General features: G+C 36.9%; 3 protein-coding genes and 1 long non-coding RNA gene across 6 annotated transcripts; 3 read left to right on the forward strand and 1 right to left on the reverse strand.

The window, feature by feature from the left end:
• The first annotated feature begins 6,020 nt into the window (after window positions 1-6,020).
• Window positions 6,021-17,011, forward strand: LOC104087055 (DNA repair protein RAD5A). Of its 3 annotated transcripts, XM_070187939.1 has the most exons (20): window positions 6,023-6,721; window positions 8,066-8,199; window positions 8,311-8,440; window positions 8,635-8,688; window positions 8,839-8,988; window positions 9,067-9,218; window positions 9,292-9,376; window positions 9,477-9,749; window positions 9,918-10,064; window positions 10,209-10,364; window positions 11,549-11,616; window positions 12,300-12,422; window positions 12,550-12,649; window positions 12,738-12,850; window positions 13,710-13,982; window positions 14,072-14,272; window positions 14,889-14,982; window positions 15,067-15,138; window positions 16,037-16,135; window positions 16,325-17,011. In XM_070187939.1, the coding sequence occupies exons 1-20, from the start codon at window positions 6,215-6,217 to the stop codon at window positions 16,445-16,447; spliced, it is 3,054 nt and encodes a 1,017-aa protein (XP_070044040.1). In that variant the 5' UTR covers window positions 6,023-6,214; the 3' UTR covers window positions 16,448-17,011. The 3 variants fall into 3 exon arrangements, with proteins under 3 accessions (XP_070044042.1, XP_070044041.1, XP_070044040.1); XM_070187940.1 differs by lacking the exons at window positions 8,066-8,199; window positions 8,311-8,440 and having other exon boundaries at window positions 6,022-6,721; XM_070187941.1 differs by lacking the exons at window positions 14,889-14,982; window positions 15,067-15,138; window positions 16,037-16,135; window positions 16,325-17,011 and having other exon boundaries at window positions 6,021-6,721; window positions 13,710-13,978; window positions 14,072-14,214.
• A 1,649-nt stretch (window positions 17,012-18,660) lies between these two features.
• On the forward strand, window positions 18,661-20,094 carry LOC104087057 (AT-hook motif nuclear-localized protein 9-like). The gene is made up of 3 exons (XM_018767668.3): window positions 18,661-18,928; window positions 19,795-19,862; window positions 19,957-20,094. The coding sequence occupies exons 1-3, from the start codon at window positions 18,661-18,663 to the stop codon at window positions 20,092-20,094; spliced, it is 474 nt and encodes a 157-aa protein (XP_018623184.3).
• A 925-nt stretch (window positions 20,095-21,019) lies between these two features.
• LOC138900975 (uncharacterized) lies at window positions 21,020-37,251 on the forward strand. The gene is made up of 2 exons (XR_011412395.1): window positions 21,020-21,177; window positions 36,978-37,251. It is a non-coding gene; the product is annotated as an uncharacterized lncRNA (long non-coding RNA).
• Window positions 37,252-37,603: 352 nt separating this feature from the next.
• On the reverse strand, window positions 37,604-45,788 carry LOC104087056 (GABA transporter 1). The gene is made up of 7 exons (XM_009591448.4): window positions 45,543-45,788; window positions 43,740-43,970; window positions 39,847-39,944; window positions 39,342-39,528; window positions 39,118-39,248; window positions 38,801-39,034; window positions 37,604-38,146 (listed from the first exon to the last, which is right to left on the reverse strand). The coding sequence occupies exons 1-7, from the start codon at window positions 45,643-45,645 to the stop codon at window positions 37,766-37,768; spliced, it is 1,365 nt and encodes a 454-aa protein (XP_009589743.1). The 5' UTR covers window positions 45,646-45,788; the 3' UTR covers window positions 37,604-37,765.
• Window positions 45,789-72,089: the final 26,301 nt, after the last annotated feature.

The following is a 72,089-nucleotide window of genomic DNA, read 5'->3' on the forward strand; positions in this document are numbered from 1 at the left end:
GTGTAAATGGATCCCGGAAGAGTTATGGCAATTTAGACCACATCTTGAGGTTTGCATTTTTCTGCAGTTATGGAAATTGGAGGTTGAGGATCAAGGTTACATTTCTGTTTTGATGAGAATGTCCCGAGCATGGATGAGCAGGGAAGAATTCAGATATTTAGAGTGAGCTGGTGTTATCTTAGTGTCGCCTGAGAATGGTGTTCTGTGGAAGAGGCATTATGTATTGATTTGCAGATTGTGATTTGCCTTATAGGATTAGTACGGTTGGTGGTATAGAGGTGCAGAATTTTTTACCTGTTGCGGAAGGTCGTGGGAACTTGCCCCATGAGAAAATTTTATAAGCATGGCATGTTAGTCATTTGATTGTGAAAGATTAAAACCAAGTATGGATGTTATGGTAATATCGCAAATGCAATGTTTTATGCGTGAGAGGCATTCTATTCCTTGGGTTGTGGACCGTGTGAGTTTGTTTTGGATTTGACGGGTGTTCTTGTGTGTCATGAATAGGGCCATTGTAGATCTTTGAAAGGTTATTGGCCCAGTATGGTGTGACCAGAATCGGTTTGAGGTCCATTGGTGGGTCTAATGTGAGTGTGTGCTCTACGTCAGGTCGAATGTGTTCGTTTGGCATAGCATTACTTGCGGAAGAGTCTTCGGGCATTGGATGTTATTCCCGTTGTCAGCTATTTTATGTAAATCTCTATTGTGCCATGTGGGTTGTGAGACGGCTTCATTATTCGCACATGTGTTGAGGTCCCGCGTAGCTTGTGGTGTTATGTGAGCAGGATGTCTCTCGAGATGTAGATCATATATCGCACCTTAGTTGTGCTTGGGTTTCGTAGCGTATGGCGCTATCCGTCTCCCCATGATTTGTATTGTGGACTTGGCGTGTTTGTGGTCGATATTCGGGCATTTCGCAAGTATAAGCGTTACGACTTGATGCGTGTTTTCTTCTTGATTGTTATGTGCAGATCGGGTGGCACACCGCCACAGGTATTTTTTTTTGGATCGGGTTGCATGCCGCAACATTGTCATGTTTGGATCGGGTTGTACGCCGCAACAGAGTCATGCTGGATCGGGTTACACGCCGCAACAATGAGATGTTGAGCATAGTTCCTTACACTTATTTTGTGTACCTTGTTTTTCATCCCTAAGGTAGGTTCATAGCATCTATTCGACCGTTTTATTCGTTACGCAAGCTGGGTAATTCCCTGTCAGAGTTCGTTCTTCCTTATGAGTTATATTCGAGTGGTAGCTTGTTGGTGCTTTAATGGTGCTGCATAAGATCTTGGTCATGTTTGAGGTGACGCATTGCCTGAGCAGTTTTGTACTGGGTGAGACGAGATTATTGGACCTGATTCGGTAAATGGTTATTAGTTTCTACGCATCTCTTTCCTCGTGGCAGTATTGTGAGAGTTGGAACAAGACTTATATGCATTATGAGGTGTGTTGTGGGCATCAGATTTATGGATTTTGCAACTATTATTGTCAGATGATGTTGTTATGGTCAAGCGACTTATGCGGTGCATGGTGTGATTTCAGCGGAGGAGCATGGTCATGTTGGGTGCAGTATGTAAGGGTTTATACGGTGTTCGTATGTTAGAATCAGATATTGCAGAGGAATTCAGAGGTTGGAATTTGGTTCTAAGGCTTATTGACTAAATAAATAGGGAGAATCTTCAGTCTGGCTCGAGCTAATATGCTCACATGGGTTGTAGTGGCATGAGTAGGTGCACGAAGTGTTAAACAATGATTTTGGACAACTTCAGAGCAATCCTTAGCAAGTTCTAGGACGAACGCATGTTTAAGTGGGGAGAATGTAGCGACCCGACCGGTCGTTTTGAGCTCTAGCGCGTCGTTCAGCAGTTTGAGGCCTTGAGTAGCTTCACTTCAGGTATTATGACTTGTATGTATGGTCAGAATTGAGTAGCCTCAAATTTCGGGAAGTTCAGAGTTGATTTGGAAAGAAAATTCTAATTTCGGAAGCTTTAAGTTTGAAGAATTGACTAGGGTTTGACTTTTGAGTAAATGACCTCGGAATCGGGATTTGAAGGTTCCACTAAGTTCGTATGGTTATTTTGGACTTGGGCGCATATTCGGGTTGAGTATCGGATCACCTGAGAGTATTTCAGTGCTTATTATGGAAAGTTAACATTTCGAAGGTTTAAGAATTTCCTAAGTTTGGTTTGAAGTGGGCTTTGGTGTTATCGATGTCCGTTTGGTATTTCAAGCCTTGGAATGGGTTCGTATTGTGATTCATGACTTGTACGCAAAGTTTGACGTCATTCCGGAATGTTTTGGAATGGTTCGGATGTGTTTGTCGAAATTTGAAAGCTTAAAAAAAGATTTCGATCGTCGATCCATAGTTTCGATGTTGTTTGGCATGATTTGAGGCCTCGACTAAGTTTGTAATATGTTTTGGGACGCGTGAGTATGATTGGTTAAGGTCCCCGGGGCCTCGAGTGCGAATCGGATTGGAAACATATTGTTTGTTGGACTTGGGAGAGGTGTTGAGGCAACTGGGATCTAGTGCAATCACACATGCATGTTGAGGGTCGCATGTGCGAGCCCGCAGGTGCGGCGTTGGGGCCGCAGAAGCGACAATTGGATTGAGCTGGGGTGGCCGCAAATGTAAGGCTATTTCTGCATCTGCGAGCCCGCATATGCGAAGGGTGCTCCGCAGAAGCAGAAAACGAGAGGGGCAACTGGGTCGCAGAAGCGAAGGATATCCGCAAATACGGGAGCACAGGAGCACGTGGGGGACCGCAGAAGCTGTTGCGCAGTAGCGGAAATTGGTCTGCAGAAGTGAATTTGCCTGGCTTGGAGGGAACCGCACATGTGATGGATTTTTTCACAGGTGCGGCTCGTGTTCTGCAAGTGCAAAAAGTGGGCTGGGCAAATGGTTTTAAAAATCGGGGGTTCCTCATTTCACTCATTTTCTCTCTTGGTTTGGGCCATTTTTTGAGAGCTTCAAGTTGAGGTTTTCATCATCTATGATAAGGTAAGTTATTCCTACCTATTGTAAGTTAAATATATAGATTATGTAAGGATTTAAACATGAAAATTAGTAGAAATTGGGGAGGGGAGGGGGGACCGGGGGGGGGGGGGAGGATGGTAGAAAACCTAGAATTTGGTATTTTTGGAATTTGACCACGAAATTGAACATGGAATTAGGAATAAATTATATATTTGAGTTCGAGGTGTTATGTGTAAAGTTTATCTTTAAAAAAATTTAAAATCCGGGCGCGTGGGGCCGAGAGCTGACTTTGTTGCCTTTTGAGCGAAGCTGAGAATCATTATAAATTATTAAATTATACGTATTGGGGTATATTTTGATTAGTTTGCACGTTGTTTGACTAGTTTTGAAGAGACGAGCATTGGGTTGAGGTGTTTGAGTAGCGTTAGAGCCGGTTATGAAACTTCGGAGCGAGGTAAGTCTCCTGTATAACCTTGTGAGGGGGAAACTACCCCATTGTGATATTTATTATTATGTGTAACTAGTTGTAGGTGCTACGTACGCATGAGGTAACTAGAGTCCGTACGTAACTAAAGCATGTTTATGTCCGGGTAAACTTAGGACTTTATCATGTAATAATTGAATTATTTGAACTCGTTCTGCTAGCTTAATTAATTAAAGTTATAACTGAATTTGATTTAGAAATAAATATATGTATAATAGGCCGAGCCTTAACACTTTGAGTTGTGGACGAGTTATTTGAGAAACGTAAAGATTATATTTGTTATGTGCTCATGTACTGTATTGTAAACACGTGTCTCGTAATTCAATAACTTCCTTTATTTCTTGTGGAGCGGGCTGAACGCCTTGGCAATATATAGATGCATATATAGTTCGTGTCGAACAATCCTCGGCAATGTATACATTATTCTGGATCGGGCTGAACTATCTCGGCAGAATCGTGCGTTATATCGCTATTAGTCCGAATATTCACGAGATAAACCTTCCACTGATGCCCGCCAGTTGTGTAAATATTATTATTTACCCTAGAAAAAAGGCCCATCAATTTTATATGGGCATTTTGATCTATCAATAATTTGCTTGGAGTCCGTCCCTTTAATGATAGATATCTTCAAACACGTCCTATTATATGCGGGAGCGGCTCAATTATAGTATTGGCCTAAAGCCATAATTATTTACACCCTTATATATATATATATATATATATATATATATATTGCTTTTTCTGTGAAAATTTAAAATACGACAAATTTGTTGTCTACTAATCCTTTTTCAATGGATAGTAAGGTTAATCCTTTTATTTTTTTCTTCTTGAATTCATTACCATTTAACTCAAACAGATAATGACTCGTTCATCAAAACAACGCTCTCCCATATTTTTTAGTTTTTATCATTAACACCTTTTTGGGAGTTAGATCAAAGTTTCAATTCTTCTTTTCTTTTTCTTTTTCGAGTTTTGAGGTGCATGTGATTCAATTTTCTTGTTGACATATTTAAATTATACTATAATTTATAAGAAAAAAGTAATATATATCTATGAAATAAACATACACAAAATAAAAAATATCATGTTAAAAAAGTCAATAAAAAGTTATAGTATTCAAATATGATTCTAGAAGTTGATATCTTGATAATTGATATCAAAATATATCAATTTTACTTTGTTTACTTTGATGCTTGAAAAATTTCAAAAAAAATGAAATAGACTTGCAATTCAAGTTAGTTAATGTGCTTTAATTTTTCTGTTTGGCAGAATATGTAGCGCATACGAAAAAAGAAGAGAGAAAAGCATAATTATAAAGAGAAATCAGGAAAATATGACTTTAAAAAGGAAAACCAAATATAATATGTCCGCATCTCTTTTTTATAAGTTGTCCTTTTTGGCCACTTCTTTCCTTGTTATAAAAGATTTGTACTCTTTTCATTACCAAACTCAATATTTTTTGATTAAAAGATTAAGGTAAAAAATTAATTACTACTACTAATTTTTTGGGTCCCAAAAGCCTAAAGCAAATGCTTTATTTGCTTGGCCCTTCAGTCGCCCATCTTATGTGTGGTCTAATTCTTTTTCATAAATCTAATATGTGAAAATTCTTTTTTAAAGTAGATGATACTAAGAAGGCGTTTGGACATAAGAATTGAAAAATTCCGGAAAAAAGTGATTTTTTTTTTCAAGTGAAAATGATATTTAAAAACTAGAGTTGTGTTTGGACATGAATATAATTTTGAGTTGTTTTTAAAGTTTTGTGAGTGATATGATTGAAAATTTTGAAAAATAACTTTTTGGAATTTTTTAAATTTTCGAAAAATTTCAAAATCCATCTTCAAGTGAAAAATTAAAAATTTATGGCCAAACAGTGATTTCGGAAAAAAGTAAAAATTTTCTTATGGCTAAACGGGCTAAGTGGGCGTTTGGACATAAGAATTGTAAAATTCCAAAATAGGGGGAAAACGTTTTTCAAGTAAAAGTGGTATTTGAAATTTAGAGTTGTGTTTGGACATGAATATAATTTTGGGTTATTTTTGAAGTTTTGTGAGTATTTGAGTGAAAATTTTGAAAAATAACTTTTTGGAGTTTTTCAAATTTTCGAAAATTTTCAAAATGCATCTTCAAATGAAAATTGGAATTTTTATGAACAAACGCTGATTTCGAAAAAAGTGAAATTTGTTTGGAAAAAAGAAAAAAATTTCTTATGTCCAAACGGGCTCTAAGACTTAAGTTGAGGACCCTTGCCTAATATAATACTATATTGAAGTGTGTGATCATTTCATATACATATATTATATTATTGTTATTAGAATTTAAATTTTTATATATATATATTTATATTATTATTATTATTATTTAAATATATTTTTATGCTTAATTATATCGTCAATTATTATTATTATTATTTAAATTTTATAATCGAATATGCATACATCTTAAATATTTTAAAACATACTAAAGCAAAAAAGTGATAATGAATGGAGACTTTTTATAAGCTGAACATTAGTAAGAAATTGAGGTACTTTTAAGGCGGGAACTCATACTATACCCCGCATGCATTCTCTTCGTAAACAAATACTAGAAAACCAACCCGCCATTTCTAAACTCCTCTTTTTTCCTAAACCCGTCTAGGGTTTCAAATTTTAACTATTCTTCTCACCAATATTGAAATTCAAATTCAAAATTCAGAAGCGAACCAAGAACAGCTTGGGAACAATTATCCCCCCTTTTTTTTTGGAGTCACTGTAATGGGGAACAAGATCGCGGAGGAGCTCGTTTCAACGGTACGGTCCATTGTTGGCGATGAATATACAGAGATGGACATAATTAGAGCACTTCACATGGCCAAAAACGACCCCACAGCTGCAATTAATATCATTTTTGACACCCCAAGTTTCAAGAAACTCGAAATTGTAAATGTAGTTTCAAATTCAAGTAGTAATAATACTGGTGAGATCCAAAAAATTGAGCCTAGTACAGTTTCTTCAAATGAGGGATTGAATATTAATGAGAGTAGAATTGAGAGTGAGTGTGATAGGGGGAGTGAGTGGTGGTTTGTGGGGTGTGGTGAGGTGGCAGGTATGTCGACGTGTAAAGGGAGGATATTGAAGGCTGGTGAGGAAGTTGAATTTACGTACCCTGTGGAGAAGAAGAAATTGAGTTCAGCTTCACCAGCTGGGAAGTTTGGACGAGGGCGTCAAGCGGCTGCTGCTTGTTCTGAAATTGTAAGGTTTTCTACCAAGGCTTGTGGAGAGGTACTCTTTTCTTCTTTTATGTTCTGAAATTTTAAGTTTCTTCTGCAACTTTTATTGCATTTTTGTGGAATTCCTTTAGCCCCCCCACCCCCCCACCCCTGCCCCCAAAGAAAAAAGAGAAAAAAAAAGAAAACAAAGGAAGTTGCTAAGGTTTTGCTCCCTTCAAGTTGTATTCTAGACTAATGTGAATCTAGGACAGTGGTTGTGTCCTCAAGGGGAGAGTCTAGTGGTTGAGGCAAGTGTCGGATGTAGAAGGCTTATGTAGCTCGGCAAAACCCACGAGACTTTAGGCTCGAAACATTTGTAGATGTTTGAAAAAGAAGTATAGATAGAGTTAGATAGGAGTAAAATCAGCAGAGGAACGTGGTGGGATGAATGAGATCCCTCCGCCCTTAACCGGCAGTCTCAGGTTCCAGCCGTGGGAATAGAAAAATTCTTTCGCGGCGCAAATCTGGATTATAATAGATGGTTATACAAAATCAAGATATATATTTAAGAACTCATCGCTTCTAAATCATTGGGGCATGTGAGTGACAACTTAGGGATCCCATGTTCAGATCCAAGCTACAACACTTGTTGTGAACCCATCTATTACCTTGGCAACTTGTGCTCTTGGGCTGGACAAACTGCCTGATGGATTAGTTAAGATGTGAGCAAGTTGGTCCGAAGAAAACCCATATTTGAAAAAAAAGAAGTTAAAAGCTGTGGGTGTACCACTTTAATTACTTAATTTTTTTCAAGTATTAAATTTTCTGTATACAAAAATATAGTTTGAGCTCCGGGCGTCTGCTTTAGAATGTGATAAATGGACCTTGGGCCTAACTCAACCCTAGCTTATGAGGTGAGAATTGTCTAAGACCATATAAGGAGACCAAGGACCTCAAATCCCACCGATGTGGGTTAACTCAACACCCCCCTCACGCCCAGCCCGCAAACTGGAGCGTGGACAACATAAATGAGGGCCCAAGATCCATTTATCATGGTATCAGAGCCAAGCCCATCCCATTTATTGTTACCGATGTTGGGCCCCCATTTATGTTGTCCACGCTCCAGTTTGCAGGCCTAGGCGTGGGGGGTTGAGTTGTCCCACATCGGAAGGATTTGAGGTCTTTGGTCTCCTTATATGGTCTTGGGCAATCCTCACCTCATAAGCTAACTTTTGGGGTTGAGTTAGGCCCAAGGTCCATTTATCAGAATGTGATGTCTGGATATAGAGTGAAATTATCGGAAGAAAGAATTTGCTGACAATTTGTTTTTTCTGGGTGTGAGGGGAATACTAGATCTTTCTTGATGGAATTCTGTATAATAAGCCTGATCTTTTGGTTGTTTGTTGTGGAGTGACAGATTGGGCGTATTCCAAATGAATGGGCTCGATGTATTCTGCCGTTGGTGAGGGATAAGATGATTAGAATTGAAGGGCGTTGCAAATCGGCTCCTAATATATTGGCGATTATGGACTCTGTTCTTTTGTCCATCAGGTACTCTGGGTGAAGTTTTAGTGTTATAGTTTAATATTTGAGGTGAGGAATCCAGTTTCATGAGATACGATACAGACGGTGGTGATTTGATCAACTTTATCTTGTATGCAGAGTGTATATTAATAGCTCCATGTTCCGTAAAAGCCATCAGACATCACTAAAGGCTAGATCTGCAGATGATACAGTTTTTCACCCCCTTCCAACTTTGTTCCATTTGCTCGGACTTACACCTTTTAAGAAGGTGATACTCTCTTTTTGGTTTTGTATGTTGTACGGAGTGGTTGAGGTTTTCTGACCATAGCTATTATGGATTATACCTTCTTTGTACAACTTGTTTATCAGTTGGGATCTGCATATTCTGCCTAGTTATAAGAATTAATCTCATTGATGATTGAATGACATTAATTCAATAAATTCTTTCTTGATCATTATTAGGCAGAATTCACTCCAGCTGATTTATACACGAGGAAGCGGCCTTTGAGCGAACAGGTAAGAAAAGAAGAGAGTTCCCGCTCGTTTTTCCCTCTATTCTCAGTTCTCACTCCTACTTCACCCTCTTAAAGTCAGAGTATCAAGATGTTACAGTTTCTCTTAGTTTTCGCTGCTTCACCCTCTTAAATGCTTCATTTTTCTTCACAGGACAGCTCTGGTAGTCCTGCCTCAGTATTGCACGTGAACTTATCCAAAAGCTCTTCATCTGCAGATGGAGATAAAGTTGAGAATGATGAAACAATTTCTGATACTGATCTTGATTATATTGTTGGTTCAGCTGATAACTCGGAGATACAGGTATGGCCAGCTCAAAAACGTTTGTTTTTTCTATGGAGTTCTCTATGTGTACTAAATACTTTTACATTCACATTGTAGGAAATGGAACCACCGAGTACACTCCAGTGCGAACTGCGACCTTATCAGAAGCAGTCGCTTCATTGGATGACACAACTGGAGAGGGGAAGAAGCACGGATGAAGCAGCAACAACTCTGCATCCATGTTGGGATGCTTACCGTCTCAAAGACGAGTATGTGAATCTTGACATACATGTTTTTTTTCTCCACTTACTCTCGCATTCAGTACACTAAAATTCATTTCAGGAGGGAGCTTGTTGTTTACTTGAATGCATTTTCGGGTGATGCGACCACTGAATTCCCGAGTACCCTTGAAATGGCTAGAGGAGGAGTATGTTGCCGCTCTGCTTCTTTTGCTCTTTGGGATATTTTGTTTCTTTGTGGTGGGTTTTATGCAATTTTCCACTTTATGACTTGAGAGTATCTTGAAGATTTTGGCAGATTCAATGGGGTTAGGGAAGACTATAATGACTATAGCTCTCCTCCTCAGTCATTCTGAAAGAGGTAGATCATCAAGGAGCCAACCTACAAGCCAGCTGTCTGGTGAAAATGGTGAAGCTAGTAATATTTTAGGCCAATCTCCAACTTTTGCAAAGAAATCAGCAAAATTCTCTAGTCTTGATAAGCTCCTGAAACATAAGCCCACACTTATCTCTGGTGGCAATCTGATAATATGTCCAATGACACTACTAGGTCAATGGAAGGTACTTCAAATCTGCTTCAGCTGGCAACATTAGTTTTGCTATGTTTTTTAGGAACTAAAATGGCACATTAGGCATATTAAGCTTTGCATATATAAAATTGTCAAAACCTAAAAGGAAAAGATAAAGGATTTACATATAGATATCTGAAGATGAATCCGTCATTTGTAGGCAGAGATTGAAGCCCATGCACTACCTGGTGCTCTATCTCTTTATGTTTACTATGGGCAGACAAGATCAAAGGATACAAAAGTGCTTGCTCGAAGTGATGTCGTGCTGACAACATATGGAGTGTTGGCCTCCGAATTTTCTACAGAGGTATTATTTTGATTCTTCAAATTATAGTTTTAGACTTTTAGTTCCCGCGTCCACCTTGTTTGCCTATCATTACTTCTTCAGTTCTTTGCGCTAACTTGGTCTAGGTCCTCTTATATTCATTTTTGTGTTCTGTACTTGGTGTAGAATGCTGAGGACAGTGGGGGACTTTTCTCTATTAGATGGTTTAGAGTGGTGCTTGATGAGGCACATACTATCAAATCTTCTAAAAGCCAAATCTCCAATGCTGCTGCTGCTCTTATTGCTGACCGTCGGTGGTGTCTTACTGGTACCCCTATCCAGGTCAGTGTTACAGTAGGGAAATTTGTTAAGAAAAGATTATTAGCATTATTTAGAGGTTAAAGTTTCTATTTTTCTACAAAGTAAAAAATACTGCTTTTGCTATTTTCATAGTTCTTCTCAGCGAGGTAAAAAGATATATTATTGTTTAGAATTCATAAAAGTGGTATATTATTAAGTTTTTTGTCCATCTCTGTATTGCTAGATTGGTCGCGCGTCTTATTCTAATGACTTTGTGTAAGTTTCAAGCATGCCTTGACCCTTGAGTATTTATCTTATGTGTTTCAAAGCTGAGCTCCGGTTTCCTAGTATCTTGCCATTGTTACTGGCTATTGCTATTGCTTTTTCCATCTATTTTTCTGGTTCTTAGGTTGCTGGTACTATCTTTCTATCTTTCTGGCCTTTGTTGTTGTTACTGTTCTATTGTTTCTTTTCATCTTCTTGAGCGAAGGATCCATCGGAAATAGCCTCTCTACCCCAGGGTACGTGTAAGGTATGCGTACACGCTACCCTCCCCAGACCATACTTGTGGGATTATATTGGGTTGTTGTTGTTGTTGTTGTTGTTGTTGTTGTTGTGTTTCAAAGCTGAATCAGTTGTTTAAACTTAAATTGCTCGATCAGCTGATGATACACTTAACCGAGTAAAGGTATCTTAATTTCATGTATGATGAAACTTGCTGGAGGGTCTGATTACCTAATTTAACTCTTAAGAATTCGTCCTTGGATTTGGAGGAGCTTTTTAACGAAACTGCAGCAGCCTCTCAAATCCTTTACCTCCATTGTTCTGGTCAATAGAAGTACTTCACTAGGCATTTAGCTTTGTGGAGTCTTTGATAAGATAATTCACTAAGGCTAAATATAAACCAAAACCGTAGCATTAGTAGCATTGAGATTCAACGACAGTGCTCATGGCCAGCCAAAAAGGATCTACTGAGAGACTATGACTGCATATTGGATAAAATATATGAATGTCCAGATCAGCTGATAAAAGACAAGCACCGGAAAATACCAGCTTTTCCAATAAGAAAATATCTATTTTCTTCTCTTTTGCAACGTAGGGAAAGAAGGGTGGCATGAACTTGTTGCCATCTTATAGTGGTTTGCCATTGCTCTTATGCTTTTTCAAGAGGTTGCTATTGATAGGCACCTAATTTTGTTATGTGACTTACTATTTTCCCGTGGCAGAACAATCTGGAGGATATTTACAGTCTTCTTAGATTTTTGAGGGTCGAACCATGGGGAAGCTGGGCATGGTAAGATACGAATTCCTTGAATTGAAAATTTAACCTTCAAACTTATTTGTCGTCATGAAACGTATCAGAAACTGTGGTGTGGTGCTGGTAATATTGAATATATTATTGTGCTCTTTAGAATGTTATGACTGGATGCTATTTGTGGAGGACATGCTTTGTTGTAAGATTCTCTACCTTTGTACACCTTGTATGCAAGGTTTCTCCATCACTCAATGAAATTTTAACCTAATAAAAAATGTTATAGACGGCAGACTGTAGAGATTGTAGCATATATCTTTTACTGTGACTTTGCCCCAGTTTGTCAAATGATCTACGACAGCTTGATTTATTCATTCATATGGTCTTGTTATCCTGTTAAGATTTGTAAATGACTATTAAATAACCCTGTTTTTACTTCATAAAAAAAATTAAAAAATTAAATAACCCTGTTTTGAAGCAGCTACTCATTTATATAATCTTCCACTCAAACCTCACTAATCTTTCTGGCATCAGTCTAGATCCTTACCATTTTAGTTTGAGGAGATTGATCCTTAACAGCACTTGCTGCTACAAGTGCTGTTCCTTTTTGTATCTGGTGAAATATGAAGCTAAGTTCTGTGTGAGAAAGTTATTTGCATAATTGATTGAGTTTTCTCATGTTACTGTGATGCCATTCAACATGTTGTCTGCTCGGTCATATTAAGGTGGAACAAGCTTGTTCAGAAACCTTTTGAGGAGGGAGATGAGAGGGGGCTAAAGTTGGTTCAACAAATTTTAAGATCGATCATGTTGAGAAGAACAAAGTCTAGTACAGACAGGGAAGGCAGGTGAGTATTCCACATAGGATTCACTAATCTTATTTCTTTGGTGTCTTCTTTTGTTTGGTTTCGTTTGTTATGGTTACTTTTAGGTTTATTGATATGTTATATTGCTTCTGGTGTTATTGGGTTGCAGACCAATTTTAGTTCTACCACCAGCTGATATTCAAGTGACATATTGTGAACTAACAGAAGTAGAGCGCGACTTCTATGATGCATTGTATAAAAGATCCAAGGTTTTACCATCATCACTCTGTCCATGAAATTCTCGATACTTTTTGCACCTTTAATTCCTTTACCATAGTCCTATATCTCCAATATCAGGTGAAGTTTGATCAGTTTGTTGAGCAAGGACGAGTTCTCCACAACTATGCTTCTATATTGGAATTGCTTTTGCGACTTCGTCAATGTTGTGACCACCCATTTCTTGTAATGAGGTGTGTACTTTTATCCGTGCACCTATTTATCCTTTGAGTTTAATGTTGTGTGGTTTGCTCTTGTCTAAATGAACTTATACTCCAGAAAACATATTGCGCGATTTTCCAACAGGCGCTTAGTTATTCCTTACATTGATGAGTTGGAGAGACTTTGGTTTGGTTTCTAATTTTATTTTGAATGTACGCGATTCTCATTACTCCTCATTACTCCCTCTGACCCAAATTGATATTCCTGTTTCTCATATTGTCAACTTGACCAATTACTGTAATTCACTTAGACTGATTAATTCAAATTATGAATACTACACATAGATATGTAGCAACTATGTATAATACTTGTACTAAATTGCATATCTTAGTCAAGGAACATTTCTAAGACTATAGGAGCGCGAGATAGGATATGGAAAAAAAAGCAGTGTTTGTTTAAACAGATTTTTGTTAACTTACAATCTGTGTGCCAACTCTTGGACTAAATGGCAGCGCTTCTTTTTGCCTATTTATTGAAAGAAAAGCAAGGTGGATCTTTCGAAAACTTTGCAAATGTGGATCCAGGATTATTCTACGAAGTAAATACAGTGTCCAGAAAGCTTATTGACTCCAGTTTTTCTAGAAAGTGACCATTGTTTGTCTTATAAATGCTATTCAGATTGTCTATTCTTTCTTTCCAGTAGTCTGTTATCATCTGGCATCATACCTGACTTATATTATCAATAGTAGGTCCTATTGTTTTTGTATTTGCTCTTTTGGACTGATTACCCACCTTGCTTCTGTGTCTGGACTCTGGAGTATCTAATAGCTAATAGTTACTAAATATTATCTTTTAAGTAATATTTGCTGATGGGGTTTATTTCTTGGCCAGTCGAGGTGATACCCAAGAATTCTCTGATCTAAATAAGCTTGCTAAACGTTTCCTTAACGGTGGTAAGGAGACTGGAGAAGGCAAAGATGTTCCTTCACGTGCTTATATTCAGGAGGTTGTGGAAGAGTTGCGGAAGGGAGAACAGGGAGAATGTCCTATTTGTCTTGAAGCTTTTGAAGATGCAGTCTTGACTCCATGTGCTCATAGGTTATGTCGAGAGTGTCTCTTGACAAGCTGGCGAAGTTCTACCTCGGGCCTTTGTCCTGTTTGTAGGTACTTTCCTACAGGTGTTTATTGAAGAACGCGACCTATACAATGAGATCAACTGCATGTTTTTTTATATAAATATTCCACTTTTGCAGAAACATTGTCAGTAAGCAGGAGCTTATAACAGCCCCGACAGATAGCCGCTTTCAGATTGATGTTGAGAAGAATTGGGTGGAGTCATCAAAAGTATCAGCCTTGTTGGGTGAACTAGAACGTCTTCGTTCCGTTGGCTCCAAAAGCATTGTTTTTAGTCAGTGGACTGCCTTCTTAGATCTATTGCAGATTCCTCTTTCTCGGTACACCCCCTTTTTGTTCATGTTAGATTCTGAAGAACTTATAAGTTTTTGAGCACTCTATTCTGCAATTTCTTTGTCTTTTAAGGTAAACTGTACACGAAGAAGCTCAATGAACATCGTGATATTTCCATTTATGGCAAATTTACTTGTATTAGTCTTGGTGTGCATTTGACAAGAGTGGGTTGCTCTAGTGGTAACCACCCTCCACTTCCAACCAAGAGGTTGTGAGTTCGAGCCACCCCAAGAGCAAGGTGGGGAGTTCTTGGAGGGAGGGAGCCGGGGGTCTATCGGAAACAGCCTCTCTACCCCAGGGTAGGGGTAAGGTCTGCGTACACACTACCCTCCCCAGACCCCACTAGTGGGATTATACTGGGTTGTTGTTGTAGTCTTGGTGTCATGCTCATAAGGATAAGGAAACTGAGAAAGATTTCTGGTTTGTGGAAATGGATTGACCCTTGTCTCTATCTGGACGATAATTCTTTTCCTCCTGTTAGTTGAGTCCTGTTAAACATTTGAGGTCATTGATTTTGTCAATTGCCTTTTGCAATTGCCTTGTCCATATTTTGTGTACTTTATTTTTGAGTTAATATAGTTATTGACGTCCATACTTATGCAGTAGTAATATTCCATTTGTTCGGCTTGATGGGACGTTAAACCAGCAACAACGTGAGAAAGTAATAAAGAAGTTCTCAGAAGAGGATGGCATATTGGTTTGTCGTGGCTGCTGCCTCTTTGTCTTGTACATTTATTTTTAAATTAATTATGTTTCCTTAATCAAATTGAATATTATACAGGTGTTGCTAATGTCTTTGAAGGCTGGTGGTGTTGGGATAAACCTGACGGCTGCATCCAATGCTTTTGTCATGGTACTTGTCTGCCTTTGGAAAAAATTTAGATGATCACAGACTATTGAACTCTCTGAATTTAATTGTTTGTGTTGTCAAAAGTGGGTTTGCTCTTAGAAGAAGACACTATTTTCTTTTTGTTACACACGGTCGCATTAATAATTTGATCTAAGTGTTGCATAGAGCGAGAGAAATGTTTATATAATTATACTAATATTGAAGTAAATCATTTGACCTTCTTCCTTTTCTTTCTTTTTTTGGTTCTTTCTTCCTCCTCACTATACATTAATCTGGTAAAAGTTAAAAACCTAATTTGATGGAAGTGTTCTGGGAGGTAAAATTTCCCAACAATTGTTGCAGATGGTGTGCAAGATGCTTCTTTTGATAAGTATGGTGTGCAAGATGTGTCTTATGAGATGTGTTAGTGTTATGATGATAGTTGTGGTCATTTCTTTTCTAAATTGCAGTCTTTGATAAAGCTTATCTACTTAAGCTATGACCTTTCGAAAAATTCTTCTTCTTTCCTTTTTGTTTCAGTGATAACAGAATCTATCTTGATGGGAATATCTAAAATTTATTTGCTCATAAGTAGCAGTGGTGTACGTGGTCGAAGCTTGGCTTCAAGTTCTTTTTTATAGGCTTGTGGGGACTTATCTAATGCAAATTTTGATTTGTTCCCTGCATGTTGTTAGTTGTCACTTTTTTAACTGGTTAAGCTTGTGATCTTGGTTGATGAGATTTTTGTGGTTTGATGATCAGTTGGTTCTCATATTTGCTCTTCTTGTGACTTTGACTTGGTGATTTTTTTTTTTTTTGGGAATCACTTTGATCGCCCCATGTTATGTACTATTTGACACTTTTCTGTGACTCTATTGCTGTCAAATATACACAATGTTCATCTTTACCTGCTTATCTCTAGGATCCGTGGTGGAATCCAGCTGTTGAGGAACAAGCGGTCATGCGCGTTCATCGTATTGGACAAACTCAGCAAGTAATGATCAAACGATTCATTGTGCAGGTATGCTCAATTCCTTTCTCCTTGTTACGGCTTGTTAATCATTTTCCACGTAACAATATCGCTCTCTGGGAAGTGCTGGTGCTTGTTCCTTGACGCTTACCTGAACATGTAGCTGCTCTATCGCACCTTGAGTGCACATCATGTTAAAAAAGTCATTGGACCCTTGCATGCATATTTTTCTGATAGCAGGGTTCAGTTGAGGAAAGAATGGAGGCAGTACAAGCTAGGAAGCAACGGATGATTTCTGGTGCTTTGACGGACCAAGAAGTTCGGACAGCAAGAATTGAGGAACTTAAGATGCTTTTTGCATAGACAATACGGAACAACTAAATCATGCCAATGAGTGGGGCCTCTGGCTCCTCAGATTGTAGATTCACGATCACCATAATAGATGGTATATGTGTCTGGAAAAGAGCTGAAAGTTTCTCTTCATTCTGGGCGGTGGTTTTCATGTCTCATGCTGCAGGCACACCGGCTTATTTTATAGGCATCGACAATCTCAAGTGTTGAAAAGTGATCATTTCAATCTCAAGTGTTGAAAAACGATCATTCCATTGGTTACAGCTGATTTAATTTTGGAGAAAGCTTCATTTTTCTTCACTGTTTCCAGAAGCGCGAATGTAACTAGCATCTGGGGATGATGTGCATTTGTACTTCACTGTTGTAAAACTAAATCCTGGCATCACGAGTATTATCAAGATTTGGGATCAGACTTCTAAAACAGTTTTTGTAGAGTAAACAAATTTGTATAGTAATATATTTCGTCAATGTAGCTTGCAAGCTGCAGAGAGGAGAGTCAAATGTACTTTATAATTTTTGTTTCAGTTAAAAAACCTTGTAAATTTTTACCATATTGAAGTTCTCCTTGTTAACAAAGCTTGTACTTTATATGAGTACTAAAGTTCTCCTACCCATTAGTGCTTTACGGACCAATGACTTAAAATAGATAGTCAACTTAGCAAATTTTATTTTATTTATTACAATGATAGTATGAGTTGAACTTAATTAAAGAAAGAAATGTGGATTATACATGCGACTAACTTGTTTGGGACTGAGGTGTAATTATTATTTGTTGGTCGGTAACTCTGGTCCATCCCAGGTGCCAATAGTGAAATTATTTCAAACTTGGAATAATCAGTTATGAAATGTATTATATATTTCAAATTTAGAACAATGAGATATCAATAGTAATATACATTCATTCACTAGATATGCTGAGTAGGTCTTTAGCTAGATGGCTATATTTATTAAGTAATCTGATAAGATTTGTTTTTCTCAAGGTTGTTAAAAGTGAAGATTTCATTTTAATTTATATGCTTAATAGGACATGACACAAATTTGTTAATATCTCCATTTAGAATCTCAGAATTAAATCATCAAAAGTAATTATATTTAACTATTAATTTTTCCATTATTTATTTTTATTTCTAAATTATATTACAACATGTAAAAGTAGTCCAACAATCCTCTACTTCTTCTCTTTATTTTTCTTAATTGCCTTTCAATTTAAAAATAAGGAACAATAAGGGAAAAAATTAAGGAAAAACCATAAAAGTGTAATCTGGAAATAAATGAATAATAATCCTTTATAATTGTGCTTAAAGAAAACTTTTCCTCTTTACCACCAGGTTTTGACGGTTCATAAAACTTTGCAAGGTTAGCCTTTACATCTCTTTCCACAGTTAAATTCTTCATTCCTCATTGCTGTAAGTGTGTTGGTTTTGGTGTGTGTATTTGTGTTTTTTTGTAAGCACATACTTTATTGGTAAATGTAAAATTTAAAGTTAGTGTCTGTGTACTATTCATAAACATCAATTTTTTTCCACATACGAATACATATGTAAAGTTTGCTAGAAAAGATGGGATTTTGTCAAATTTACTGTGTCTAATATAATCTAGATTCCCACTTGAGATACTTCTTTTGTATATGTATTATAAAGCTCGAGCTAGATAAGATGGATTTTGTCAAATTCATTGTGTCTAGTCTAGATTACTACCGTAAGCATACCCGTGATACTTCTTTTGTATATGTATTTTTCATAAACAACAATTTTTTTCTCTCACACACATTTAAAACTCGAGCTAGATAAGATGGATTATGTCAAATTCGTTGTGTCTAGTCTAGATTACAACAATAAGCATACCCGGGATACTTATTTTGTATAGGTATTATTCGTAATAATTTCTTTCCACATATGCATACAATAAAGTTCGAGCTGGGCAATGACAGATTCTATCAAATTCACTGTGTCTAGTCTAGACTCCCATAATAATTAAGCACTCGAGATACGTATTATTTATAAACAATAATTTTTTTTCACACATGCATACATGTAAAGTTCGAGCTAGACAAGATAGATTCTCTCAAATTCATTGTATATTGTATAGATTCCCACTTTAAGCACTCGAGATATATACACTTTCTTTTTATATGTATATATTATTCATAAACAACAATTTTTTTTCTTGCTTTTGTATTTCACAGGTGTATTTCTAGACAATCTAAAAGTACTCTACAATTATTAATGGAGGACATGAAGTGCAATGGTTTTTCTGCTCAATCATTGGAATCAAATGAAGTGAAGCCCTTGACACAAATACCAATGGAAGAATCTGTAATTGAAGACAGATTAATAAGCAATGATAATAATAATAATGAAAAGGGAAAGGAGTCAGAGGTGGTGACTGAAGAGGAAAATCCTAAACCAGTGAATGGTCAGAAAAAGAGAGGTAGAGGAAGGCCTTTGGGTAGTGGTAATAGAATTAATCTACTACAAGTTTTAGCTTCTCAAGGTGAATTTTCTCTCTACAAGTTCTAGTATCTTGTGATAATTTTTTTTATCCTGTCCGATACAAGTTATGAGTTCGAGTCGTAGAAATGTAGCCACTAATGTCTGCATTAGAGTTGACTATCTATATCACACCCCTTGAAGTGCGGCCCTTCCCCGGACCCTATGTGAACGTGAGATGTTTTGTGCACCGAACTACCTATTTAATTTTTTTAAACATCAAAGATTATGGTGCCATGAATATGATCTCTCCATCCTTAACTAGAGTCTCGAGTTTGAGCCATGAGAACATAAATAATCGTCATAGGGGAATAAGAAAATTCCACTTCCTCCTTTAAAACCCATACGCGTGAATCATGATTAGTTGAAGTGCAATGAAGGTACTGAATATCGGGTGAGAGACAGGAAATAAGTTTTTTGATTACTTGGAAAGAAGTAATTTTAGAGAATTTTGGTTACTTTCCGTTAGTATTTGAGGATGAATTTTAAACAAATCTTTTTGTTAAAAAATGAGTATTTTATTAGTACGTAGTTTCAAAATCATAAGGAAATTAAAGAAGTTGATAGGCATAAAGTCATAAACTATGAGGAGGTATAGGTCTGATTATTTCAATTCCTTTTTTTTTTTTTGGGTCCGAGTAGTTTCAACAAATTAAATGGGGTACAGCGTAAACAAATTATTTTACTAAATATTCTCCCAGAGTAATCGACATGACCTATAAAAGAAAATGTTGATCGTTCACTTTTTTTTTTGTTGAAAAGTAATCATTCAATTGATTGCTAAAAGAATATGTGATTATATGTTCAATGGTTATAAGAATAATAATATTGTTTATTTTTGCTTTTTTTTTTTTTTGTTTTTTGGTGAAGGTGGGATAGCAGCACTAACAATGGGGAGTGAGTTCACTCCTGCTGTTGTTATAGTGGAGCCTGGGGAAGTAAGATATATTTGATGGCCAATACAATAATTTGTTAATGTTTTGATTCCTTAGAACTATAATCACTGAATTAATTAATTATTATTTTTTGCAGGATCTTGTTGAAAAAGTTTGGTCATTGAGTAAAATAAATGGTGAATCTGTGTGTATTTTTTCAGCCACTGGGACCATTTCAAAGGTTGATCTTGGTCATTCAATTGGTGGCATCCTCAAATGTGAGGCAAGTAACTAGTTGTTAGTATTTTTTTCTCAACAATTTCCGTAAGGACCATTAAAAGAGGAAGCGCTCCCTATAAGTTTTTTTTTCCGAATCGGAGACCTTTATTAGGGGTAAAGGAATCATATCTATCCCATCACAACCTTGATGGTCGCATCTCCACTGTTTTGTTTAGGTGTGTATCTATAGGGAGGAGCATGGTGCACGTGAACCTATACTCCTTTTCCTATACTATGTATAACAATGTTATACTTCTTTAAAATTACTTAAATATATATGTGTGCAGCCAAGCTCAAATAGTCATATAATACAATGATTGCTCGGTGAACCTTTCAATTGAAGTTAGGAGTTCAAATCTCATGGTTGTAGGCATGTCTAGTTTCACCACTTGTGTTTTAATTAAGTGTTTTTCGTTTTCTTTCTTTTTTTATTTGATTTATTCATTCAGAATCCCCAAATCTAACACATTAAAATTCTTGTTCTCCTTTTATTATTGCAAAATTTTATATAATTAAATTAAATGTCTATATTTAAGCTAATAGTAGTGGAGGATGTAGCATATATTCAACGGGGTTCAATGATCCCAACATTTTTTTATACAGAGATATGTATATATGTTCAAAATGATTAAAATTGCAAGAACCTATAGTTTCTAAATGGTAATGAATTCATGGTAAGAACCTATAGGTTGAACCAACCAAATATAAATTCTGGATTCATCTCTTTGTAATAATACATTCATCTCTTTTTAAAATTTTGGATTCGCCTCTCATTTTGTTATTGCATAATATAACAATGACATTTGCTTCCTAAGTGCAAGAAAATGTAGGGAAAAAACTTACTCGCAACCGAAATTTAAACTTTGACCTTTATACCAAATATTACCTACTTTTGCAGCATATGACAATAATATTTGGTCCATCCATATATTTGCAGGGGATCTATGAAATCTTGTATGTGAAAGGTTCACATGTAACTGTTGAAACATTGGGTGTTCGTCGCGAAGTTGCTCAGCTTAAAATGTCCATTGCAAATGCTGAAGGAATTGTCTATGGTGGCCTTGTTTGTGGTTCAGTAATTGCTGCTGGAAAAGTTCAAGTAAGTAGCTCTAATATTTTTTGGTCAAAAGGATAATATATTTATAATACTAAGTTAAGATTGTTCTTTCATTGGGCTGTTGAGAAGTTAAGCCCATCATACCAAACCGTGAGTAGTCCAAAGCTACATTTACAATATTACAACTTTTAACGTTTCTTTCAAAAATAGTTCCTAAAGTGTCTGCCCATATTACTTCATTGACAAACACCGGATGAACTACCAAAAAGTTGATTCCTGCTCCCAACTGCTTCCCTGTCTCTGTTGCCAACTTGTCCGCCACCCTATTTGTCTCTCTGAATATGTGATTTACTGGTGGATGGCCCAGCGCTGCTAGGAGAGACCCGCATTCACAAATCAGGGGGTCATATATCAGATGACCATTGTTTATGCATTATATTACCTCTGTCGAGTCCACAATAGCCTCTAAGGGTACTAGATTGTTTGATATTGCCCTTTTTAGGCCATGCAAGAAAGCTATTAGCTCATAATGAAGGGTATTTGTGCACTTGATTTTTTTCATGTATCCTGCTACCCAATCCCCATTGTTGTTTCTAATTACCCCTCCTATTCCCCCTGTGTTATCTTTTTGATGGTAAACATCATTAGTGTTTAGCTTGTAACAACCCCTCCCTGGGGGTTGCCATTTAATAGAGACAATAGTACTGTGTCTGGGCTCTTTTCGTCCTATTGCTATGTGCATGAATTCCGCAGCCTTGTTAATGGCCACTCTAAAGGGGATGAGATACTTACTATGATTGAAACTGTTGATATTCCTGGTTATCCATATTTGCCAAAGGCAGAAAAGGATTAAGTGCCTCCATTTGAGTATGTCATTGAATGGTCGGCGCTTTACCTCGTTAAGAGTGTGCACCTAGTTTGTTTGACTAATTACAATATTTGGAATGCTGAGGTTGGAATGTCTTTGCTTAGCTAACTTCTGCCATCACTGGTTAGCATTGTCACATCTGAAGAGCAGGTGTTCAGTGATTTCTTCCTCTTTGTTACAGAAGAAGCACACATGGTTAAGATTCATACCCCTTGAGTGGAGATATTGAGTTGTGGGGAGCCTAGAATGGGTTACTAACCAAAGAAATTATTTTATCTTGTTTGGCAGTTTTTGGCCCCAAACCCAGTTGAACTTTTTCCCAGAGTTGTGATCCTGATGATGATTCAGACTTCTTATAAGGGTATAGGCATTTTTGGTTGAGAAGAGGCCACTACCAATTTGGTTCCAAACCATCCTATCCAGATTCCCAGAATTAGGATTAACAAAGATAGAATTAATAGTAGTAACTACCTCCTGAGGGAGGTCAAAAGAGATATTACCAATGTCCCAGTGACCCTACTTGTAGCATGAGCCTACGTTCACACTCTCCTCGCCCCTGTTGAGTGGACCACTGATAATACTCCTAAGGGTATCCATACCAGGGATCCATCTGTCACCATAAAGGTTAATTCTATCCCCTTTATGTACTACCCACCTAGTAGCCTTACTACAAACATACCAACCATTTTGACATTTTGCCAAGTCCTAGAGGCAATGTGCCTAGAAGGGTTCCTGCTAGTACAATGCTTGTGAAAAAGAACCCTGCCCCACAAGGCATTGGTATTGTTGTACATCCTCTGGTCCAGGCCAGTGTGGGTGGCAATGTTTCTGTTTCCAGCTGTCTGCATTCCCAAGCCACCCTCCTCCTTAGGCGTTGTCACAGTTTTTCACCCAACTAGGTGCATTTTTCTTTTAGCTGCAGTGATACCCCATGTGAAATTTCTCCGAATTCTGTCAATTTGGTTGCACATATGAGCTGGGAGCTTAATGTATTATATGACATGGCCAGGGATGCACCCAAAAGAGGATTTAGCTAATGTAGTCCTCTCAGCCATATTCATAAAATGGGTTTTCCAACCTGCAAACTTAGTCTGCATACTATCAATAATAAACTGATAGTCTCTATTGGTGGGTCTTTTGTGAAAGATAGAAAAGCCTAGGTACTTACCAAAAGAGAGACTGAGTTTAATGGTCAATATCCTAGCTAGTCTATTTACTTCCTCTTAGTGGCAGTTTGTGGAGAAGATAACTTTGGACTTGATGTTATTTACCTTTTGGCCACACTTACATCTAAACTCCTGGAGAGCTTTATATAATGGTATTGCAATTCTTGGTATTTTCTATAGCAAAGAAAGTGAGGTCATATGTAAAAAAGAGATGGGATATTTTTGGCCCCGTTTGATTGATTTTGATAGGGAATCAATTCCTATTCTGCACTTTTGCATCAATGCTTCTGAATAGTCTGTCCATAAACATGATAAAGATGTAGGGAGGCATAGGGTCTCCCTGTCCGATGCCCCTACTACGCTTAAAGTACTCAGTTCTACTCCCATTGACAAGCACAGAGATAGAGCTGGTGGAAATGCAGGATATAATCAGCTTGGTGCTGCTGCTAGGGAAACCAAAGAAAAGTAGTGTGTCTCCGATAATGGACCATTCTAACATATCAAAGGCCTTCTCCAGATCAATCTTTAGGATCATGTTGGTATTTCTACCTTTCATTTTCTTAAAGTGACCAATATATTCTTGCACAATAATGGCATTATCACAGGTCCTCCTGTTAGACAAGAAGCTGGCTTGGCTAGGGCCTATGATAGAGGGCAGTGTATGCTTTATTCCGTTAACAATGATTTTAGTGATCAATTTGTATATTGTATTGCATAGGCCAATAGGTATGAAGTTCTTCATCACAATTGCATTTGCACATTTAGGGATTAGGCTCAGATGGGTAGTGTTAACCTCAGGGTTCATTTCAAGGGTGTGGAAGACCTGCTTACAAAAGTTGGTTACCTTACCCTCAAGGACATTCCAGTACTTTTGGTAGAACATTGGTTATAGGCCATCAGGCCCAGGGGCTTTGAAAGGTTTGAATGAGAATAAAGCAATCTTTATCTCACTATTCCTCAAGGGAGCACTAGGAATGTTCTGATCCGTATGTGAAAAAGGTGTGAGAGTCGTAAGGGGTGGTATCTCTACCCTTGGTAGAAGATTGATGATCAGTGGTGAATAGGGATGAGTAGAATTGAAATATGGCATCTTCAATTCCCTTATGGTCATCTATCCAATCCCCTGCCTCATTTTGGAGGGCCAGAATCCTATTCTTTCTTCTCCCGTTGAGAGTGGAGGTGTGGAAGAACTTTGTATTAGCATCTCCTTCTATTAGCCAGTTTATCCTAGATTTAATTTTCCATAATTCCTCTTTACTTATCAGAATGACTGAATAGTCTTCTAGGAGTTGACACTCTAGATGTTGAAGGTAAGGGCTGAAGGGATATGCATTGGATTTCTAGATACCTCCTAGCCTAGCTAGAAGATGTTTCTTCTTATGGAAGATGTTATCAAAGACTATCTTGTTCTAAGTAGTAACTTGGTCTCGGAATTTGGTAGTTCTCTCAAGTAGGTTACAGTTACCCTCATATGCTTGCTGCACCACATTGGTGGGGGAGGGGTGGTTGCACCACATGGGCTTAAATCTAAATGGTTTAGAGAGGCTGATGGGCCTGAACCCAAGATTTATTAGCATAGAGCAGTGATCAGAGTGAGTTCTAGAATGGTGGATAATTATACTAAAAGGGAATTCTTGGATCTAATCCTCATTAGCAAGACACATGTCTAGTCTTTTCAGGATTAACCGACTCTTATTACTATATCTCATATTAGTCCAGGTAAATTTGCTACATTTGAAACCAAGGTCAATTAACTTACATTGATTTATGCATTGCCAGAAGAGATTAGCCCTAAGAGCAGAGATGCAATTCCCCCATACTTGTCTCTATCTCTCAGGACTTTATTGAAGTCCCCCTACTAGCCAACTTCCCTGATAGGTATCAGGGATAGTTCTGAGCTGCTGCCAGAGGTTTGTCCTAAGTGCATAAGTGTTGCTAGAATAAGTAACAATGAAAAGCCAAAGTTGGAAGATGGGATTATTACCTTGAACATGACATTAATGCCCTGGGATGTGGTGAAGACTTCATCCATTTTGAGTAGATCATCCTTCCACATGATGACTATGCCCTAGACAGGCCAATAACTGGGCTTTGGATTTTTCCAGAGAATCCTAGTTCATGAATTAAGTGTTTGTGCTCAGCCATCCTAGTTTCTAGGAGGAATAACATAGCAGGCTTGTGCATTTTGACCATCTCAGCACAGTGCCTCCTAAACTCACTACTGTTAGCACCCCTAGCATTGGAAATGATAAAATTCATTAACATCTTATTGTGTGGTGGGGACTTCCTTTTCAGGCATTTAGCCTCCCTTTTCACATGATTGGCCTCCAAGTTCACTTGTACAGAGCTGAGATGTTTGTCTTCCTGTATCAGAACTAGGCTTAGTCTTACAATTGAGTCTCCTGAGTTTGGATTTGAGGCTAACCTTAGGCTTACCCCACACAGTTTCATGCTCCTTGGGCATAGTGCGATAAACATTTATCCCCTAGGTCCTTTTCACTCTATTAACTGCTCTTGTTGTAGTACATTGCCTTTGTTTTGGTACTCTCAACTTTGTAAACAGGGCCTCCAGCTCTGTGTTGGAGGCTTGCAGGTGCTCTTGGACCTTTTTTGATCCTGCCATCTAGTTTCCCTTGATGGTGGGGTCGTGGTCCATGTTGGTGTCTATTGGGAGAATGCGGGGCTTACAATATCCTCCCCTGGTGTTATTAGGGGGAAGAAGGGAAAAATGGCTTATCTGATCCATCAAGGCGCTCAGCTGGTTTGGTGTTATTGGTTGTTGGCTGAGTGCAACCTGGGCTTGTACCAAGGTTACCAGCCACAATTGGTGCCCATAGTTCAACATTGAATGATTGAGGCATGCAATGACTATCTTAGCTAAGTAATGAGGGTTCTGGATTACCACAATGATTGACAAGGACCCTATTGAGAGGGTCAGCGGAAAGGCTGCTCCCTGCAATGCCATTTCCATCCAAGAAGTGGGAAGGTGGTCTGGTGGTAGTGGGGCTATTGTTACCATTAGAGGCAATGGTTCCCTTTCTAGGTTCTGGGTTTGGGGGGGGGGAGTTTGCATGTTGTTCTAATTTTTTACCATAGGAGTAAAGGGGAGTATAAGAGTGTTGGATTGTAGAAGGAATCCCTTCAGTAGTTTTTAAGGCTTCATTTGCCTTAGTTGGGTTTTGTGCACAAAGTTTCCCCATCACTACAAATCTTTCGGAGGTGATGGGTACTGTCAATTCATTTGAAAGGTCAATGAGGTGGGAGGGGAGAGGAGAAGTAGAGCTCAGAGTGGGTAGTTCTCTCAGAGAGAGAAGCTCTCTTTCTTCTTCAGCAAATCTGAGGCTATCACCTGTGGATTTGACCCCAGTCGTGGACCCCATGATATGACCCTTAGAGAAGGTGTCTGGTATCATTTTTAGGTTAGAGGCAGGTATATTAAACTTACCTCTATTAGCAGTTTCCACTTTCCCTTGGAACACGTTCTCTTTCAGAGAGCAACATATTTGGTTTTGGCGTGTGGGCTTCATGTGGTCATTCTTAGTGTTGGGTTTGGGCACATGCCCAGGTTGTGGGCTAAATGCCTTAACCTCAAATGGGTTTAAAACTCGGTCAAGGTTTTTCCATTCCCGACCCAAGTCCTTTAGCCCATCTAGGCTCAAAGTCTTGGCCCTATTGTCTTTTCGTTAAGCCTGGGCTCTTTGGCCCGTTAAGGTTTCAACCTTGACCTCACTTTCCCCCAAGTCCCTAAGGACGACAAACTTACCTGTCGCCGACGATACAAGCATGTTTTCCCTTCCACCTGCCTTCTCAACTGTGTGTTCTTCTTTTGGTGGTTAGTATGCTCTTGCTTTCTTTCTGGTTCGTTTCGGGAATTCCACTGTTATCCAGTCACTGCCTCCCTTTGGTTGTGGTTCTGCCGTGGATGATTCTGATTTCTCCGATGGTTCTAGAGTTCGTGTAGCCAAGCACTTCCTCGTAGTGTGGCCTATCCTCCCATACCCCTTACACATGATTCCCTCCCCCTCGTTATCACGACCCAAACCGCAGGGCCGCAAGGGGCAACCGGTGCCTTACTCAACCGAGTACCAATGTAACATATTTTTCATATCATACCATCATGGGTAAATGGTCCAGAAGGGTCGTCATGGGATAACCAGAATAAAATATAAGGGAATACTAAATATAGGACGACCCGAAATGATATAGAAACTTATACATGTGACATACGGGCCTATAAGGCCGACATGATCATTTGTATACTCAAAACATAGACCGATAAGGCCATACAAGTATCTATATACATGACATCGTCTAAAAGCCTCTAAGAGTACATAAATATCATAAAGATCGGGACAAGGCCCCGCCATACCAATCAATACATATCCAAATCATACTGACCAAATAGGTAACTTCGGAGCAAGTGGAGTGCACAAACACCTTCCGCTGATCTGATAGCCTACTAGGAGAATTCTCAATCTGTCTATCGGGACCTGTGGGCATGAAACGCAGCATCCCCAGGCAAAAGGGACGTCAGTACAAATAAAGTACTGAGTATGTAAGGCATAAAAGTAGTATATAAAAGACATGAAAGAAACATGGAGTAAAGAACTCAACTTGTAATTCTGAATAACTTTGTGAATCATGAAAAATTTATAATGTCATGCATGTGCGTATAAATGTCATACCATGCATAGCTATATGCATACATAACATCATCAAGCCTCTAAGGGCATCCCATCATATCATCTCAGCCACTATGGGCGAAATCATCAACGTATACCAGCTGATCAGGTTGTGGTGCGTATATAACGCCATAACCTTTCCCCATATCCTATATACATATAATATACACGTATATAACACCATCTAGTTATGGGTCAATATACATATATAAATGAATGCAATGCATAATGAAGTAAGTCAATAATATCTCTCGGAATGTCATGAGACCTATGAACAGATGATATGATAGCATTACATACGTATACCCCATATCACCCCTTATAGACCTCTTACTTTAATTTAATAGTATCATTAACATGATAATAAAGTCATTCATCAATTATTCCAGCCTTATACTATATATTTATAACAAAGAAAACAATCCACAACTCCAATTATCCTCAATTAGCAACTTTATTCACTAGTTCATGTCTAGTCCATCCATTTAACTTAATCAATGTCAAGATAACCTTAAACACATACAATAACACAATATACATATTTCCTACAGTAGCTTCAAGTCAAAATCCAAGTTACATTTAGCTTATAACATCCCTCAATGTCCATACAACACCATAGAAGTGACTTACGCTAACCTTCAGTTGCAATCTCAAGTTTCATATGTTTCTTTCATCAATTCACTTGATCAACATATATACATGCATAAAAATAGAAAATATATCATAATAAAGTTAGTTTCATCATTTTTCAGCCATAACAAATATATATATATAGCTTTAAAACAACCCAACAAAAGATAACAACATCTCTTCCCCTTTCAAGTGTAATCTTGTAATCTTCATCCAAATAACTTAACCAACACATAGATAAGATTAATACCAAGAAATAGGGTATTATACATACCTTAAATAATATGGAAAACCTCAAACCAAAGCTTCCCTTATTCTACAAGCACCCTTAATCACATCACAACACCATAAAGACTCTCTTCTTCACTTAGGCTAACTTTGATGTTTGATTATGGTGTATTTTTTTGAAATTTATTTGGAGCCTTTGGGGAGATGTTTGGGAGGGTTTGGAGAGTGTGAGTCTGTAAGGAGGACGAAAAATGAGCAATGCTCATCCCAAAAATGAGATAATAATAAGTGAAGGTCGGGCTCCGATCAAGTGGGTCCCATAGGGGCTTCCTACGTAGTCTCGCAAAAATACAAATATCTCTCTACACCGATATCGAATAGATGAACGGTTTGCAGCATTAGAAACTAGATACATGGGAATTTAATTACATATAAATATCTCCCTGTAACTCTCAATATATTGGGATAAAACTGCCTCGCAACCTGGCCTATAAACCTGCCAGTTTCTCCGAAGTGCGACGTGACTTGGCGACCCTACTTTAAAAATTCATATTTCTCTACCCCAATATCGTATAAATAAATGATTTGGACCGTTGAAAACTAAGTTCAAATACCTTCATTTTCGTATGATATATGTCCCAAAATGACATCATAAAGCTTACTAATTTAATTTTTCAAAATGGCTCATTACAAGGCAAATCTTAGCTCGATTTTTTCGCAACTTAAATCCGATTTTCCCCAAACTTTATATTTTATATCGGAAAATCATATATAGTCATATCATGACTTTAAACTCATTTAAATTATGATTAACAAGTATCTTATTTATCTTAACTTATTAAGATTTCAGTAAACCTTTCTTATCCTTGTAGAAAGATTTCGTCCTTTTTGAGCTTACATTAGATAATCCTATAATGACAGTGACGTCTGAAGTACGGGGTGTAACAACATTAAATCTCTTCATATACATTCAAAGAGGATATCATTTTCGAGCTTACATCAATTGACTTACAATGTACTTTCACGTACTAAAACATGTGGTGTAACATTATTCCCCCCTTTAGAACATTCGTCCTCGAATGTTGACTGATGTACTTATCAGTCTCATAGCCTATAGATCTTGCAAATAATTCAATATTGTCCTTACCATCTAGGCAATTATTCCGTGAACAAATTCAAAGATTAGGGCATTCCCCCCTTTAGGCCTCTTCCCCTATCACGACTTGTGGTCGGAATCCTTTCAATCTCGTAACTTTGACTACTTTCTGTGATGCAGCCTGTATGACTTTGTCCTTTTATGACCAGATCTTCTCTCCTTTTTCCTCCAGATTTTTGCCAATCTCTTGGCCTCACTTTGTGTACATATACAAAAATATGATAAGATGTTCCTCGGGGCATATATAGGTGTACTGAAGTTCTTTGCTTGATAATTTGCCGAACTTACTACTATTGCTATATTTCGTTTCATAGCCTTGGTTATCTATGCTTATGGATTTACTACATCTAGGTAGGTTATACCATACCATAACACTTACTTCGGTTTATTACTACCTAGGTCTGCTACCCACCTCCAGGTTACTCTCTCGCTGCTTATCCTATATGTATAAATCTAAGTCCTTTAGTTCTTCCTCATTATTGTTCATATTAAGAATGACGACCTAATCTCATCTCATACTTTGTAACTTTTATCCATCCATTGTTGATTCACCTTAATGTTGATCCATAATCTACCACTGGTAACTTGAAACTTCTTACATAATACATTGTCACTAAGGCTCACGTCTCATCGGAGAACATTTGAAGTGATTTGCCTGATCCACCTAGGGACGATACTATACTTCAATAATCGTATTTCATAGCATCCCAAAGTGATTCATCATATGGGTTCTAATCCCGCGCAACTCATGAAATCCCTTTTCTCAAAATTGTTACTCAATCAAAGGCCTAAACGTCATCCTCTTATTTATCACCATTACTACTAGTATTAGACTCCTTTGCATTCATTAAGGCTATACTGAGATTTCTATAACTTACGGAAACAATCAACTCTCTTGTTTTGACGGGCTTAATCTTGAGGCCTTACATGTTCACCTTCTTACTCACCTTTTCATATCCTTACTATTATCTACCTAAAACCTTGTCGATCTATCATACTTTAGCTTGCGACCTACACATATCTATTTATACTACTCGCTATCTTCCTTTAAATTGCTAGCACCATAGATTTTCTTTCGCGCCTTCTCAGTTGTCTTTAAACGTAAGCAATGAATTTTCCTAGTCGTTCTGCCACTTGTTGCATGAATACTTGACTTATCTTAGTTCCCACACATATTGGAATTCCATACAACCCATATGATCTTGAATATTACCTTTTGATTTTTTTCTTCCCGTTCATTAGCCACGATAGGTGCCACTTTCTTATGGAGTGCATACAATGTTGTTGTGAGACTGTTGTTACAAGATCATTTCTTCTTTATGTCACTATGCTTAAGTTGAAGCCTACTTCCTTATTTCCTCAGCTAGTCTTTCTTTGTAGTACTTAAGGATACCTTCTGGCTCTTGTAAAGTTGCGAGTTTATTATATTATATACCCGAAGGAATTGTCGATGTTCTTACTCGCCTACAAATATCCTTAGTTATATACCTCCGTGACCTTGTGCTTGTAGGGTTACTTTTGAACTCAAATTTTGATTATCTCCTTAGTAGAACTCTCTCTTATTTCCGTAACACTTATACGGTACCTTTAATTACCCCAACTCCTATCAGAAAATATTTGTGATTGCGATCTCGTATAAAAGAGACTGAATTCCCTATGCTGGGGTTCACTACGTTTATCTTGCATGATCTACTGATTTGTTTATGACCTCTTGTCTAGCCATAACAAGGCTCTTCCTGAATCAACGACAGACTACTCGTTGGTCCATTCTCATATCTACATTATGCGTAACCACTCTTGGGTTATGTCTTTTGTCTTAACTTACCTCTCGTACGAGCTCCTTATGTATCAAGTGTTCATTCCCATTTATTTATCAATATCATCAGGTACGGAACCCTTACTGCTTCTCCCCGGTGTCATGCTTGCATAATGTTCTGGATTCATATCATATCTGTAGGATCTGAATAAATGCAATCCCATTCCTTTCACTTTTTACATCATTCTTCCTTTACTATTCCATATTTACCTCTTCATCTTTGGCATTTCCCCCCCACATCTTCACTAACATCTTACTCGCCTTGCGGTAATCCTTCTATACCAGGGATAATTAAATTTCTTACGCACAAGGGTAATACTTAGTGTAACTGGCACACTTAGTCCCTTAAGCTTAACTCTGCTCATCGTGCTTGCTTTTGGGAAGCGTCTTCCTGAATGAACTTTAAAGGTTATTCTTTTGTTTTTCATTCTATAATTGTCGGAATGCTATCTATGAAATTCTCACAATGCCGACTATTATAAAATCCTTTGGTCCCTAATTCATGTTTAGTTTATCTTGTTCATCAACCCATACTGATTTCTATTACTCTAGGGGTTTAACTTTTCCTTCTGGTAAGCACATTGGAGTCACAAACTCATTTATCGAAATAGGGATATGACTTTATGGCTTATACTCTTTTATTGCCTCAAGGCCTGTCACCTCTTGTCTTTTCCTTCACTTGACTATACACTCTATCATCCTGTCATATTTTGATTTACTGTTATCACTCATTTATCACATCTTACTCATGATGCTTCATTTACTCTCTTCTTATTCTCCGACTAATATTTTTGTCCATCACTTTATTCTAAAAACTTCAACAAAATATTCTTTCACTTTTAGCCCCCCTTGCTTCATCTCACTGGCTCTTCGGTATGCCTAACATTCTCCTTTTTTTTACTAGGGGATGGAGTCATACTAAGGTACATATTTATTTCTTCTAGGATTCCACTCTCTATCTTCTGAAATTTTTGAACATTCCGGTATTCATATCTGACTATACAATTCTAGAGTGCACCATCTGGATGTGTCGCAAGGAGAACTATTACCATATTTTGCACTATCCTTCAGAAATGTTAGCTAATGATAACAATCCATACACCATTTTTTGGGTTACTCTAACCCCAGCTGGATCTTTATATCCTATCCTTCTTTTAAACTATATCAGTTGGCTCCCATAGGGCATAACTGAGATGGGTGTGGTCAATTGTATATACCTCTATTACTGTTGAAGGTAACTCAAAATGCTTATATTTCTCTGCCTGAATTGTAAATACTGATAATCTTCATTAACTAAGTACCTCGTACCCTTCTTCATCTTGCTTCTTTTACTTGCTCAAACTGGCGTCTACCTTCCGATTCTTTTATTTCTTTTTACCATATGAGTGGATAGATATTCTTGCCTTAGGGTTCCTTATCAAGAAGCTTGCACATCTTAGTACACACATGATCCGCTGAAGACCTAACATTTACTCATCATAAGCATGATGCAAAATCGAGTTCTTTGACTTAAATCTTCCACAACCATATTCAATCTCTTACAAACTGTCTTTCTAGATGTAGGTATCGTTGTATTACAAATAAAATAAAATTTAGGAGTTTGAATTCTTACAACTGAGCTGTACCACATGATCTAGAGTAAGAAGAAAGAGTAACAGTCCTAAATACCCTGTAGCCTCCTGCTTATAAGTGTGGTACACAACACACCCATAAACAAGACTCTACTAGACACGACTTGTAGAATCCCTAAGACATAACTTCTTTGATACCACTTTTGTCACGACCCAAACCGTAGGGCCGCGACGGGCAACCGGTGCCTTACTCAACCGAGTACCAACATAACATATTTTTCTTATCATACCATCATGGGTAAATGGGCCAGAAGGGCCGTCATGGGATAACCAGAATAAAACATAAGGGAATACTAAATATAGGATGACCCGACATGATATAGAAACTTATACATGTGACATATGAGCCTATAAGGCCGACATGATTATTTGTATAATCAAAACATAGGCCGATAAGGCCATACAAGTATCCATATATATGACATCTGTCTACAATCCTCTAATAGTATATAAATGTCATAAAGGTCGGGACAAAGCCCAGCCATACCAATCAATACATGTCCAAATCATACTGATCAAATAGGAAACTCCGATGCAAGTGGAGTGCACAAACACCTTCCGCTGAGCTAATATCCTACTAGGAGAACTCTCAACTTGTCTATCGGGACCTGCGGGCATGAAACGCAGTATCCCCATGCAAAAGGGACGTTAGTATAAATAAAGTATCGAGTATGTAAGGCATGAAAGTGGTATATAAAAGACATGAAAGATGATTCAAAATCAGTGTTGAGTAAAGGCTAAGTCCGCAACTTAAACTGGTAGCTTGTTTACGTAAATTTGGGTAGCATCTCCCCTGTAACAAGAGCCTCATCCAATACCATATACCAACAACAACGACTAGAGTAATCGAGAAATACATAATTGTCAATAACAAGATACCATATAACAATAACAAGTCACAACTACTTCACGACGAGCGACAAGCTCTAATTGGAATCCGTATACCCCATATCACCTCTTATAGACTTCTTACTTTAACTAAATAGTATCATTAACATGATAATGAAGTCATTCATCAATTATTCCAGCCTTATACCATATATTTATAACAAAGAAAATAATCCACAACTCTAATTATCCTCAATTAGCAACTTTATTCACTAGTTTATGTCTAGTCCATCCATTTAACTTAATCAATGTCAAGATAAGATAACCTTAAGCACATACAAGAACACAATATACATACCTCCTACAGTAGCTTCAAGTCGAAATCCAAGTTACATTTAGCTTATAACATCTCTCAATGTTAATACAACACCATAGAAGTGACTTACGCTAATCTTCAGTTGTAATCTCAAGTTTCATATGTTTCTTTCATCAATTCACTTGATCAACGTATATACATGCATAACAATAGAAACCATATCATAATAAAGTTATTTTTACCATTTTTCAGCCATAACAACATATATATATATATATATATATATATATATGTATATAGCCTTAAAACAACCCAACAAAAGATAACAACATCTCTTCCCCTTTCAAGTGTTATCTTGCAATCTTCATCCAAATAACTTAACCAACACATAGATAAGATTAATACCAAAAAATATGGTATTATACATAGCTTAAATAATCTGAAAAAATTCAAAACAAAGCTTCCCTTAGCTTACAAGCACCCTTAATCACATCACAATACCATAGAGACTTTCTTATTCACTTAGTCTAACTTTGATATTTGATTATGGTATATTTTTTTGGAATTTGTTTGGAGACTTTGGGGAATTGTTTGGGAGGGTTTGATGAGTGTGATGCTGTAAGGATGAAGAAAAATGAGCAAAGTTCATCCCAAAAATGAGATAAGAACAAGTGAAGTTCACCCCCCCTCCCCGACCAAGTGGGTATACGAGCTTACTACGCAGTCTCGCAAAAATGCAAATATCTCTCTACACCGATATCGTATTGACGAACGGTTTGCATAGTGAGAAACTAAATACATGAGAATTTAATTCCATATAAATATATCCCTGTAATTCTCAATATATTGGGAGAAAACTGCCTCGCAACCTGACGTATAAACTGCTAGTTTCTCCAAAGTGCGGCGACATGACTTGGTGACCCTATTTTAAAAATCCATATTCTTTACCCCATATTGTATGAATAAATGGTTTAGACCATTGGAAACTAGATTCAAATACCTTCATTTTGGTATGATATATATCCCAAAATGACATCATAAAGCTTACGAATTTAATTTCTCAAAACGGCTCGTTACAAGGCAAATCTTAGCTCGATTTTTTCGCAACTTAAATCCGACTTTTTTCAAATTTTATATTTTATATCCAAACATAATATATAGTCATATCATGACTTTAAACCCATTTAAATCATGATTAACAAGTCTCTTATTCATCTTAACTTACTCAAAACTTCGATAAACCTTTCTTATCCTTGTAGAAGAATTTCGTCCTTTTTGAGCTTACATTAGATAATCCTATAATGATAGTGGCGTCTGGAGTACGAGGTGTAATAACATTAAATCACTTTATATACATTCAAAGAGGATCGTATTTGTGAGCTTACATCAATTGAGTTACGACGTATTTTCACGTACAAAAATATGGAGTGTAACACTCGTATTCAATTTGCCGCCTGTGTTCTCCAATTACAACAGAGGTTCTAAGTGGGATGTCTATAGGGACTTGGATGCAAATCCTTGCATATCTGCCTCTGAAAATGACAGATGTGCAGGTATCGATCTTCAATAGTTTTCCCACTTTCCTTCCCACTCTTTCTAGAATCTCCTTGTCGTAGAACTCGGTGGGTAATTGAGGCAGCCTGATCCATAAGGCGGTTGATTGGATCTTGGACTTTTTCGGAATAAAATTGGGTTCCCAATTTCGGACTGAGAGGAAATGGCCTATAATGAACCATGGGCCCCATGCAGGGCCTTTTCCATGTCAACTTTTTCTTGAAACTTCACTATGAAAAAGTCTCAGGCCAAATCAATGATCGTTAAGTGCTCACTGGGGCACCATAGTTGTTGTAGCTTTGGTTTGAGTAGGTGATGGGGAATTTTCTTCCCAAATACTTTCATGATCACTGAGAATCTCCAATGGTTATAGATTCTCATTTTTTGGTCATGGTTTAGGAGGATTTCCTCAGCATTTTCTTCTTCCAATGGAGCTTTCAGAGCTGCCTCCACTTGGTGGTAACTTGGGTGGTAGACGCTTGACATTGTCAAGTGGTTGTCCGCTAGGACTTCTTTGAAGCAGTTCTTCACTGAAGAAGCTTCAATATCCATTGGTGTACCGTGAGATTCGTTGAGTAGGTCGATTTTCGTAGTGGTAAGGGGAGTGGGTCCAGTACAAGGGGTGAGGTTGGGGCCATATTAGGGGGATATAATAATTGAAGAGAGAAATTAGAGCCCCCTTCACCTATCTCTCCTATGCTTCTACACTTTTTTAAGTAGCTCTAGTTTGGCTCTTCCTATTCCTTAAATTATTGTCAATAGTAAATTAAAGAGAAAATGATCAAAATGGTCCTTAATGTATGAAGATTGGACTATTTAGGTCCTTGATACATGCCATCTAAATTTGATAAGGAGAATTACCTGTTATTGTAGGTCAATTTAACTTGATAGAATAAAAATTATTTACAGTGTTAGCGTTCAAGCATAAACTCATATATTAATATACTAAATCTTTTCTTTTTTATAGGTTATTGCCGGTACATTCAAAGAAAACACACAAAGGAAATATTAAGCAGAGCAATCTGAACCTCAAGGGGTGAGTTTGAACCATCCCCACGAAGAAAACTCTGAACCATTGCCTCCTTTGAAATTGGAGAAAGAATGATCATGTTAGCTTCCGAGCAGAGGCGTATCCAGGATTGAAATTTAATGGGTTCAATTTTGCACAAAATTAATTATACCGTTAAAATTATGGATTCAAATCTAATATTTGTTGAGATTTTAGTAGGTTTTTACATACATATCTATACTTCATGTCCAAAGTTATGGGTTCAAATGAACCTGCGGCCGAAAGGCTACATTCTCCCCTGCTTCCGAGATAGCACGATGAAGATTTCTAATGATTTTTGAGGATGTGTTCTTCACTCTTATAATGCTATCTTTCTGAAGAAACATTCAATTGGTAATTTGTTTGAGCCATTTTTCCTAGGTATTATAAGTCAAGAATGCTCTTATTTGAATTGAATTTTTTTGTAGCTATGATCCATTTCTAAGTAATGAACACTCAAAAGAGTGGTAACTTGCTTTAAGACAGTGGAATATGAGCTAGGGACAATATCCACCAAGTCAAACTGTATAGGATACAGGTTCAAATTATATTCAAGAATGTGTTTGTGCTCAATTTATATATTTCTTTTCTACATTACAACGTATACGTAGGCAGCAAGATGTTCTACGACTGGTTATAATTTGAATAGAAGAAAATGATACTATCATACTTAGAACTACGATAGTTAATTATTTATGTTCATTTGCTTAGACATTTGCGAATAATCGATATGTTTTGGCGTCAAGACTAATTTGTCTGACTGCAGCAACAGCAGCTATGATTCCTAAGACTGAAAAAACAAGGGCTATTGCCATGTTAAACCAGAAAATAGGTCTTCTCTTTGATGGTTTGAATGTCAAGTTGTAGAAGATAACAGGCAACACAAAATCAAGGGGCAAGAAACCAAATGCTCCAACCACTGCATTTATATCTCCAAAGAATGGAAGCATTGCTGCTATTGTAGTCGATATGATTACTGAAATTGATCGAGAAATTACTCTTGGAATTACATTTCTGGTAGAAAATTCACTGCTCTTTGGATCTGCAAATGCTCTCTCTAGTACTTCATTTGTTGGCTGCAAGTACACCTGCAACAAATAAACCATACCATGACACCAAGTATTAACGTTAAATCCTTTATTTCAGATTTAACTTATCAGTTTAACTTTTATACACCGAGGGATTATAAAAGAACTTTTATATTCTTAAGTCACCAAAAAGATAAATATTATAAGTAATTGTAGAAGAGGTGAAATTACTAATCTTAAAAATAAGGCAGGTTACATGATATAATATGTCAAAATACATAGTGCAAAATTCTTTACATATATAACCTAAATACTCAACTTATATATAGTTACAATGTAAAATTTTCTTATGCTATCATTATAATTTATCCTGCTAAAGCAATTATAATATGCTTTAATTTTTAGGAAACGAAGGGCTTTTAACACTTTGACCCTTCCGCCAAAAATATTTACAGCCGCTAACCAATATACATACGTCATACACTAATATATACATCCGTATGACTATTTTTTTGGATGGGCGGCTATATAAGTTAAGTTTCCAAACTGAAAACTACTTATTATAAGCCGATTACCTATAATTATCTTTTAAATGACCTGATAGTGTAAAAATACTTTATATTGTCAATATATAAAAGTTAAATTCTTTTCTTTTAGGGGCATGGAGAGGGGAAAGGTTTGTTTTTTTCCAGAATGCATTGAGAATATACATACCACAGCAACAGCGGATAGTTGGAGAATGGTGAAAATATTAGTGATGAAGATAAATGACTTTGGGACAAGATTCTGGCCATTATGTGTAAAGTTGCTGAGAATGAGGCCCTCAGCTTTGTTCCCAAATGCCCAATATCCCGAAATGGCTACACTGAAAAAAGTTGTTGATAACATGGCGTAACAAATGCATAGCCCTTTGAACATCTTCCCTTTCACCGGCGGCGCTATTGTTGCCTGTAATCACATTGCAACATATACTACTTTTCGTATACTTTTAATTTATTGAATATCTTAATATTATTCTTGTAACAACTAACCTGAATTTCAGGAATTATGCCATTTCCAAATGTGGTGGCAATAATAGCAATTGCATTAAAAATGCCAAAAATGCGAGTCTCTTTATCGCCATCGATTGAATAGTCTCTCTCAGGTCCCTTGGATGATCTTCCTAGGAATTATATTAGGAGTTGTTACAAAATTATTGCAAAAATAAGTGTTGGTAAAAATAAATGTATAAGCCTTTGCAATATAAATTAAGTACCTATGTAAATGGAACCAGCTGTGGCACAAGCACTATAAGCAAGGCAAAGTAGTAGAGAAATCAAGTTGATATGCCTAAGTGAGTGAAAAGATGGCATTTGAGCTAAGATCAACATTAGGCTTCCAAATATGACTACAAATTCATATAGCTTCATACTTCCACTTGGATTTGACAGCAAATAGATTGCCTGCCAAAAGAAAAAACACAGAAAGATAAAGAGTTACTTAACTTACAAGGAAATTATTAGCTATTCTTTACGAAATTTAAGTTATATGCACTGATATTGTAAAGATTACTGCATCATTGGTATAATGTAACATGTTATAATTGATTATTTACCCTTATTGTAATTTATCAATAAATTTCTTTATATTAAATAGGGTTACTTGACATTACTTCTTAATTGACTTGATTGCATATTATCTTTTATACAATCAGTGCGTAAAACTTAAACCTCCATTCTTGTGATAACTAAAGTTAGTTTAGTTTGGGTTCAAGAACTTACTTTCATACATTGTCCTCCCAGAAGAGTGGAACCTATGACAGCACCGTAGCATACCATGAATTGAATTGGTCCCACATAATATTTGCCCCACCTTGGTCCTGTAAAAATTCATCACTATAGGATAAATCCAGATAAATACCAATAAATAAATACATAAGAGCTAGCTTTCAAGAAAATATGCACTAGTTTGATACAGGTATACGAAGTTGGAATGAAAAAATAACTTATCTTGTTTTCTGTGCATTAATAATTAGGAAAATTACATGTTATGCCGCTCCCAAAAATAATAACAAGCAATATATATATATAAATTTTGTATATTAATATATATATAATATATGTTTTATAGATAATAAGTATATCTTTTTTTTTTTGGTATATTTGACTAGCGAATATAATTATTTTTGGTGGCCGGCCAAATGTGTAACCTGCCCTTAATAATTTGTGTTATGTTAATTTTCTTCTAATGTAAATTCTGGAATCTTTTTCTTCTACTCCTACCCCTTTCGTTCACATAATTTCCTATGCAAAGTACAATGTTAGAAGTTTGTATACTTTCTGTTTCCCCGGTTCAACGAATTAATTGAGCAGTTGTCTTAAAGCGATTAGAATTTTTAGTTGTACATCTTAATTAAGAGGGATGGACTCTATCTTAATTGGGATAGGTTCCTCATCATTTAATGTTCAATCCATTTCTTTCATTGAAAACGAGGTCATTTCAATTTTTTATCATCAAGAATGGATGAACTAGTTACAAATTTTGGCCTATTATAAGGTCAAAAAACCTGTAAATTTGGTTTTAAATCGTCAAAAGACCGGAAATATTGGGAAGACATATTGTTAAGTCTTCCACGCTTTAGCTAACTTTTTTGGGTTGGGTTAGACTCAGACATGCATATAGAATTCAAGATGTATTGGTCCAAGTTCAACCTATAAAATTCTTTGTATTGAATTCATTACAGTTTTAAAATTGCGGGTTCATTTTATTATTTGTTACTATAATTTTTGTGAATTATATATATAAATTTATATTCCACATCAAAAGTACTTGATTTAGGTGAACCTACAAATTACAACCGCCTTTAGTTAGGCTCCATTTCTTATAATGGTATCTGAGCTAGCACTATAATAACAAATTGAAGGTTTATTCAGTATTTACATTTGATAGTAATTTAAAATGTAGTCTTACTGTGTCAGAAGAAGGATATTCGATACTGTTTGCAAATTGGTTTTTTATTAGCACTAATTTGGCTTACGAATTGCTTGGAACCCTTTGGGCAAACAAGTACGAGGAAAGGATTTCAATTTTACATTACAATAATAATAATTACTTCTCATCACAAACAAATTAGCCTGGTTATAAAAATCACCATAGTTCATGTCCCTTCATAATTCAGGGGCGGATCCAGGTGGGTGGTATGGTACCCGCTCGGTTGGTAAAATTATTATATATTTATGTATAAAAAAATTTAAACTAGATTAAATATATGATCGTGCCACCCCCATTCGCAAACTAGACAAAGGTGCCATGACTGATACACCTTTTTGAAAGCTTTTCTCGTGTGTAAAATTCAAGTTGAAATTTATCTTGAACCTTGTCTGACTTTCCCTTTTTGTTGTGCTTTTTGTTTCTTTTCTCCCAATTATTTTCTTTTTTGGCTACCTCCCAATTTCCTATTTGTCGTTTGTTATTTTTATTTTTGTCCTCTATGTTATTACTTTATCTGTGATATTTAGCAAGAACACTCAAAAAAGAGCCTCCAAAATTTAAAAATTTCATAATATAAGCATTTCTCTTAATCTCAAATCTTTTAGTTTTCTTCTTTCAAAATAAAAAAACTTGGGTCTTGAATTAGATTGAGATCAAAATTAATTTATAATTTCTTTTTTTATTAAACATAAAAATTTGTGTTATTCTATGATTGTTAAATACAATTTAAATCTCTTTAGTAATAAATTATAATGAATGTTTCGCAAGCATTAAATTTATGATTTTAAGTTTTGAGATCTTGTAGTTTATCTAATTCCGCATTTACTTATCGTGTATAATTTCTCTATTGAAGTTTTTTTTTTCTTATTCTGATCGGTGGAGTTCCCTTATTAAAGATTTTATTTTTAGCATACAAAAAAGTATAGTTCCCTAGTGAAAATATTGATTTTACTTGTATTATAAATAATAAAAGTATGATTCCTTCTTTAAAATGTTAATTATATTTGCTTCTTAATGTCTGAGATGTAATTTTCATACGACAATAATAATATATATACCCAATGAAATTCCATAAGTAGGGTCTGAAAAATTGATGTAATTTTTATATTTGCAAATAAAGTGCTTATTAAATTGCCCAAATAAACTAAAAAATGAACTGGACAATCGTTCCGAACAAACTATATATTAGTAGTTATTATAAGGTGTACATTAAAGGAAATTTTAGCACCCGCCACCTTTAAATCCTAGATCCGCCTCTGCCTTCATTTATACTCATCTTAGTCCAAGAAAAATATGACATACAAATGACAGTAATAAAAGACTTTAAAAGTCATTAGATGTAATTAAAGTAAACATACTAATATAACTAAACTTAATCCTATCAATTGATATAATATCGCTTTTATAAGTTTTTTTGTTCTTCAATTGAAGCTTTATGAAGGAAGAACACTTCAACTTTATCTGCAAATTTTCCAACACTTCGGGATCACTAATTTCATTAGAAAATTCTACAATCAAGTGACAATTATGGGCCCAAAGATAAGACGTGAAAGGAAGAAAAAGAAAAGATAATTTGGCCAACTCACGAGTCTTATTCTGATTACATATTTAAAACAACAAATCTCAAAAACTAATTTATGATATAAAGATTATTCAAAACCATATAACGAGACAACAAAGGGAGGAAAGAGTTATAAGGAAGACTGATTCACTCCCTTTCTAGAACTAAGGTTTATAGCTTATTCTTCGTTCCTCTAAAATTCTAACAACAATCGTAGTTTGACTTAGGTCATTCTGATTAATAATTGCAAAAGTTTAATTTAAAATTGCGATTGATCAAGTATAACTTACTATAAAACCTTTTTTAATCACAATAGCTAATAGCTCATGAATATTAATAAATTGATAAGCATGACTCTTCAAATTTGGTGGCTGCTCAAAAGAAAATCTAGGCTCGTCCCCAACCAAAAAGGAAAGAACACGAAAAAGAGAAACACAAAGCGAAGAAGAAAAGATGCAGGCAACTCAAAAAGTTGCAATATCGTTTCATCAAATGTGAAAACACATTTTATCAATTACAATAAATTTTGACAACGACTTTTTTCATATAGAATAATCCTACTTGTATCAATAGTTCTTTTGTGCAAATCTTCAAATACTATAAAAATTATTAAATTTTACTCTGGCAATAACTCAATTTCTTAATCACACACCAACGACTCGCAAGTCGCAATGACCCCACCAATTGATTTCTTTTTCTCGTTCCTTTAATGTACATCACATCACATAAATATGAAACATACACATTTCTAGTTTTTCTTTTCTACATTTATCATATGATATAAAACAGATAAATATCGGATTTAACTTAAATACATTAAAGAAATATGTTTATGTATTGTTGTAGCTTACTTATATTTAGGTTAATTTTATGCATTTACTATATACAATAGTTACGTAACTAAATTTTAGATGACCTGAAAGCTTAAAATTTCTATACGTCTATTATAAAAGTTCAAAGGTGTAAACCTCGTTACGTACCTAAAATGTTTTTAATTTATATAGAATGAAGAAATATGTTTATGTATCGTTGTAGGTTACTTACCTTATTTTTACATAACTATTCTGCATTTATTATATATACAATAATTCGTATTAAAAATTTAAATGTTTCGTAACGTACCTAAAACGTCGTTGGCCATGTCACGAAATCGGAGATGGCGGCGGCCTAGGTGAGCGTGGTGTTCGAGAACCCTAGACAAGAGGTTGTATGAGTAAAATGTGACCAGAGCTCCGATCACCAAACACAGGATTCCGCCCCACCATCCAAGTGAAACAAAGGCAAAAGGAAGACTTAACAAAGGAGGAGCTACTATTGAAGTTGTCAAGTGGTAACCACAATGCACCCATGATCCTGCAAACAATTTCGTATATATGCTCACAAAATTAAAACCTTAATTCCTGTTTAATAGAAAACTGACTTCAAAACTAAATATTTGCGCTCCACATAAAAAAGACAGTCCGATGCACTAAGCTCCTGCTATGCGAAGAGTTCGGGGAAAGGCCGGACCACACGGGTCGATCGTACGCAACTTTATCTTGCATTTCTGCAAGAGGTTGTTTCCATGATGTGCGTACTAAGATTAATTTTTGTTTTCGTTGGGGGAGGAGGGATGAGGGGAGTTTGTGACGTTTCCTTAAGATAACCCAGTCAACGATATTGACGATTAGCTTAGCTAAGTTTGACGATCGAAAAATTAAAACAAGACAAAAATGAAAACAGAAAAATTGAACTTGATAGTTTGACTCATCGGACATTAAATTCAATGTTGTAGTAGATGAAGACGTGAAGTTTATTAGAGTTGTCCCACTTTAATATTATTTGAATTTTTCAAACAAAAAAACTAGAGGAAAAATCTAATGGACTAGTTGTGGCAAGAACCCTAGCCAACTCGAATCAAGCTGGTCAAGAATAAACTATGAAGTTCTGCTAAGATTCTCAAGTACCTAGATAGAATTAAACTATTTATTTTTTAAACTATAAATTTCTTGGTACAACTAAAGGTCACACGAATCAAGTTTTTATAAATTATATTCTTGCTTGTTTATATAAAAAGTTCATCTATTTTGTGTATGATAATTCTTTTTGTCAGGTATATATGAAGGTAGTGGTTGTGGCAGAGTCAGAAATTCTTATAAGAGAATTCAAAAAAATAAAATAAAATGCAACACTTGAGATTTGAACGTGTACTTCTCTTATTTTAAGGGAATTCAGATATTTATATATTTTTAAAAGGTTTGTTTAGATCATATCCATTGGAAGTTTCATAAAAGAAATAAATTGAGTATACAATAATAAGTGCGTGCCTCAACAAGATCATATCCTCTCAGTTAACATATCATGTCATAGAAAACGACATATTTTGTTATATAAGTAATAAGATCATCCTTCCATCTCAGGAAAAAAAAATCAATTCATTATTTCTTTGTCTCTGACCATCAAAATTTAAAGCTTTAGCACATTAATGATTGATATATAGTAGTTGAAGAACCACAGTAAATATATGGAATCAGCGAAAGGGCCAAAATTAAAGAAGCCCCACCATAAAACAAGAAAGTTTGAAATTATGGCTTAAATTCTGTGTTTCTTGTTTCCTATTATAATATGACATTAATAACAATAGTGTTAAAGAATCTTTTAGTTATGTGATGATTTTTCTATTAATTGAAAAGTACTATGGTCAGCTTGTTTGAAGGGATAGGTTGGAAATACACATCGAATTGCAGACAACTACAAACATAAAATAAATAAAAAACAAAAAGAGAAGGAAGAAAATCAAACTGAGAGAACCTAAGCAGAAGGCGAATGATAAGGGATGGGAAATAAAGCATTACAATTGAGAAATGTAAGTAAAAAACAAAGAAAGAAAGGGAAGAAATATACATATGAAATATCAAATACAGAATAGAGGTATAAAGATATTACCTTTGGATTTAAGAACAAAGAGGGCACCAGCATCAAGCTCTTTTTCTTGATCAACAGAAGAAACACTACTAACCTTAATATCTTCTTCTCCAACTGTTCCCATCTTCTCTCTTTAGTAAATATGTGTATATATAATTATGTGTACTACTATTTGTTTATGTATATCTTCTCCAAAACACCAACCCTCCCTTCTCTTTTTTATTTTTTTGTTCTTTAAAGGGGTGGGGATGATATGTAGATGATTTAAGCAAATTATGACAGTATGGAAGTTTATATATAGTGGTATCTACTATTTATCTACCCACTTACTTCTTTGCAAAAAGTAGTAGTTTAGTTAGTGTCCGACTCATAATTTTCATTAACAGTTATCAAAACATAAAGAAATAAACACAAGAAGAAGTCTAGCTAGGAGAGTCAACATATAATAATATATACATATAAAAAAAATTATCGAACTACACAATGTAAGTTTTTGGACGACGGGGTGTCAGTTGACACTATTGGGATAAGGTGGCTCCGCGACTGGGTCTAGCTAGAGCTTTTTTTTGGTTTCTTACTTGTTGTTCGGCAATTGCATTGGGCACTGCTTAATCCAGATTCATATTGCATAAGGCTCATTAAATGAAAAAAGACTTCTTACCATTATTTTTTCCCATTACCCCTGAACCAGAGATCACTAGTTATGGATGGATGGATCATATCCTTCCCATCAAAATCCTTAGTGGTGCCTTGGAATTTAGGGGCAGAGCTAGAATGTTAGCTACATGTTCTGTCAAAATCCAGTAGCTTTTGTTTAAACCGTATATTTGTTTTAAATTTTTTATTGAATAGGTATAAATTATTAATTTAGAATCTAGTAAGTTAAAAGTATTAGAATTTCAAACCCATAAGCTTCGTATTTGTGCTCCGTCTCTGTTTGAATTTGTCATCTAATATAAGATGGGGTTTTAGTTTTTTTTCTTTCTATTTTTCTCATTTGCACACTACTCACTAGCCTTACCAATAATAACTAGTTAAACAAAATCCTCTACTTTTACTAAATAAATCCTCTTATGTTTCTTTTGGAGCACATGTTGGTTCCCCAAGTACACGCAAGTATACGTGGCTGTCAAGTAATAAAGTGACTCAAAAGTCGGATGTTGAACTCATAGAGACTTAGATTAATCGTTAACTAAGCTAACTAAATCAATTAACTGTCTAAAATAACAAATATTATTTTTCTACTAAACTACTTTTTGCAGAAATTGAACAAGTAATTAGCTAATTTATCAAGGATGCAAATGTGTGTTTTGGGATTTTACTCAGAGGAGATGAAAATTCCAGGGTTGTGGTCGGTTTGTCAATCCTATTAAGTTTAATAACCACACTTGTTAATCTAGATTATCAATGGTTGCTAATTGACTGGATCATTTATATGAATAGCATGTTCCCACAATACTACTTTTCTATCCATAATATATCAATCCTATATTCCTATGGTATTGAATCTATCATGAATAAATATAATACGGTATTCAACTAAGCAATAATGTTAGGTATATTCTTATCGTAACCCCGAAATCGTTTCCCGAGCCACGAGTTTAGAAACAAACTCTCTTTAATTCTACTATAATCTAAACATGGCTTTTCCAAGCGTAGCATAGATAGTAGGGTGAATTGGTAGCTACAACAATCCATAAGTTAAAACTAGGATTAAAGAAATAACCACAGGATGATAATCTGAATTAACGAAGGTGTAATTAATAAACGTTAATAATCATATCAACCACAATCCTAGAACTAGAGTGCTTAGCCACTCATATTCGTAGTAATAATTTTTTAAATATTTTGCATAAACAAATTACAAAGAAAAGATAAAGGAATGAAGAACTCGATGATTTTCTCCTCCAAAAGTTGTTTCACGCGATGTTCTTGCCTCCAAAAAATTGTTCCCAAAGTCTTCTCTCCTTTTAAAGTAGTGTCTCTCCCTCAAAGATGTATTTATAGTGACTAGGGTTTGTATGGAGCGAATTTGGCTTCTCCTAATTCGGATTAGAGAAGATGATTTTTTTGCTCCGGTCCTTGTCTGGTAAAGTAAACCTCGATTCGCTGTCCGGGACTTTTCTGATTTCTTCTGCTCCGGTCCCGGTCTGGCGAAGTGAACCTCGCTTCGCTGTCAGGGACCTGGGCACCAAACTTATACTACCTCTAGATTCTTCCATTTTTACTTAACTTTGCATACAAACTTTTCAAATTATTTTCAATTGACTCCTACACATATAAATACTATTATTTAGCTCGAGTCACAAATATTCACACTACAGTAACAAGATCGAGGCATAATGCAAGGAAAATTACATGCAAAAACATGAATTTTTAGCCAAACATCACCACCTTACACTTAAACTCTTGCTCGTCCTCGAGCAACTTAAAACCTTGCTAACCAAACAATGCAACGCAAGACACCATAAAACGAAGGAACATTTAGAATCTCAACACACTACACCTATAACCATGGTTGATACTAATAATTAAACACTCATGCCTGAATAGTCGTAAACAATTTAAAACACTCAAACAACCTGCCCATAACCACCCAACCTCAAAGACCGATTCATTGCCAATAAGCATTCTCAACTTGTGTACTCACCCAACAGGAGATTTTTAATAACGTCACCTATCCATCATGGAATCATGTGCCTCACCAAAGAATAAGAGAGTATTTCATCCACACATTCAAATGTGCATTCAAACATAATTTAAGGATATCACATACACGAACAAAGAACCACTCACTCTCACAAAGAAATTCGTGTGCATCTTGCGGTCGTACCATAGGCTTGCATGTAGTGTATATCTCTACTAATCTAAGCTTGTAAAGTCTAGGATCAATTAGGTATTTACAAGTTGTAATGGAGGCTGAAGGACGGGTCATATATATTTTGGTATAGTGACTAACCCTGCTAAGCACTTTAATACACTACATTTAACTTTCAAGTGCACACTCTTCATGACCAACTCGAGCCATGACATGAAACCATATACAATTTAGCCCTTTCTCTTTAAACACATCTATACATTTACTAGCCCGGATCAAGATGGATAGGAGATATATTTTCTATTTTATTTTTTATTTTTTTTCTCTTTTTGTACTTTCTTTGCTTTTCTTTTTCTGCTTTTCTCTTTTTTTTTTTCCCAACACTCTCCATAAATTTAAGTGTGCCCCGCTAATGATCTTTCAAAACATATGTGCACCCTTTGGTCTTTCTATGATTTCACTCAAAAGCTATAACCCAACTCTCACCTTAATCTTCAATGACTTAAGTGCTTTCGGAGGCAAAGATTCGATAAGGTTCAACTAAGAACAAAATGAGATTCGGCTTATAATGTGGGTGCCAATGATAAGGTTTATAGGCTCAATTGGGCTATCTAAGGATAATTTTATATGTGATGGCATAATAGCTCAATGAACGATCAAAAAAATGCCTACATCATCTCCTAGACTTCCAAGACTTAATGATATCGCTTCAACTAACACACGGGGCAAGTTCTAAACTAACACAAGATAGCACAACATATAATCAAGACCTCACATCACATAATGCATATGACTCATTCAGGACGATTCTATTCCAACTCTCAAGTCATAGCAAGTAATCACATAGTCAAGAAATATTAAGCAATAAAGCACTACATGAACAACAAGTCAAGAAACTGAGAGAAGGCGTCATATACAAGTTATTCAATTTATTTATGGCGCCAATTTTCGTCAAAACATATTAAGGAGGCAATATGTTTGCTAAGGCATAACTATGCTAGCATCAAACAAGTCAAAAGGCACATAAGAGCAATCAAGTTTCCTTTCTTTTATTTTCTAAAAAAAATAAAAATACTTGGTTCAAGATACATCCCTTGAAAAAGAACCGATGAGCAAAGAAAAATCAAAGGGGATTATTACCTACCTACGACTAACTAAAAAGAAAGAAAATATTTTTTTGAATTTTGTATTGGACCTTAATCTCTCAAGAAAGCTGTCCAAGAAATCAATCATCGGAAAAAATTCAAAAATTTTCTGATGTTTTTGAATTTTTGTATTTTTTTTTCTCTAGATAAAAGCTACTAAAACTAGTACTAAAATCTGCACTACTAATTCTACTAACTAGAAAATAAAAATAAGAAGCTAAAAATTAAAGACAAGAAGTTAATGTAATACAACTATACCACTATAATCTGACAATCCCCCACCCCACACTTAAAAGGGTGTAGTGTCCCCAATGCACAAATAAAGCGAAAAAATAATGAGGGTGGATAAGAAACTCCCTAAAAGGTCAAAGGCTGAAGCAATCGCGACTTACGTGGACTCAGACTTTTCCCAGGCATGGTGTGTCACGACCAAAATCCATAAAGGTTGTGATGACGCTGGACTCCACTGTCAGGCAAGCCAACAATAAATACTTAATTAGGTTCTCATTTTGTTACTTTTAAAATCATATTTTCCTTCAATTAAATAGAAAAAGATGGGTTTACAAAGTAAATAATAATATTTTCAATAATTTCAATACAAGACAACCCATAATCACCCCAAAATTCGGTGTCATAAGTGCATGAGCATCAACTAGGAAGATAAAATAAAATACAACACCTGTCCAGGATACAAATTAGACAAGAAAATACATAAGTAACTTTGAAGGAGATTCTGCTGGCTGCGGATCGCAGATGGAAATGCAGCTCACCTTAGTATCCGCATTTAACCACACCTCTACGCCCGCCAGGTTGCTAGTCATATATGCACTTACACAAAAATGTACAGCAAGTGTAGTATGAGTACGTAAATCAACGTGTAGCCAGTAAGTATTCCGCCTAACCCTGAAGAAGTAGTGACGGAGGGTCGACTTCGACACTTACTTGTGGTCCAATAATATCAGGTACAGTAAAGAAGTGAGTGAATATGAGATAGAGTAAATATATGAAACAACAAGTATAAAATACGTAGTACAATTTTTTTCTTTACAATTTACTCAAGCTCTCAACTAAGAAGTTTCCTCCGTAACCGGAGCATATATATAGATATAGTAGATTTCATCAAAGAGGTTGTCATAATCCAAATCAGGGAAAAACCCTCAGATACACTGGCTTCTTGCCAAACGTTACGCATGATTCCATGAGGATAATATATATATAGGAAATGCCGAGGCGTACGGCCCGATCAAACATAAAAGTAAACTGTGCACTGCCGAGGGTCGAACGACGCGAACCATAGATGCATCTATTAACCTGCCGAGGCGAACGGCCCGCTCCCATGAGAGTGTGGTACATAAATTCTGCCGAGGCGAATGGCCCGATCCCATAAGAGTGGTAGAAGGAAATACCCCGCTCGCGAATCATACGTGCGACACGGTCAAATATAAATTTAAGGAATCTCCTTGCTCGCGGATCATACTTGCGACGCGGTCAAATATAAATTTAACATTAAAATCATATCTCTTTCTTGATTCTTTTCAAAATAAGAGAAATTCAGCTTGTAGCTTTTTAAGGAAATTACCCCGCTCGAGAAACACACATGCGGCACGGTTACACATAGATTTCTTAAGCTATTATAGCATTACTCAATCATTTTCGAAATTACGAAGTTCAAACAAAACCTTTTAAATCTTACGTTATTCAATTTCAACTCCTTTCAAAACATTTAATAAGCAAACTCAATCTCGCTCCCTCTCAAGGCAGACAATAAACATAAATCAATAACAATATCAACAATGCATGATGTGAGCCTAAAACTACCCGGGCATATGCATAACTAGTAGCTACGTACGGACTCTCGTCACCTCGTGCGTACGTAGCCCCCACAAATAGAAGCACACAATAATTTAGTTCACCTATGGGGTTTATTCCCTCTTACAAGTTTAGAAAGGAGACTTACCTTGCTCCGAAATTCCATAACCGGCTCCAAGGCCGCTCCGACAATTCAAACTGATGCCCGTCGCTCCAAAACTAGTCAAATACGATGCAACTGAATCAAAATATACTCTAATACTCATAATTAATCATTTTATAACAATTTCCAACTCTGTTCGAAAAGTTAATAAAATCACCCTTGGGCCTAAGTGCCCGGATTCCAAAATTTTTTGAAGATAAACTTTAGCCATAACCCCACGAACTCAAATATATAATTTATTCTCCATTTCATGCCCAAATTCGTGATCAAAATCCAAGAATACCAATTTCTAGATTTCCTACCAAAACCCCACAATTCTTCAAATTTTCATGTCTAGATCCATTTATAAACCATGTATTTAACTTGCAATATGTGGGAATCACTTACCTTGACATAGATGATGAAGATGGAGCTCCAAAATTGCCCCAAGACCGGCTCCCATGGAGAAAATGAATTAAAAATGTCCAAAACCCCGTTTTAAAACATCTCACTGCCCAGTCTGACTCCTTCTTCGCGAACGCGGCAACCCCTTCGCGTTCGCGAAGCTTAGCCAACCCAAGCCTAGAAAACCTCCTTCGCGTTCGCATTCCTCACGATGCGTTTGCGAAGCTTTCCGCCCTCACTGCTTCGCGTTCGCGTAGGCCAAACATCCTCAGGTCCAGTCCTCATTTCCTTTTACGCGTTCGCGACTCCCCATTCGCGTTCGCGTAGGTTCCTCAAGTTCTTCACCGCATTCGCGTCTCAACCTTCATGTTCGCGAAGGACAATCTCAACAGCCCCACAATTTCCTCTTCGCGAACGCGGTACTTCCTTCGCGTTCGTGAAGAAGGACACCAGACACCAGCAACAACAGTTCCCAAGCAGCTCCAAATGATCCGAAACCACCCTGAAACACACCCGAGGCCCCGGGACCCCGTCCAATCATACCAACCAGTCCCATAACATAACACAAACTTGCTCGAGACCTCAAATCACATCAAATAACATCGAAGCACCCCAATTTAAACTTAATGAACTTTGAAACTTCTACTTCTACAATCGATGCTGAAACCTATCAAATCACGTCCAATTATCCTCAAATTTTGCACACAAGTCACATTTTACATTACAGACCTACTCCAACTTTCAAAATCGGATTCCGACCTCGATATCTAAAAGTCCACTTCCGGTCAAACTTCTCAAAAACCTTCAAATTTCTAGCTTTAGCCAAGTGACTCCAAAATGACCTACGGACCTCCGAATCCACTTCCGGACGCTCTCCAAATACCAGAATCACCATACGGAGCTATTCCAGACTCGGAATCCCAAACGGACATTGATAACATTGAAATGCACTTTAACTCAAATTTATGAAATTCTTCTAAAATGCCAACTTCCACAATAGGCGCTGAAACGCTCCCGGGTCATCCAAAATCCGATCCGAACATACACCCAAGTAGAAATTCATCATACGAACCTGTTGGAACCTCCAAATACCGATTTCGAGATCGTTTACTCAAAAAATCCAACCTTAGTCAATTCATCCAACTTAAAGCTTCCGGAATTTCAATTCCGACCATGCGTACCAGTCATAATACCTGAAGTGAAGTTGCTCATGGCCTCAAACTTCTGAACGATGCACTAGAGCTCAAAACAACCGGTCGGGTCTTTATATTTTCTCCCACTTAAACATACATTCGTCCTCAAACGTGCTAAGAACTGCTCTGGGGGTCCGAAATCACTGTTTAATACCTCGTGCACTTACACGTGCTGCCACAACTCAGTTGAGCACACTAGCTCGGGCCAGTCTGAAGATTCTCCCTTTTTACTTAGCCAAATAACCCTTAGAGTCCAATTCCAATATCCAGAATTCTCTGCCAGGCCTGTTCCCATCATACAAACACTGTATCAATCACTACACGATGCACCGATACATGATTGCATACCTTTGCTGAATTCACACTATGCACTGTATAACTCACATGACCATAATAACATCCTGTGATAACAATAACTAAAATTATACGAATCTGATGCTCACAATGCACCTCATGACATATATAAGTCTTGTTCCAACTCTTGCAATACCGCCACGACGGAAGAGATGTGTAGAAATTCATAACTAATTGCAGAGTCAACAAATCATTGAATCTCTCCCTTTGACTAGAATCATCACCCCATTATGAACCAAATAATGGTATTTGCTCTTTAATATACTTCATATAATCCGATCGCACTGATCCCAGATCCAAAAATTTTGTCTCACCCAATATAAACTGCTCAGGCAACAAGCCACCCCAGACATGACCAAAAGTCTCATATGATGCCGCAATGTGCCAATAAGCTACAAACTCGAACGTGATACATAAGGAAAACAAATCTCTGGAAAGGACTACTCAACCCACACAACTAATTAGACAACCGAAAAGGTGTTATGAACCTTCCCCGGAAAATGGAAAACAAAACACACAAAAATAGATATAGGGGACTGTAATCAACATCCCACTGTTGTGGCATGCAACCCGATCCAAACAACATACCCGTGGCGGCGTGCCACCCGATCCACACATAAAATCTACATAAAGATATACTTACCGAGCTAGAATTCTCATTACTACAAAATATCCGAATATCGGCCACAAGCATGCTAAGTGCATGATACCATCCCTGGGGAGACAGATAGCGCCATATGCTACAAAACTCAAGCACAACTAAGGTGCGATATATGATTTGAATCTCGCGAGCCATCCTGCTCACATAACACCATCGCTATGCGGAACCTTAACACATAAGAAATTTACCAAGCCGTTTCACAACTCACACGGCACAATATAGTATTACATGAAATAGCCGACGACGAAACGACATCCAACGTATGAATATTCCTCCATAAGGAGCGCTATGCTGAAATGAACACATCCGGCCTGATATAGAGCCCATAATCATATTTAAATCCATCCACAGACCTCAAGCCGATTCTGATTGCACCGTACTAGGCTCATAACCTTTCAAGGATCCATAATAACCCTTTTTCCCATAACACACAAACCATCATAACCGGAACAGACTTCCACAGTCCACAACCAAGTGAACCGAGTGCCCTTCAGGCATAAATTATCGAATCAGCGATATTACCACGATCTTCATACTTGGTTTCAATCTTCACTCAATCAAGTGACTACATGCCACTCTTACACAATCTTTTCGTGGGACACGCTCCCACGACCTTCCGCACCAGGTAACAAGTCTACACATCCATACCACCGGTCACACTAATGCTGTATAAGCATAACAAGAATCCGCAATCAGTACGCAAAGCCTCTTACACAGGACACGGATCTCAGGTGACGCTGGAGACAATACCAGCTTATTCTAAACATCTAAATTCCTTTTCCTTCTCATCCGAGCTCGTGATATCCTTGTCAATACCGAACTGTAACCTCAATCCCTAATCTTTCAAATTTCATGCCGCTCATCGCACCTATCTTACCAATACGCGAGGACCCAAGAGTTGCATCATAGCTCCTAAACCACTAATAGGATACACACTCGTTTCAGGAGAATCATTGCAACACGTGACTGAATTCTCATAACCGTAGAACACACAAATCCTCAAGTAGTGGTCTAAACCACCATAACCCTTCCGGGATCCACCTACACATAACATGCCATAATACTTGAATACATCCAAATACAACCAATTACGGCGGTCGTCACGCCTCGCACGTCCCGCCACAAATCACATGCATAATCTAATCACGCTGGAGGAACTGATCACTGCCACCATCATGCCAATTCAACCATGGCTAACCGATCTGACTTCTTCTAACTTATCCTTAACTTCTCTTAGAAAAAATAATAACTCGAGTCAACATATAATGAACTCAATCCGCATTCATCCTGAGTGGCCTTGAATCACGAGACCATGCTGTCTCAAATCCCACGAACCATCTCATACCCTCCTTGTGCGCATATTCACATCTTCAACTGTTACACCCATTCTGATAATTCCTCTATGAGTCCGACGTTATTTTCTCGCATTCCTCCAATACTACACCGCAGACCGAAGGTAACATAGAACACTCCAAGCCCTTTTTCATAATCTGCAAAAGCTCGATACTCAACCATACTACTGGCTCGAAATCCTTAGGCACCGCACTCTGAATTTTATTTTTTTTGAACCCACTTGAATCATTACTGCGAGTCACCCACTCCGACCTGGTCCCAAATATAATCAACTCCAAGGATCTGCTAGCACATGAACATTCTCTCAATAAGCACCTGACTGAATTTCCTTGTACATCACATCTACACGAAACATAAACTCTGAGTCTTCCCAAAGCTTGAATATGAATTGATAAGGCCAATTATAACACACATTCCTCAAATTCTTTGCCCAAATCACCACTGATGACCCTCTTCCTTAGTCATAATATCCCACCAATATGTTGATAACTAGAAATCTCACAATTAGCCGACCATGCAATCCAACCGTAGGAGGTGGAACTCTCCCACTTAGCTTGAAGCTACCATTGCATAACTCTAGAACCCGCCAAGATTCTTTCTTCATCGTTGAACTGATCTTGCACAACCAACTCGCCAAATTCCTCGAAATCCTTCCATTTGACCTTTCATGAACACTCTGAATCACTAACCACATTCACATATTCGACCTCTTGCCGGATAACCAGTAGAATTCTTTCTTGACAGCCCCATCAACACCATGCAACCGCTAACCTGCTCACAGGAGATAACCCACATGTGGAAATTCTATGCCGACATCATCCAATGCCGCTGCACTAGGTACAATAACTACGAAATCAGTAACCCATCCTGCCCGAGCTCATTCACTAGTTGTATAGGTCTGTTCACTCCTCATGGACATCAACTAAAGATGCGACAATATATTCCAATCCAAAGTCATGTTGTATCATTCTTCATATCAAGCAACTTCCTCCTGTCACACCCAATCTTTCTCAATATAGCAGCCAATATTCCAAATTAAGTCCGTAGACCTAGTCACGGTCCACCATGAATCCCAAATCACTCTAAACTTTCTCAAGGCATGTAGTCATCCTACCACAAAACCCATATGCTACCCTGCCCCAAAGGCGAATCGAAGAAAATCATAACACCGGCAAATTTAACACATTCAATCAAGGACGACGACACCACACCTCGGATGAAGATTCCATCACACTAGAAAATACCAAGCTTCGTTACTCCATCAACCCAAATTTGGACATTCATAGGCCAATTATTTTTCCTCCGCCAAAATAAGATACTGAATCTCGAAACCATGCACTAAGTAAACCTCCTTCCAAGTCATTTATTACCCCGACACATAGGCAAGCATCCTACAATCACATCAATACTGTGCGACAACAACTCCTGAGCATCATAGCAACTTGTGCATAGCCTCAAAGCTCTCAGAAGTACAGTTACTGAGCTGAAATGACAGAATATCCTTCCGTAAGGCAACGACAATAGCCCAAACAACTACGCATGGAGAAACATCCCGCACCACATCTGTAGTACCATTACAATTCCTCAATTCCCGATTTATAACCAGCACTTCACATCGCATAAGATTGAATGGGAAGGAAATGAAGGCATAAGCCTCAAAGGAATCAAATCGCACGATGAGGAATCTAGAAGGGAAGTTCTCCTAACAGCCCTGTAGCCTCTCGAAGATAAGTACAGACGTCTCCGTACCGATCCGCAAGACTCTACTCGACTTCATCATGACTCGTGAGACCTAAGTGAACCTAGTGCTCTAATATTATGTTGTCACGACCCAAAATCCATAAAGGTCGTGATGGCGCCGGACTCTACTGTCAGGCAAGCCAACAATAAATACTTAATTAGGTTCTTATTTTGTTACTTTTGAAATCATATTTTCCTTCAATTAAATAGCAAAAGATGGGGTTTACAAAGTAAATAATAATATTTTTAACAATTTCAATACAAGACAACCCATAATCACCCCAAAACTTGGTGTCATAAGTGCATGAGCATCAACTAGGAAGATAAAATAAAATACAACACCTGTCCAAGATACAAATTAGACAGGAAAATACATAAGTAACTTTGAAGGGGACTCTGCTGGCTGCGGATCGCGGATAGGAATGTAGCTCACCTAAGTCTCTGCATTTAACCACACCTCTGCGCCCGCCAGGCTGCTAGTCATATATGCACTTGCACAAAAATGTGCAGCAAGTGTAGTATGAGTACGTAAATCAACGTGTACCCAGTAAGTATCCCGCCTAACCCCGAAGAAGTAGTGACGAGGGGTCGACTTTGACACTTACTAGTGGTCCAATAATATCAGGTACAATAAAGAAGTGAGTGAATATGAGACAGAGTAAATATATGAAACAACAAGTATAAAATACGTAGTACAATTTTCCTCTTTACAATTTACTCAAGCTCTCAACTAGTAAGTTCCCTCCGTAACCGGAGCATATATATAGATATAGTGGATTTCATCAAAGAGGTTGTCATAATCTAAATCAGGGAAAAACCCTCAGATACACTGGCTTCTTGCCAAACGTTACACACTATTCCATGAGGATAATATATATATATATATAGGAAATGCCGAGGCGTACGACCCGATCCAACATAAAAGTAAACTGTGCACTGCCAAGGGTCGAACGACGCGAACCATAGATGCATCTATTAACCTGCCAAGGCAAATGACCCGCTCCCATGAGAGTGTGGTACATAAATCCTGCCGAGGCGAACTGCCAGATCCCATAAGAGTGGTAGAAGGAAATACCCTGCTCGCGAATCATACGTGCGACGCGGTCAAATATAAATTTAAGGAATCTTCCCGCTCGCGGATCATACTTGCGACGCGGTCAAATATAAATTTAATATTAAAATCATATCTCTTTCTTGATTCTTTTCAAAATAAGGGAAATTCAGCTTGTAGCTTTTTAAGGAAATTACATGCGGCGCGGTTACACATAGATTTCTTAAGCTATTATAGCATTACCCAATCCTTTTCGAAATTATGAAATTCAAACGAAACCTTTTAAATCTTACGTTCTTCAATTTCAACTCCTTTCAAAACATTTAATAAGCAAACTCAGTCTCGCTCCCTCTCAAGGCAGACAATAAACATAAATCAATAACAATATCAACAATGCATGATGTGAGCCTAAAACTACCCGGACATAGGCATAGCTAGTAGCTACATACGGACTCTCGTCACCTCGTGCGTACGTAGCCCCCACAAATAGAAGCACATAATAATTTAGTTCACCTATGGGGTTAATTCCCTCTTACAAGGTTAGAAATGAGACTTACCTTGCTCCGAAATTCCATAACCGGCTCCAAAGCTGCTCCGGCAATTCAAACTGATGTCTGTCGCTCCAAAACTAGTCAAATACGATGCAACCGAATCAAAATATACTCTAATACTCATAATTAATCATTTTATAACAATTTCCAACTCAGTTCAAAAAGTTGATAAAATCACCCTTGGGTCCACGTGCCCGGATTCCGAAAATTTTCAAAGATAAACTTTACCCATAACCCCACGAACTCAAATTCGTGATCAAAATCCAAGAATACCAATTTTTAGGTTTCCTATCAAAATCCCACAATTCTACAAATTTCCATGTATAGTTCCATATATAAACCATGTATTTAACATACAATAGGTGGGAATCACTTACCTTGACATAGATGATGAATATGGAGCTCCAAAATCGCCCCAAGACCGACTCCCATGGAGAAAAAGAAGTGAAAATGGCAAAAACCCCGTTTTAAAACATCTCACTGCCTAGTCCGACTTCTTTTTCGCGAATGCGGCAACCCCTTCGCGTTCGCGAAGCTCTGCCAACCCAGGCCCAGAAAACCTCCTTCGCGTTCGCGTTCCTCACGATGCGTTTGCGAAGCTTTCCTCCCTCACTACTTCGCGTTCGCATACCCAGCCTCGCATTCGCGTAGGCCAAACATCCTCAGGCCCAGTCCTCATTTCCTTCTACGCATTCGCGACTCCCCACTCGCGTTCATGTAGGTTCCTCAAGTTCTTTACCGCGTTCACGTCTCAACCTTCGCATTCGCGAAGGCCAATCTCAACAGCCCCATAATTTCCTTTTTGCGAACACGGGACTTCCTTCGCGTTCGCGAAGAAGGACAACAGACACCAGCAACAACAGTTCCCAAGCAGCTCCAAATGATCCGAAACTATCCCGAAACACACCCGAGGCCCCCGGGACCCCGTCCAATCATACCAAGCAGTCCCATAACATAACACAAACTTGCTCGAAACCTCAAATCACATCAAACAACATCGAAATCATGAATCGCACCCCAATTTAAACTTAATAAACTTTGAAACTTCAACTTCTACAATCGATGTCGAAACCTATCAAATCACGTCCGATTGTCCTCAAATTTTGCACACAAGTCACATTTGACATTACGGACCTACTCCAACTTCCGGAATTGAATTTCAACCCCGATATCAAAAAGTTCACTTCCAGTCAAACTTCTCAAAAACCTTCAAATTTCTAGCTTTAGCCAAGTGACTTCAAAATGACCTACGGACGTCCGAATCCACTTTCGGACGTGCTCCCAATATCAGAATTACCATACGGAGCTATTCCCAGATTCGGAATCCCAAACGGACATTGATAACATTGAAATGCACTTTAACCCAAATTTATTAAATTCTTCCAAAATGCCAACTTCCACAATAGGCGCCGAAACGCTCCTGGGTCATCCAAAACCCGATCCGGACATACGCCCAAGTACGAATTCATCATACGAACCTGTTAGAACCTCTAAATCCCGATTCTAAGATCGTTTACTCAAAAAATCCAATCTTAGTCAATTCTTCCAACTTAAAGCTTCTGAATGAGAATTTTCTTTTTCAAATCAACTCTTAGCTTCTGAAATTTCAATTCCGACCATGCGTACCAGTCATAATACCTGAAGTGAAGTTGCTCATGGCCTCAAACTTCTAAACGACGTGCTAGAGCTCAAAACAATCGGTCGGGTCATTACATGGTCCTTTGTGTGGACACCCCATACTTAGTTCTAACTATCTAGGCCATTTTTACACTCGTCTAATAGTTTTGCTTCCTATGCTTGTAATCCTACAAAATAGAAACAAATACTACAAAAAAATTACAAAAATAAAAATAAAAGAAAGTAGAAAAGCTGGGTTGCCTCCCAAGAAGCGCCTGCTTTAACATCGCGGCACGACTTGAACCACTTTTTGCCTCCACCTCGAACTTATGAATTGAGCCCCCAATTTGGCATCAAGCTTTTTGCTATGCTCTCGGGGTGGTGGGACAAGATGTAATTGGGCCAAGTAACCAATTTCGTATTATACAATTTTTGGCCTTCAGATGAGATATGTAATTATGTTTCTCTGGCACGATAAATTCCAGAATGTGAGCACCTTGTTTCTCGTCCGTTGGCTCCTCCAAAGGCTCGGATGACTCAATTTCCATATCATCATCTAAATACAATGTCGAAAAATGCATGGAATGAGGACAAATATGCCTCAACTCTAGAATCACATTATCTTTGACATTCTTACTTTCACTCGTACTAAAGTCATCAATAATAATATTATCCGTTTCCTCACTTGATTCTAATGTGATTTTCTCAACTTCGACATCATCAACAAAAACATGGTCGAATGATTGATTCTCCACTTTTAGCTCCTCAATGTGGCATATAAGCTCTTTTTGAGCTTCACACAACTCATAACTATTTTGTTGGGCGCTAGACGCATCAATGCCTTCATTCAATTGAGCTCCCAAGTCGTGAATAGTAGTTCCAAATTGTTCGATCTCTTGTCCCAGTTCAGCTCTTCCTTCTACGAAGTGTTTTATCCCATCAGTAATTTTCTCACAAGCCTCATATATTTCTAATCGTTCAACTTGTTCCATCAGCCAAGTTTGGCTCAAAATCTCCACTTCTTCAAAATTTTGCTCTTGATGGAACTCGCTCTCCTCAGCAAAGTCTTCTGCATTGGACTTTATTCTAGTGATTGATGTACTCATTCTTTTCATAGTTTCCTTGAGCTCATCATGTTGCTCTGCTACTTGATTCAATATATCCCTTATATATGCATCAAGTTTGATATCCTGTACTTCTTGGAATTCTACTTTTTGCACCACAGATCGGCTCTCAAATTCTTCTTCAACTTCAAAAAACTCGTGACAACTATCCTCTACAATTGACTATTGGACCGTAAACAGCTCAGCCATTTCACTCACTTTAGCCTCTATGCTCTTGATTGTTGTCTTGAGATTTTCAATGTCTTTTCTACGTTCAGCAGTTGCCTCAACAAGTCCATAGTCTGAGCATCATATTTCATAATCTCCACTTTGTTCCTATCAAACTCACAAAAATTATCAGAAATATCATAATAACGACTCGAAGAAGGATAAAAAGAATTAGGACAGCCATCCCAATGGACACCTTGACCACCACACATATTACAAATATTTTATTCAAAGGAATGAGATTGTGCACCGATCTCGCTCCTAGGAATATATTGATAATTTTTCCACCAGTGGGTCCTCCATAATATTGTAACACCCCGTAAATTTGGCTTAGGTATGAATGTGTTAAATGAGTAGTAATATTATATTTTGGACATGTGAAGTTCTATCGGTATGAGTATGGGTGAAAATAGTTATTAGAATCAAGACGGAGAATGAGGTGTATAAGATTCGATAAAATCGACTAAGTTTACAAAAGGTCTATCTTGCAGCAGTATGTAGTGAAAATATGTAAGGAATTTGGCACTCAAAATATGAAAGTTGTATCCTTTTGAAATATCTTTCCAATGATATATTGTGAAGCCCGAACGGATCTCTGTACAAAACGTTATGTGCATTTTACAGAGCAATGCACAATATACGCGCCAGGTGCATGCCCGGATGGTCCCGTGCGCGGCCACGCACTTGTGGCAATGTTATTGCTTTTCTGCGCGTTAGGTGTGCGGTTTGGGCCTTCAAGTGCGCGGGAGCACACCAGGGGGGGTCATTTTAAAGCTCTACTTTGTCCCCCACACCCCAAAACACAAAACCTTTCTCTAGAAAGGGAAGCTCTCAAGAACCTACCCTCCCCCAAGGTCCCTCCACCATCCAAGGTGAGTTCTAATGGTGATTCTAAGTTAATTTAAATTCTTCAACACCTTATTAACATGTATAAACCTTTCAAATTATTATATATTTGATTGAGACATCATTGTTGAGAAAATAAATTCTAGGGCTCGAATTCAAGAGGATTGAACGTTAAAAAGGTAATATCTTCACCCTCTACTTGATTATAGTATTGGATTAATGACTATAGACTCTAGTTCATGGGATATGAGTTGATGGATTTTACAGAAAAGCATGAACGGTTATAGGTTTGGGTTATTAATTGTTGGTTATTGGTTAAGGGTATTATTTATCTTATGGGTGATGAAGAATGATGCTGATTGGAACCATTTGAGATTTTAGAATTTATCTAGGACCAAGAGAATGGGTTATTGGGTGTAGAAACACTATTAATAAGGACTATGAAGCTTTATATCTACCAAGTATTTGATAAAATGCCCAAGTGACCAAAACATAAGTATTATTGCTAATATAGAATCCCTTTGACTTGTATTGTTATAGATTAAAGTTGAAAGGGTTGACAAACGTTGTATTACGCTCAAGAGCAGGAAGTTAAGGTATGTGAGGCTAACTCTCTACGTTGGGAATGTTTATGATTGTCCCTACGTCTCATGCTTTATGACTAATACAAATTCCTCAGCAAGTAATTATGCCTCAGCTCCATGAATGGTTGTAGAACTTCTATTCTCTAGATGGCATAGTTCATAATTCATTCAATATCTTATAAGCCTTAGTTGTGACAAATCAATTTATTTTGAATACATGTCACAGTCTAGTTCTATTCAATATTCCAGTATCATGTAATATGATTCAGTATTTCAGTATCATGTATTGCAATATGATCCTCATTTCCTGATTTTAAAAATCCCTGAATGTTGAACACCTGTATTTGGGCCTGAAGCCGCAGTTTATGCTTTATGCATCTTTGGGCCTGAGACCGCAGTTTATGATTTATGCATTTTGTACCTGAGGCCGCAGTTATGTATACGTATACTTGGGCTCGAGGTCGCAGTTTAATATTTAGATAAATTGGTGGTTCATCATTCAGAAGAGGGAGTATTCATATCCTTATTTCCTGATCAATTCTCAGTTATCAATTATCAGTTCAGTTTCAGTTTCAGTATTTACAGTTCTTTCTTTCAGTTGTTTTACATGCCAGTATAATTCAAATGTACTGACGTCCTTATTTTCTCGGGGCCTGCATCTCGCGATGCAGGTAACGATTTTCAGGTTGACGACTCTGCTTGCTAAGGCATCTCGTATCAGCTATTGGCGAGCCCCAGTCTTTCAAACCATTATACCTTTTTTTCTTTCAGTCTTTATAGTATTTCAATTAATAAGGTATACCGGGGATCTTGTCCCGGTAAACAGTTAGCAGTTCAGTATTCTTTAGAGGCTTCGTAGACTATAGTTCAGTCAGTCAGATAGTAGCAGGCTTTTATGTGTTAGCCTTGTCTGCTACTCGTTTATACTTGCAGACTTTTTCAGTACTTTCCGCATTTATGATATTTCAGTCAAGCTCTTTAGTAGATCGGCATGTTTCATGTTTATATTTAGCTTACAGTTATATCACATGTTGATCCAGCCATCCAGTTGGTCCGCTCAGTCACATGCAGTTAGGCACTGAGTGCCGTGTTATGCCCATGCCATGGTTTGGGGCGTGAGAAATATGGACAAGGATCAATAAAAGGAAGAATAACCATCATTTAAACTATTTTCATTCCAAGATGCCATGTAAATTTTTTTTTATAATACTAACTAAATAAGAAAATTAAAAACTTGAACAAAAATTAATTAAAGCTTAACTTAGATAAACAATCAATAACTAAGTCCTTAGCAATAGCGCCAAAAACTTGTTGGTTCCCCAAGTACATGCAAATATATTTGGCCGTCAAGTAATAAAGTAACTCGAAAGTTGAATGTCGAACCCATAGAGACTTAGATTAATCGTTAACTAAGCTAACTAAAATCAATTAACTGTACATGATAATCAAAAAAATTATTTTTCGACTAAACAACTTTTGCAGAAATTGAACAAGTAATTAGCTAATTTATCAAGGATGCAAATGTGTGTTTTGGATTTTACTCAGAGAAGATGAAGGTTCCAAGATTGTGGTCGGTTTATCAATTCTATTAAGTCCAATAACCATACTTGTTAATCCAGATTATCAATGGTTGCTAATTGATCAGATCGTTTATATGAATAGCATATTCTCACAACACTACTTGCCTATCCACAACATATCAATCCTATATTCCTATGGTATTGAGTCTATCATGAACGAATATAATATGGTAGACTGTTAGGTATATTCCTATCCTAACCGCGAAATCGTTCCCCGAGCGACAGGTTCAGAAACAAGCTCTCTTTAATTCTACTCTAATCTAAACACGGCTTTCCTAAGCATAACATAGATAATAGGATGAATTGGTAGCTACAAGAATTCACAAGTTAAAACTAGAATTAAAGAAATAATCACAAGATGATAATCCTAATTAACGAAGATATAATTAATAAACGTTAATAATCATGTCAACCACAATCCTAGAACTAGAGTGCTTAGCCACTCATGTTCGTAGTAATAATTTTTCAAGTATTTTGCATAAACAAATTACAAAGAAAAGATAAAGGAATGAAGAACTCGATAATTTTCTCCTCCAAAAGTTGTTCCACGCGATGTTCTTGCCTCCAAAAAATTGTTCCCAAAGTCTTCTCTCCTTTTAAAGTAGTGTCTCTCCCTCAAAGATGTATTTATAGTGACTAGGGTTTGTATGGGGCGAATTTTGGCTTCCCCTAATTCGGATTGGAGAAGCTGATTTTTCTGCTCCGGTTCTTGTCTGGTAAAGTGAACCTCGCTTCGCTGTCCGGAAATTTTCTGGTTTCTTCTGCTCCGGTCCCGGTCTGGTGAAGTGAACCTCGCTTCGCTGTCAGGGACCTGGGTACCAAACTTATACTTCCTCTAAATTCTTCCATTTTTACTTCACTTTGCATGCAAACTTTCCAAATCACTTCCAATTGACTCCTACACATATAAATACCATAATTTAGCTCGAGTCACAAATATTCATACCACAGTTAACAATACCGAGGCATAGTGCAAGAAAATTTACATTTAAAAATATGGATTTTTAGCCAAACAGCTTGTGCTTTATTTGTTGACAAGCAACGAACGATAAGCACATTCCACATTTTGTCAATTAACGGGAGAATTTGTTATTTGTTGTTTATTGATTATTACTCCTTCCGTTCACTTTTACTTGTCTACTATTCTAAAAATAGATATTCACTTTTACTTGTCTACTTTCTCATATCAAAAGAAAAATAATTTATATTTTCTGTTTTGACCTTAGCATTAATTACTCAATCCAAATCATTTTCTAATTTCCAAATCCATTAAGACTATATACCAATTAGTATGGGTATAATGGTAAATTATGCTTTTTATTTATACTCTCTCCGTTCACTTTTACTTGGCAGGTATACTAAAAATAGATTTTTATTTTTACTTGTCACTTTACGCATATCAAGAGAGGACAAAAAAAAATTCTTGTTATACTCACAATATTTATTACTCATTTCAAATTATTTTCTTAAATTCAATAAAATATGCATCAATTAATATGGGTATCATGGTAAATTATGCACTTTATTTATTATTTTTTAAGGGGCGTGAAAAGTCAAAACGTGCTAAGTAAAAATGAACGAATAGAGTATTTCTTAACGAGGTGTGCAAAGTCAATAGTGAACTAGTAAAAGTAAATGAATGAGTAGTTACCTTTAAGTCCGTTATTAACTACATAATCATCTAGGAAACGTGATTTCCAAAACGATAAAAGATTGTGTACTTTTTCCTAGGTCAAATACAACTCAACAGGAGCTCTCTTAAATACAGCAATCTAATGAAATGATGGATTCTCCACTCTCTGATGCAAAGATATTTTTTTTCCTCTTATTTTTAATCTTAATTCTCCATTAACTTCTTTAGTCGGTGTTTCCATTTTCCATTTTTCCATTTTTAGAACAAATTGAGGTGAAATAAATTGTTCGGTGGCTAAGTTTTAACTAGTTTTTCGTTTAACCAACTCAATTCTCAAGTATTATCTGTCTCCCATAAGTTAAATTCTTTATGTTGTTTATTTGTTTTGGTATTTTTATCTATCTATACTACATATCAAATTTATTTACCCTACCTAATCAAGTTTTAACTTAATTATATGGTCATATACAATTTACTAATTATATAAAAATTAGTTTTAAATGAGTATCATTTTATATTAGGAATTGAATAAGGAATATAGTTATTTCCTCATCCCTTTATACGTGTTCTCTCTCTCAGTCTCTTTCTCTCTCTCTCTGTTTACCTTTTCGTCTCTCTATCTCTCCTTCTCTGTTCGTTCCCCAATTGTTATCTGCTTTTTATCCTTCCATGTTTTATATAGTTTTAATGTAACTCATGAATTGATTTCAAATGTTTTACTATAGACTTTTAACTTAGCAATTTCCTTTCATGTTGCACAATTGGTGTTCGAATTGATATTGTCAATCAATAAATTTTGAAGGTATTTGACTCTCCACCATTGACAACCATTAAAAAGTTTCGAAGCTTTGAATTCGAATTTGGGTTTTCATAAACTATTATTTGTTTGGATTGGTTGTTGTTGCTAACAATTGGGGATATTCTTTGAAATTTATATCTCAATTTTGAGCGTGTTTGGTGAAGTTTAGACTTGATTTTGGATGAATTTTAGATTGAAACCCGAAAAAGAAGAACACATGACATATAATATACTTATGAAATTGTATTAAAGTTGTAGTATAGTTGTATGTAAATTGTATTTAAGTTGTATTCTGTTGTAGTTATATTTTTTTATTTGAATGTTGTATGAAAGTTAAAAAATAGTTGTGTAATGTATGAATCATTGTATGAAATTTATATTTAAATTTTAAATACTATCTTTCTACATAAAGTTGTCGTGATATGTATCAAAATTATATCAAGAGAGAAAGTTTTGATTGAAATTTCTAAGAGGAAGAAGAACAAACCACATACAAAATATATTTTTTTATATTTGAATGATGTATGAAAGTTGAAAAACAGTTGTATAATGTATGAATCATTGTATGAAATTTTTATTTAAGTTATAAATACTATCTTTGTACATTAAGTTATTGATATGTATCAAAATTTTATTAAGAGAGTGAAGTTTTTATTGAAAATTTAGAGAGGAAGAAGAGCACATATACAAAAGACATATTGTATAAAATTTATATGAAAATTATATTTAAGTTGTATGATGTTGTTGTATTTAACTGGGTAAAAATAATGTATGAAAGTTGTAGATAAGTTATAAATAAGTTTTATACTATAATTAGTTATATAAAATTTATTTTTAGTTTATATGTTATAGATGTATCAAGTTTGTACGAAATTTATTTTTAATTTGTATGTTATTGTACCATACAAGTTTGAATGAAAATTATATTTAAGTTGTATGATATTGTTGTTGTATTTAATTGGGTAAAAATAATATATGAAAGTTGTAGATAAGTTATAAATAAGTTTTATAATATATAATTAGTTATATAAAATTTATTTTTAGTTTATATGTTATAGATGTATCAAGTTTGTATGAAATTTAAATTTTAATTTGTATGTTGTTGTACCATACAAATTTGTATGATGTTGTTGCTGTCACTTTTATCATTTATCGCGTGAAGTTTTTTTTATTTCAGTAGTAAGTGATAAAATAAAAATAACATTCTATTTTTACTAAATAAATGTCCCAGAAACAAAATAATAGCAAAACTAAACCAAACAGTATATGACGGTGAATTAAGATGAAATCTTTTTATTTTTAGAAGTGCATGACGAAACGGAAGAGAAGTAAATACATTTCGTTAATTTATCCATCAGATTCCAACTTTATTTTCCTTACATAAATTTGTAATTCACATGAAAGGATTATCGTTAAGGTAGTGGATATTCGATAACATGATGACTGACCAGAGAATCAAAAGGAAGTTGTCTTGAAGTTTCTGTAGAGTTCAGGATTTAAAACTTTACGTGTCAAACAATTATAGCTGGATTTTATTGACTACTTAATTTTACAAGCAATTAAGGTGGCAGAAAAACAAGGAAAGAGGACAGGAGGGAAAAAAAGAGGAAAATGGTGTAACCGAATCCCCTAATTTAAGGTATTAATAATTGATTGTATATAAATTATAAGAAAACCTTATTTAGGGCGGGTAATATATAAAATTAGAATAATTTTAGTAAATAAGTTTCAAATATTGTATATGAAGAAAAAACACCCAAAAATCGAAAACTAAAACGTATTTATGTGAAGCCGCTTTAGAATCAACTTGAAATTTAGGAGACTGAAATTGAAAATTTCGGATGTGAAGTTCCAAACTTAAGACATACATATTGTTACGCGGTGCCTTCCTCAAGTTCCTTGGAAGGGCGACGTAAGGCTAAGCAACCGATGTCAGTACGGTTGCTGTCCGCCAACTGAGATCCCCTCCGTACGCTAGACTAGATTGTCAGTGCCGTACGGGAAAACCAATGTCATGAGCAATTGAAAGAGAGCAGAAAAGAGAATTGAGAATGAAAGAAAACTTGATTGCATTGAATGAAAGGTATTACAGAAAAACAAGACGGTGTCCGGAGGGGGGGTGTCGGGGGGGAGAGACACCAGTACAGAGAATTGTTTGCTTGCTTGAAAGTTTTGATTGCTTGGTCCCCTTTAATAATGCTTAAAAAAAATAAACCAAAGTTACATGACTAGACCTATGAAAGCTGAAAAATCACACTTAAAGAAAATGCAGCAAAACTACTCTATATTTACAATGAAAAGGATTTAATCTTCTACAAAGCAGCAACAAGTCCGTTGGCAGCAACTTTGTCTTTAGCATCAGGGTCTGCGCGCGCGACATTGTCTATGCGCGCGGCGCCGTTGGCATCTGCCTGTGGCTGGGCGATAGCGATGGCTATCGGTGGGGCGACAGAGGCACATGCACGCTTGTCACTTGGAGCTGCCGAGACCACGGGGCCGACCGTGGCGACGGGCGTTGGGAGGCTGGCCAGGATGCCACGGGATGCCTCCAAGGGGTCATGGAGCATGGTTGGAAAGCCGCCCATAAAATTCTTCCCCACCTGAGTTGGCGACGTCCTCGGCGCCTTCCTTGCAAGGTAATCATCAATCAGGCTCTTGTAGGCTTTGAGGTTTGTTCCCTCTCCCAAGTATTCTCCTCTGCATCACATCCCTGCCATTTCACCAAGAACTCCTGGTGATCTTTTCTTGATGCGTGAATCACTCGATCATCAAGAATAGCTTCAGCACGCCTTTTCTCGGTTGAATTGGGGCCTCGAATACTTGGTATTGTGAGTTGGCTTCGTGAAGGATCCTCCATATCTTCCCGAAAAGGTTTCAGGAGACTGACATGGAAAACAGGATGGATTTTCCACCAAGATGGGGTATCCACCCGGTATGCAACTTTCCCAATGCGCCTTTCAATGGACAAGGGTCCAATATATTTTTGCAATAGGCGAGGGTCATGGATCCCTGCAAACAAGTACCGCTTTGGGATTTTGACCATTACTTTGTCTCCCACCTGGTATTCAACAAAGCGACGATTCTGATCAGCATGCCTCTTCATCCGCTTTTGGGCTTTGACAAGATAGCTCCGCACTATCTCCAAATTTTGCTTCCATTCTTTTGAAAAGCTAGCGGCCCGAGGAGATTTTGACATGTTTGGTGCATTCACTGTGTGTGGGAGTAGCGGTTGCTGTCCGGTAACAATTTTAAAAGCGCTTTTGTTGGTACATGAGCTCTTTTGTGAATTGAAACACAGTTGAGCAGCATCCAGAAGCTTCACCCAATTCTTTTGCGATCCGGTCACAAAGTGCCAGAGATATTCCCGCTCAGTCACAGTTTTACTTGCATGTCATACCTCTGTTCCCTCTTGTTTTCTTGTTTATACTTGTTATTATTTCTTTTGGCTGATTTGGATAATTTCTGAAAGCCCGAGAGGGCTGGAAAGGTTAGTGACTGAGATAGGGCCTGAGTGCCGAGCTGTGATCTATGTGAGGTATATGGATCGGGTTACACGCCGCAATGAGCCTTATGGATATTTATGGATTGTGGATCGGGTTAAACGCCGCAACGAGCTTTATGGCTACTTATATGATTGGTCCTAAAACATCATACGAACTTAGTCGAGGCCTCAAATCACACCAAACAACATCGAAACCATGAATCGCACCCCAATTCAAGCTTAATGAACTTTAAAACTTCAAACTTCTACATTCGATGCCGAAATCTATCCAATCATGTCTAATTGACCTCAAATTTTGCACACAAGTCATATTCGACATTACGGACCTACTCCGACTTTCGGAATCGGAATTCGACCCCGATATCAAAAAAGTCCACTCCCTATCAAACTTCCCAAAAGCCTTCAAATTCCAACTTATAATTTATACTCAATTCCATAGTCAATTTCATGGTCAAATTCTATTTTTACTAAAGCCTAGGTTTTCCAACAAAATCCCGTAATTTTTAAAAATTTTATGTTAAAATATATCCATAATCTATGTATTAAACTCGTATTGGGTAGAAATTACTTACCTTAAAATGCTAGATGAAAATTCCTCTCCAAAAAGCTCAGAAATCGGCCAAGCAAGGCGTTAAAATGAGAAAATGAGACTAACTCCCGATTTTTAAAAAGTGTTCTGCCCAACGACCCTTTGTCGCGATCGTGGAAGTCCCCTCGCGATCGCGAAGGAAAAATCTGACAACACCCAGAAAACGTTCATTGCAAACGTGACATGTCTCCGCGATCGCAAAGGCTAACTTGACCAAAGCTTAGCGAACGCGGACAAACCTGCGCGAACGCGAAGATCAACAACCTAGCATCCTCCAAGCCCAACTCCTTCTACGGGAACACGTCCTACCTCTCACAAATGCAAAAGCTTCACAGTTCCCAGCCTTCGTGAACGCGACCCCACCTTCACGAACACGAAGCACAAAATGCCTCCTTCCCAAATCCTTCATCGCGAACACGAGACTCCCTCCATTTTGAGTAGAAGGAAACCAAAACCAGAAATTTGTCATTTCAGACTTAAATCGGGGTGGTCTGAAACACACCCGAACCACCCGGGACCCCGTCCAATGCACCAACAAGTTCATAAACATGATCTGGACCTAATCAAAGTCTCGGAACACGTAAAAAAAATATCGAAACCAAGAATCGCACATCAAAACCAAATTAATCAATCTTTGAACTTCAAACTTCTTCCAACTAGCTCCGAACGCGACAAATCATACTTAGACAACTCGGACTGATGCTAAATTTTATGCACAAGTAAAGAATCACTATATAAACCTATTCCAAGGCTCGGAATCCCAACGGACATTGATAACACCAAAGTCTACTTTAAACCAAACTTAGGAAACTTTAAAACTCTCAAGGCGCCAAATTTCAACAATAAGCGTCGAAACGCTCCCGGT

This window comes from Nicotiana tomentosiformis, chromosome 11 (assembly GCF_000390325.3).
Source record: "Nicotiana tomentosiformis chromosome 11, ASM39032v3, whole genome shotgun sequence".
NCBI classification, from domain to species: domain Eukaryota; kingdom Viridiplantae; phylum Streptophyta; class Magnoliopsida; order Solanales; family Solanaceae; genus Nicotiana; species Nicotiana tomentosiformis.

Excerpts from the sequence above, each read along its gene's own strand:
- LOC104087055 (XM_070187939.1), top strand. The coding sequence starts at position 6,215 with ATGGGGAACAAGATCGCGGAGGAGCTCGTTTCAACGGTACGGTCCATT. Across the intron at positions 8,441-8,634 it reads GACTTACACCTTTTAAGAAG|GCAGAATTCACTCCAGCTGA; the intron begins GTGATACTCTCT and ends GATCATTATTAG. Across the intron at positions 10,365-11,548 it reads TTACTGGTACCCCTATCCAG|AACAATCTGGAGGATATTTA; the intron begins GTCAGTGTTACA and ends TTCCCGTGGCAG.
- LOC104087057 (XM_018767668.3), top strand. The coding sequence starts at position 18,661 with ATGGAGGACATGAAGTGCAATGGTTTTTCTGCTCAATCATTGGAATCA. Across the intron at positions 18,929-19,794 it reads ACAAGTTTTAGCTTCTCAAG|GTGGGATAGCAGCACTAACA; the intron begins GTGAATTTTCTC and ends TTTTTGGTGAAG. Across the intron at positions 19,863-19,956 it reads TTATAGTGGAGCCTGGGGAA|GATCTTGTTGAAAAAGTTTG; the intron begins GTAAGATATATT and ends TATTTTTTGCAG.
- LOC104087056 (XM_009591448.4), bottom strand. The coding sequence starts at position 45,645 with ATGGGAACAGTTGGAGAAGAAGATATTAAGGTTAGTAGTGTTTCTTCT. Across the intron at positions 43,971-45,542 it reads CTTTGTTCTTAAATCCAAAG|GATCATGGGTGCATTGTGGT; the intron begins GTAATATCTTTA and ends AATTGTTTGCAG. Across the intron at positions 38,147-38,800 it reads AACTATCCGCTGTTGCTGTG|GTGTACTTGCAGCCAACAAA; the intron begins GTATGTATATTC and ends TATTTGTTGCAG.